Consider the following 72089-nt stretch of genomic DNA (forward strand, 5'->3'; position numbering starts at 1 on the left):
AATGGAATGGTGAACTGTGGTGTATACATACAATGGTATACTGAATGGCAGCAGGAAGGAATGAAGTTGTGAGATATGCAGCTAGGTGGATGGACTTTGAGGACAATATGTTGAGTGAAATAAGCCAGAAATGAAAAGACACACATTATAATGCCTCACTAATATGGACTAACTATGATGTGGAAACACTGAGAATTGAATCTGAGAGCATAGGTTATCAGGGGAAGGCTTTTGATAGAGATTCCTAGATTGTAAGCTCTTACAGAACTCACATCTGTTCATGAGTTTTAATGGTTATTTCTAAATTCTGGGATGCTGAGCTGTTTGTGTACAACCTGGTCATTCCCTGTATCTTCAGGTATGTGTGTGACACCTGAGACTCAGAGCCAGAGTTTGGCACTATGAATGCCAGCATTACACCACGCTGCAACTGTTAATGAAGCAGAAAAGAGATTAGGCTTCAATTAGAGATATGGACAAAATGGACTTGGTTAAGACTAAGGTAAATCAGACTAAAGAGTAAAGGATTCTATTGACTATGCTTTAAAACTTCAGCTTTGTTTGTGACCAATAAGAGATATTTATTTGATGGAAAATCTGTGTTTTCTGTAGCATGTTATATAATTAAACTGGTATGATCAGTTTATTCAAACACCATAATTACATGGCACTTTGAATAGGGAGTGAGATCGGGTTGGTTTGTACAGGTTAGTGTGAAGCCCTGATACATCCCAGAGTAATCTGGGCAGGGAATAAAAAGTATTTGCAAAGCCTCCTTGAGAGGCTGGGGAAATTTTTAGAATATTAAACTCCCCCACCTGGGGAATTCCTGATATTCTCACAAGCACTGGGGACTACCAGTGTAGTAGGCCGAGCCCTCAATCTTAGGGCTTGCCCTTATGAAGGATGTTACTGCAAAGCAGAGGCTAAGCCTATATATAATTGTGCTAAGTGTTAACCTCAGAGAATCTCTTTTTTTGCTCAGATGTGGCCTCTCTCTCTAAGCCAACTCAGCAGGTAGACTTGTTGCCTTCCCCCCTATGTGGGACATGACTCCCAGGGGTGTAAATCTCCCTGGCAATGTGGGACATGACTCCTGGAGTTGAGCCTGGACCCAGCATCACAGGATTGAGGAAGACTTCTGAACCAAAAAGGGGAAGCAAAATGAAACAAAATAAATTTTTAGTAGCTGAGAGATTTCAAATTTGGAGTGGAGAAGTCATTACAGAGGTTATTCTTATGCATCATATTGATATCTCTTTTAGTTTTTAGTGTATTAGAATAGCTAAAAGGAAATATCTGAACATGTTGAACTGCAATCCAGTATCCTTGATTCTTGAAGACAATCATATAACTATATAACTTAAATGGTGTCACCATGTGATTGTGAAAACCTTTTGGCTCACACTCCCTTTATCCAATGTATGGACAGATGAGTAGAAAAATGGGGACAAAAAGTAAATGAATAATGGGGGGGATATTGGATATTTTGGATGTTCTTTTTTACTTTTATTTTTATTCACTTTTATTGCTATCATTAGGAGTAATGAAAATATTCAAAAATTGTGGAGATAAATGCACAACTATATGATGATACCATGAACAACTGATTGTATACTTTGGATGATTGTATGATATGTGAATTTATCTCACTAAAAATGCATTAAAAATAAAAAACAAAACAAACAACAAAAAGTGACTCTTTTAACAAATCAAGAATTGTGAGTTAATATAGGTTGATAAATTTAATTTAGTAAGAATGAGAGACATAGAACATATAATGCCAATAACTTGGATGATGGATACACTCATATGTATATGCAGAATCTGAAATTGTTATTGACTGGGAGGAGGTTTTGATTCAGAGATGTGCTCATGACAGAAGTAAAGGTTAAGGGAAGCAGTTAATGATTAATAGAACTTTCATGAGGATAGAAGACAATTCTACTAGAATAAAGAGCCTGTACGAGTTCAAGACTACCAAAAAAGCAAGGCACTCAAAGAGATCAGTGTGAATATAAACTGAGATTTGAAAATGAAGAATCAGTCAGAGGTCTAATGATAGATGGCACATGGAATTTGGACGTAAACTTTAGGTTCTAGATAATGAATCTATTGAAGAAAATTTTTAAATAGTTTGTTACATAGTTTAAGTAGACTTGGCTGGATTTGCTTTTTTTAAAAAAAAACATATTCTGTTGAGAGGAATATTTGAAGAGTAGTGAGCTTAGGGTCAAGGGAAATGTAAGAAATGTGTTATAAATATCAAGGTAAAAGGTGCCTGGGGCTTAGATTATTAAGATGGAGAGAAAGTTATGGATTCATGAGGAAGAGAATGGTTATAGAGAACAAAACAAAATGGATTGGAAGGTAAATAATTCAATAAATTAAAATGTACTTAATAATTTCTCAATAAGACTTAATGAGTCAGAACCTGAAGGAAGAGAGAAAACATGAAATGAGATTACCAAAGTACATATACGTATGCATGCCTATATGTATTAATTTATCATTTCAATTTTATTTTTTTATTTTTGTAGTTTACCAAAAGAATAGAAAAGTAATAATTTTCAGGGCTGCTTAGAAGCACTGAAGAAGTTCCAAAATTAGCTTGCATATTTCAGAATAATATCCAAATTTTAAATACATTTTAAGCAAATAAGGTTAGGAGAGGAAATACATGGTATAATTTTGAATCACTTCCATTTTAATTGATAAGAGGGCTTCTGTTTGATGCAGGAAAGGTAGATTAACTACTAAGGTTCAGGATTTAAATACTAAATATAAGGAGCATACCTGGATCAAAATGTTTAAATTCTTCCAGAAGCAATAAAAACATCAAGCTGGGTATGAGTCCAGAGTTCTTCCATACTGGAATGGAGAACATAACGGTTTTGGAAAAAGGGGAACTTTATTGATCAGAATTATGCATTTAGCCTACAAGTACTTCTTTTTATCTAATTAGAGAAGTTGTGGGTTTACAGAAAAGCCATGCATAAAATACAGTGTTCCCATAAAGCACCCTATTTTTAACACTGCATTGTGTGACACATTTGTTACAATTGATAAAAGCGCATTTTTATAATTGTACTATTAACTATAGTTCATGGTTTACAATATGTTCATTGCTTGTGTTGTGTAGTTCCCTGCATTTAAAAAAAATGTATTCTAGTAAAAGATATACAATCCAAAATTTCCCCCCTTTCATCACATTAAAATATATAATTCACTACTATAAATTATGTTCATGATATTGTGCTACCATCACCACTAACCATCATGAAAACTTTCCCATCACACCAAATAGAAACTCTGTACATTTTAATCCTTAACTTCCTATTCTCCATGCCCACACCATCCCATGATAACCTATACTCTAGATTATGACCGTATGAGTTTTCTTAATCTAATTATTTCATATCAGTTAGATCATACAATATTTATAGTTTTGTGTCTGGTTTATTTCACCCAACATGTTGTCTTCAAGGTTCAAACAAGTTGTATGCATCAGAATTTGATTCCTTTTAATGGTTGAATAATATTCCACTGTGTGTATGTATATATATGTGTGTGTGTCTGTGTGTGTGTATGTGTGTGTGTGTGTGTGTGTGAGTATATATACATATATATCACATTTTGTTTATACATTCATTTGTTGATGGAAACTTGAGTTGCTTTCATCTGTTGGCAATTGTGAATATTGCTGCTATGGACATGGTTGTGCAAATATCTGTTTGAGTCCACATTTTGAATTCTTTTGGATATATACTTAGAAGTGGGATAGCCAGGGGTTACAGTAATTCTGTGCTCAAGTTTCTGGGAACTGTCAAACTGTCTTCAACAGCAGCCACCCCAGTATACATTCCTATCAGCATGAATAAGTGCTCCTGCTTGTCCACCTCCTCTACAACAATTGTAATTTTGATATTTTTTACTAGTAGACATTCTAGTGGACATGCAATGATATTTCATTGTGGTTTTGATTTACATTTCCCTAATGACTAATAATGTTGAGCATCTTTTCATGTGCTTTTTGACCACTTGTAAATCTGTTTTGAAATAATGTCTATTAAAGTCTTTTGCTCATTTTTTGATTGCATTGTTTGGCTTTTTGTTGTTGAGTTGAAGGATTTCTTTACATTTTCTGGATCTTAAACTTTTCTTAGGTATGTGGTTTCCAAATATTTTCCCCCACTGAGTAGGTCGCCTCTTTCCCTTTATGATGAAGACCTTTGAAACTCAAAAGTTTTTTTGTTGTTGTTTTGATGAAGTCCCATTTATCAATTTTTTTTTTCTTTTGTTGCTTGAGCCTTGGGTAGAAAGTCTAAGAAATTATTGCCAAACACAAGATTCAAAAATACTTTTCTATATTTTCTTCTACTAATTTTATAGTTTGAAACTTATACTTAGTACTTCCACCCAATTTGAGTTGACTTGTGCACATGACGTGAGGTATGGGTCCACCTTCATTCTTTTGCAAGTGGTGATCCAGTTTTCACATACCATTTGTTGAAGGGTTTTAAATTTCCCAATTGAATGGTCTTTGTTCCCTTGTCAAAAATCAGTTTGTGTTTTAAAACTTCAACGTCTGTGTGAGACCAAGGGAAGAGATGTCTGTTTGGTGCAGGATCTATATTTTCTAAACAGTGTAACTCTATAGTCAGTTTGTTCAAACACCACAATTATGTGGAACTTTGAATAGGAAGTGAGATATGGTAGGTTAGTATAGGTTAGAGTAAAATAGTGACACATCCCAAAGTAATTTCAGCAAAGAATAAAAATATATTTGCAAGCCCCCCTGAGGAGTTGGGGAAAATGAAAAGTGTTGGACTTCCTCGCCTGGACTGATGCTGATGCTGTCACAAACATTCGGACTGGTGGTTTGATGTGCTGAGCCCTCTATCATGGGACTTGCCCTTATGAAGCTTGTTACTGCAAAGGAGAGGCTAAACTTGCATTTAATTGTGCCTAAGAGTCACCCCCTAAATACCTCTTTGTTGCTCAGATGTGGCCCACTCTCTCTAGCTAAGCCACCTCAGCCAGTGAACTCACTGCCCTCCCCCCTACATGGGACTTGACTCCCAGGGGGTGTAAATCTCCCTGGTAACACAGGATACGACTCCTGGGGATGAATTTGGACCCAGCATCTTGGAATTGAGAATATCTTCTTGACCAAAAGGGGGATGCAAAATGAAATGAAATAAAGTTTCAGTGGCTGAGAGATTTCAAATGGAGCCTAGAGGTCACTCTGGTGGACATTCTTATGCACTATATAGGTGTTCTAGTTTGCTAATGCTGCGGAATGCAAAACACCAGAGACAGATTGGCTTTTATAAAAAAGGGGGTTTATTTGGCTATACAGTTACAGTCTTAAGGCCATAAAGTGTCCAAGGTAACACATCAGTAATCAGGTACCTTCACTGGAGGATGGCAAATGGCATCCGGAAAACCTCTGTTAGCTGGGAAGGCATGTGGCTGGCATCTGCTCCAAAGTTCTGGTTTCAAAATGGTTTTCTCCCAGGACGTTCTTCTCTAGCAAGCTTGCTCCTCTTCAAAATGTCACTTACAGCTGCACTGAATTCCTTCTCTTTGAGTCAGCTCATTTATATGACTCCACTGATCAAGGCCCACCCTAAATGGGTGGGGCCATGCCTCCATGGGAATATCTCATCAGAGTCATCACCCACAGCTGGGTGGGGCACATTCCAAGCAAATCTAATCAGCACCAAAACATCTGCCCCACAAGACTACATCAAAGATAATGACATTTGGGGGACATAATACATTCAAACTGGCAATAGGTAACACTTCTTAGGTTTAATGTACTGGAATAGCTAGAAGTAAATACCTGAAACTATCAACTCCAACCCAGTAGTCTATACTCCTGAAGCGATTGTATAACAATGTAGCTTAAATGGGGTGACGGTGTGATTGTGAAAACCTTGTGGATCACACTGCCTTTATCTAGTGTATGGATGGATGAGAAGAATGGGGACAAAAACTAAATGAAAAATAGGTTGGGATAGGGGGATGATTTCGGTGTTTTTACTTTTTTCTTTTATTCTTATTCTGATTCTTTCTGATGTAAGGAAAATGTTCAAAAACATATTGGGGTGATGAATGCATAACTATATGATGGTACTGTGAACACCATAGATGATTGTATGATATGTGAATGTATCTCAATAAAACTGAATTTAATTAAAAAAATCAGTCCTAAGATGAAGATTGATTTCTGAGCAGTTAATTTGATTCCATTGGTCTGTGTGTCTGTCCTTGTGCCAATACCAGGCTATTTCAAGATAGCTTTGGCTATTTGGTGTCCCTAACCTTCCATATATATTTGATGATTGGCTTTTCCATTTCTGCAAAGAAAGTTGATGGAATTTTGATTGGGATTGCATTGAATGTGTAAATCATTTTGGGTAGAATTAACATCTTAAAAATATTTAGTCTTACAATTTATGAGCATGTAATGGCTTTTCATTTATTTAGACCTTAAATTTCTTTTAGCAATGTTTTCCTTTTCATCCTTGTTTAGATATAGTCCAAGGTATTTGATTCTTTAGGTGCTATTGTACTGAATTTTTTTCTTTATTTCTTCTTCAGATTGTCCATTACTTAGTGTTTAGAAACACTTGATTTTTGAGTGTTGTTCTTTGCTGAATTCGTTTATTAGCTCTAGGAGCTTTGCTGTAGATTTTTCAGGATTTTCTGCAAATATGATCATGTCATCTGCAAATACAGAAAGTTTTACTTCTTCCTTTCTCATTTGGATGTCTTTTATTTATTTCTCTTGACTAATTGTACTGACTAGAAGTTCCAGTACAATTTTGAGTAACAGTTGTGACAGTTGTAATACTTGTTCCATTCTTGATCTTAGAGGGAAAGCTTTACATCTTCCATAATTAATTAGGATGTTAGCTGTGGGTTTTGTTGAGGAAACTTCCTACCATTCCTATTTTTATAACTGTTTTTATCAAGAAGTTATGGTGGATTTTGCCAAATATATTTTATGTGTTGAGATTATCGTGTGTGTGTGTTTTCCCTTCATTTTTGTCAATGTGGTATATTATATTAATTGATTTTCTTATGTTGAACCACCCCTGCTTGCCTGGGATAAATTCCCCTCAATCGTGTCTAATTCTCTTAATGTGATTTGGTTAGCTACTATTTTGCTGAGGATATTTGCATCTATTTCATATGAGATATTGGTGTGTAATTTTCTTTTCTTGTGATAGCTCTATCTGGCTTTTATATGAGGGTGATATTAGCCACACAGAATGAGCTAAAGATTGTTCCACCCTCTTACATGTTTTGGAAGAGTTTGAGCAAGATCAGTGTTAATTCTTCCTGGAAAGTTTGATAAATTTCCCCTGTGAAGCCATGTGGTCCTGAGCTTTCCTTTGTTTGGAAGTTTTTGATTACTGATTTAATGTCTTTACTAGTTCTTCTTGAGTCAGTATGGGTATTTTTTGTATTTCTAGGGATTTGTCCATTTCATCTACGTTATCTAATTTGTTGCCATGTAGTTGTTCACAGTATCCATACAAGTTCTTCTTTTATTTTAAAATGAATTGACAGACTTACAAAGTATAACTTATATGTGAGGTGGAACATAATGCTTTCTTTATATGAGCTTACTTTTTTGATGTGAATGGCGTACTAAAATTTCTGAAGGAAACTGCTCTGGCTGAAAATAGCACTATAGAAAACAACCAGACCAGTTGTGTCATTATGAGTTACAGCCACACGTCTATACTACTGCTGTTTCCCTACAATCACTGCTATGAATTACAGTAACACCTTCAATCCTGATAAATGATCTACTCAGCTTCTGCTTAAATTAAACTGACTATATTCCAGATGAGTGCAGCCACATGTTAATGCTGGGTCCACAATTTCTTATCTCTAGCCTAGTGAATTATGGAATAGTGGTGCTAGCTTTATGCATTTATTAACATTGCTGCTACAACTTTTTCACAGATCAATGTTCAAGTGGAATAAAAAGCAGGCTCAAATATTCTGCTGCCACATTTAATGCAGTTATCATAGAATAAATATGTAGTGTTTAAAATCAAATATTATAAATAATCCTAGATATAGCCATGTTGCAAAAATATTAATCTCAATTTTCTTTTAACTTTGCTATGTTTTTTTTCCTACTGCTATGAACATAAGATTCATAAGTATAGGTACAGAAACCTGAGGAGCAATGATTATCTTTTTTCATAACATATCTGCTGTGGTTTGGAAATGTGTGTACCCCAGAAAATCACGTTCTAAAAGCTAATCCATTCCTATGGTTGTAAACCTATTGTAAGAAGGAAATCTGATGAGGTTACTTCAGTTAAGGCATGGCCCAGGGTGGGTCTTAATTCTCCTACTGGAGTCCTTTATAAATTGGACAAATTGAGAGACAGAGACAGAGAGAGAGAGAGAAAGAGAGAGAGAGAGAGAGAGTGTGTGAGAGAGAAAACACCAGAAAGCAAGAAGCTGAAATCAACAAAATGCAGAAGAGAAGTGAGAGAGCAGCAGATAGAACCATGTGCCTTGCCATGTGGCAGAAGAGTTGAGGATCACTGACAGCCTGTCTTAGTGAAGAAAACATTGCCTTGTTGATGCCTTGATTTGAACTTTTTCACAGCCTCATATTGTAAGCTTATAAATTCCCATTGTTAACAGTCAACCTTTTTCACAGTTTCTGCTTTCAACAGCCTACCAAGCTAAAACAGATTTTGGAACCAGAGAAGTGGGGTGCTGCTATTGCAAATAACAATAATGTGAAAACAGCTTTGTAACTGGTTAATGGGTAGCAACTGGAAATAATTGTGAGGTGCTTGATAGAAAAGGCCTAGATTGCTTTGTAGAAATATGGATGTGAAAGTTACTTCCAATGAGGCCTTACACAGAAATGATGAATGCGTCATTACAAACTAGAAGAAAGGCAACCCTTGTTTTAAAGTGGCAAAGAATGCAGAAAAATTGAGTTCTGATGTCAGAAGGAAGGCAGAATTTGAAAGCAATGAGCTTGGATATTTAGTTGAGAAGATTTCCAAGCTAAATTTGGAAAATACAGCTGAGAACTGAATCCTGGGTAGAAAAAAACCCAGTCATTAATGGTTTGGAAAGTTCTGAGCTTCTGAAAGCAAGTGTCCTGCCTGTGGGGTTTAATGGAACATGGAACAAGTCAGCCTTTTCAGTGCATGACAGGATTGGAAATGCAGTTATCCAGAAAGAATTTGTAGAAGTTTCTTTTTTCTGATGGTTTGGATTCCTGTGTACTGCATGCTAAACCAAGAAGTCTTTTGTGAAAGGTTTATGAACAGAGTCACTGTCACTGTCAGCCTAGACTAAAAGGGACATACTGAGGGAAAAAATGACTTCAAAAGCAGAACCATGGAAACTGAGGTCTGGACCGAAATTCTTGGGCCAAAAGAGTAAGCTCACCCACGTATGTGGAAAAGGTAAGTTTGCCCAAGCACTCGGAGAGAGCAGGCCTTTGGCCATGTTGTTCAGGAAGAGTACTACCACTGAGTTTTCTTGGATGCCTGGGGGAGTTTGGAGTGTCTGACTGCCAACCTGATGCCTGACAAGGGTGAAATCTTCACCCCAATATTTGGAGAGAGCATAAGCCCAGTATTCAGGAAGCACATGGCCACTGCACAGGCACTTGGAAAGGGTGGTGTTGCCACTCCATCAGGTCTGAAGGGCAAAACATCATTCTACAGATGATTCTCAGACCCTGAAATCTAAGAGAGTATGCCCTGCAGGGTTTCATAATTGTTTGGAACCCATGATCCCTGTTTTCTTTCCATTTCCTCCCTTCTGGATTGGAAATGTTCATCTTATGCCAGTCCCTCCTTTGTAGATTGGAAGAAAGATAACTTGTTCTCTTAAGTTTCACAAGCCCACAGATGGAGGGGAACTGTGCCCCAGGACAGACCACACATATAAACAATTTTGATGAGACTTTGTACTTTGCATTGTTACTGAAATTACTAAAGCTTTTTGGGATATTGTGATGGAATAAGTGTATTTTGCATACAGAAATAACATGTCTTTTTAGGGTCCAGATGGTGGAGTTTGGTAATTTGAAACTGTAGGTACTTCATAAAATTGTGTTTTAAAGGTTGTCTATTCCTGTGGGTGTAAACCTACTGTAAGTAGGACATTTCGATGAGGATACTTCAGTCAAGGCATGATCCAAGGTGGGTCTTAATCCTCTTACTAGAGTCCTTTATAAATGGGATGAATACAGATATATAGGGAAAACCAGGGAAACAAGAAGCTGAGCTCAATGAAACCCAGAAGAGAAGGAAGAGACCAGCAGATATCATCCTGTGTCTTGCCATGTGGCAGAGGAGCTGAAGACTGATGGCAGCTGGTCTTCAGGAGGGAAGCATTGCCTTGATGATGCCTTAATTTGGACATTCTCACAGCCTCAAATTGTAAGCTAATAAATATCCATTATTAAAACCCAACTCATTTCATGTTATCTGCTTTCAGCGGCATAGCAAATTAAAACAACGTACTTACCTATTTCTTGAGTGTCTGATAACTTGCTTTCAGTTTAATTTTTCTGCACATCCTATAATACTCTTTTGAAAACTCAGTCCTTTGTATTTAATTTATTTTATCAGAACATGTAAAACACAAATACACACACACACACACACACACACACACACACATATATATATATATACATATTTCAGAATAGAGTTATTTCTTGATGAATAAATATCATTATATTTATTGGAACATGAATTAATTATTAGGATTCTCTAGAGAACCGTATCCAACAGGATATATGTATATTTGTATAACAAGATGCATTATAAGAAATTGGTTCACATGATTGTGGGAACAGGCAAGTGCAAATTTCTTAGAGCAGTGTGTATTCTGGAAATTTTGGAAAGGGTGATATAGATGTCTTTAATCCTAAACTTTAGAGGAATCCAGGGAGAAGGAGAAGGTGTAGTCTTGAGGCAGAACTTCTGATTCTTGAAATCTTCTGTTCTGATTTGCTAAAGCTCTTATTATGCAAAATACAAGGAATGGATTGGCTTTTGTATAGGGGACTTATTAGGTTACAAATTTACAGTTCTAAGGCCATAAAAGTGTCCAAACTAAGGCATCAACAAGAGGATACCTTCACTGAAGAAAGGCTGCATTTGGAACACCTCTGTCAGCTGAGAATGCAAATGTCTGGTGTCTGCTGGTCCTCTGCTCCCAGGTTCTGGTTTCAAAAATGGCTTTTCTAAAATGTCTTTGGGCTTTTGTCTCTCTCAGCTTCTCTCTCTCAGCTCCTGTGCATCCTTGCTTGTTCTTCCAAAGCATTTCTCTTTAAGCATTTTGGGGTCCTCTCTTAGCTTCTCTTGGGCAAACTCTGGGCTTCACCTCTTAGCTTAGCATCTCCAAACATCTTTCTGTTTATATCTCCAAGCATCTTGGTCTGGGTTGGCCCCTGACTTCTCTTAAGTACTCCAGTAAACTAATCAAGACCCACTTTGAATGGGCAGGGTCACACCTCCATAAAATAATTTAATCAAAAGATCCCACCTTTAATAAGTATGTGCCCACAAGATTGCATTAAAGAACATAGTCTTTCCTGGGATACATAACAGTTTCAAGCTAGCACACTTTCAGTTTTCACTTTTAAGACATCCAACTAATTGGATGAAGTCCACCCATATTTCTGAGGGTAAATTCTTTTTCTTAATATCTACAGGTATAGATGCCAATACTGTCTCTGAAATACCTCCACAGTATCAAATAGGCTGGTGTTTTACTAAGCAACTGGACACCATAACCTAGCCAAGTTTTCACATAAAGTTAATAATTGTGGCCCACCCCTTGTCAACTTGGCATGCACACACATCTTCTTAAACCTTCTTAATCTCCAAATAAAAACAATGACATAGTCATGCATCTGCCTAACACAATGCAACTGTCCTGTATACAACCAAAACACATTAACCTTTTCCTCTGAAGAAGATGTAAGCTATTGGGTGATGTTTATTCTTATAAACTATGATGGAAAGTTAATGCAAATGTTATAGGATAAGGGTATAAGAAGAGGAAAGAGAACAAAGATATTTGCTATATCCACACACAAACCTAGGCATAATAAAAAAATGAATACTCATAATAATGACAATTCTTGATTTTGCAATGTGTCACGTGGTTGTAGCTGGTGTTCATGACTACCTTCTTCCGCTACCCAGTCTATATCAGCTTTATCCTCAGCAAGAACCCTAGCTGGTCATGATTCTTTTCCTAGTGCCGTTTGTAGTCCTGCCTGAACTGGGTTGTTGTAGATTTCAGTTGACTACAATCCGAGGGCATAGTAGTAAGAGAAACCTTAAAGGATTTTCTGTGTTCCAGAAATACTCTTCTCTATCTCTATTGTGTAGTAGCAGTTCAATTTCTTCCGGTTCAGTAACTCCCGTCATTGCCTGTTGATATACTGTAATACATATTCATGTTGTCCTTGTCTTGCATTGATCTAAGAATTCAACAAAGTGACATTTAACAATGGAAGCCTAGATTAGTTGTATAATCATTTTCCACTCCATCTCTATTTCAGTGGCACAACTTTAAATATTTGCCTCAGAGTCACTTCCTTTAGAAAACATTTGGGCAGAGGGCCATTGTACTTATATAAGTTATAATAATAAATAGCATTTGTAAGGAATACATCATTTCTACACAGAAAGAAGTTAATTATGGTTAAAATTATATTAAAATAATTATTAATATACTAAAATATTAGCATGCTGTAACTTGGGAAATTATTCTATGATATCCTGCAGTTATCCCACATTTTTTTGAGAGCTTTCAAAATGTTTGTAGCCTACTGTTAAGTACTAAGAAAGAAGTGCAATGGTATTTTAAAGACAATAGAACCAAAGACACAGGGTAATCAATTGCATCAATGTCAACTATCACTTCAAAAAAAAAAAAAAATGGTAAGATGAGATTAAATAACATATAGTTCCAGTATAAATTGTGTTCAAAACTTTCTAAATAGTCGCTTTTTACTTAAATCCTTTCAAGGCAATGAAGCAATGCCAAGTACTCACTGTAGCCCAATCACTTCACCTGTGTAGAAAGAGATAGAGTTGGGTCACTAATGAAGAAAGAGCCTCAAAATTCCCCTCCTTCTACAGAAATGATCTTGTTGTTCTTTATATGCATGTCATTAACAAGCAGGTAATGCTGGCATGAAATATGAAACCCTAAAATATTTTCCTTTTGCCTGACCTGAAAAATGAGGAAATTGGAAGTGTGGGTGGTTATCATTGGCATTCTTCAAGCACTCTAGAGCATGGATGTGCTTTTACCCAACCATTAAAAGGTGGGATAGTGCTATGATGATGAAAATATATATTACATTTCATTAGAGGAACAATAAACATTTATGGTGACAGGAAATTTATGAACTTCGAACTTACCTCTCTGATTTATAGATTTTGTTTTGTTTATGTTTTCATGTTATGAATTTATCTGCCATTCACGGTGTTGTGATGATCATTCTTATTTATCAAAAAATTAGGCTTTTAAACATTTTCTATAGAAACTTTAATGCACTCTGAAGTTTTATTCTTTTTGCTCTTTCTCATCACATACACATATTCATAAAGACATGATATTTTTAGTGTTTTTGAATTCCAGCTCTTGATATACTTCTATTGTATTTATGTAAATTGGCAGATAGAGGAACTTTTATACAATTTGAAAATTGAATCCAAATTTTAGGAATTAGGAGATAAAAATCTAATGTAATCTAAGGCAACTTAATAAAGATCATATATGATTCAGCCAATTTCACTGTGAACAGTACTCATTACTCAGAATTATATTCTTGATTATGAAATGGTGCCAGCACAAACATAACTCAATTTTGTAAGATTACCTCCCTTAGCACAGTAAAGCATTTTTTCTATCTTGCAACTTTTTTCTATTTTTTGGAATTTCTAGATCACTACCTACTCTCAGTTGATTTGGTGGCCATTTCCTCTGTTCTTTTTTGACACCCTTTCTAAAAAGAATGAAGTTGACAGCAAATAATAGAAAATGTAACTACCAGTTGCTTAAATATGGCAACAATGTGGAAGTTAAAGTAGCTGTTACATTGGCTGTGTAGTTTCACAAAGGGGCACATGATTTTCCTGGGGTTTCCTAACTCACTTACAAAAGATGTCTGAGCCAATGGCATCCCTTTGTTAATGTTTCACATGGAAAAGGGGAAAAGAGATGCATGCTTTCTCTAGTGAAGATTTTCCTTTTTATGTATGAAGAGAAGCCTTCCATGAGATTCCACCTGCATCTCCCTGGCTATAACTGAATAAAGCAAATAAAGCTTTGGAATTTGGTGTTTATAGTTCCAGAACTAAAGATAAGAGAGGAGTTGGTTGGGAATTAACACTGATTGAGTGTAACCTTGTCTTATTTATACTGGGGTTCCACACTGTCTGTGAGTACTGAGGACCTACCTTTAGCATTTTGCTCATTGCCCCCTCCAATCCAGTCCCACTTCCATTTCCTGAAATTATTCACTCGTTTCCTTGGTTTAGAAATCCGCAAGATAATCCTAATTTTTCCCTTTTTAATTATCTGAATATATATTTCTTATACATGTCACATTGATTCCACTTCTTTTATAGTTTTCACAAGTAGATTTGTTACTCTCAGGTCTATAAATCTGCCCTGTGTTATAACAGTCTTGAAGGAAAGGCATAGCTTTTTCCTGCCTTTAGCCTTAATCTACAATCTAAAACAAAATTGCAATACTTAGGTAAATGACATGGGATTATTCTGGATTTGCTTAAGCACAAATGTAGAAAATCTTTAGCTTACCAAAGAGGTACTTTCTTCAATTTTTCTATATTTTACTAGTCATAATGTATCATTTTTAGTTTATCAAAATACAACGCACTCCCATTTTTGTGTGTATTTACATTAGAGATTAGTACTTTGTATGATAAAATATATTCAGATTTTAAAACTTACATCTAAATATGATTTAAAGAAACAAAAACAAAAGCAAAGCAAACATTCGTCTCTCACCCAAACTTCTCTCCTTGTCCCAAACAAAATGGTCTTCCTGTCACATATTTCTTCTCTGAACCCCCCCCTTCATCTTCTCTGCTAACAAATATATTATACTCATTTCCAGATTTTTGCATTCATGCCAATGTTATTAAAATTATTGAAATTTCTCCAGGCTTCCTGGGCCATAACTTTGAAATTTTTACAATTTGTAATATTTTGTAGAGTATGCCACATTTAATATATTACCAAACTCAAGCCTGATAACTTAGCCTTTGATATGTGCCTTCAATTCCTTTCTTTCCTACAGTAAACACCTTTTCCATTGCTTTTATTAATAGCCACATTCATGGCTGCAAGAGCCTTTTTTTTTTTTTTTTTTTTTTTTTGCATTTTGAGTTGTGGCAGTTAAATTAAATTACCAAATTCTAAACTTCACTTCAATTTCCCTAGTTTTCCCATGAATGCCCTTTATCTGTTCAAGGATCCAGTCTAGTAAATCAGATTGTATTTATTTGTCATGTCTCCTTAGTCTGCTCTGGTTGGGGAAGTTGCTTACTCTTTCCTTCTTTCATGACCTTGACAGTTATAAAGAGTACTTGTCAGGTATTTTGTAAAATGTCCCTCATTTTGGTTTTGTCTGAGATTTTCTTCATTATTAGAGACTGGTGTTATGGACTGGGGAGAAGAATATCACAGCAAATAAGTGTTCTTCTTTTCACCTCATATCAGGGGATATATGCCATCAGCATGACTTACAACTGGTTATGTTGTCTTTGATGGCCAAGATAGTCTCTGCCAGATTTCTCAGTTGTAGAGATACTTTCTTGCCCTTTCCATACACTTCTTTTGAAAGCCAAGTCCAGTGCACACTAAAGGAGGAGGAGATTCAAGTTTCATCTCCTGGAGGGGTGAATATCTACAAAAATTATAAATTATTTGGAATATTTCTATGAAGAAGTTTTGTTCTTTCTCTGGCACTTATTTATTAAATCATTTCTTTAAATCATTATGGACTCATGGATAAATATTTAATACTATGGGTTATAATTCAATAATATGATAATAATCAGTTATTAATTAATCAAATTGTTTCAGCTTTAGTCTTTGGGAACCCAATCAGGTTGGCTGCTGGGTTATTTTGATGTCTTCCCATTCTTCTATTTTTTGAGTGATTCCTTACTTTTTGTACTATGAGATACCCCAGGTTCATCTTGAATTTTCCCATCCCCAACTTAGAAAGGACTGTATCTCCTTTTGTTGAGAATGGTATTTAGAAAGCAAGAACTGGGTGCTGGATAAGAGTTTGCTATTAAGGTGTTATTAATTTTAGGCACTCTCAGCAGTCATATATAGATAGATGATAGATTTATACATGTAGACATAAATACAGATATGGATACACATCTAGCCTATATATGCCCACACATCTATATACTTATTTCCTTATGTATGTTTATATATTTATATATAAATGATTATATATTACATAATTATATATATATTATATATGTAAACATTAAGCTAAACATGAATTCATACTGATGTCATCAACTCTAATCATGTACAACACAGTTCTTTCCCAATTGATTTTTATTGCTCTATTTTTCTCAACACTTTCTTCCTATTACATTAATTTTTAATTGAAAAGTTTCATTTAGTGCCTAATATCCTCAATCCTGCTTTTTCCTTCCTAAGCACTGCTATTTTCACTATAATGTTTCTATCTACACCAATGATAGACTTTGCCTTTCATATTATTAAATGTACATTTTTATGTATAAGAACATCCTGTAACACTTTTTTAAGTTTCACAGTCACATTTTACTGTAAGTATTATCAGTTCACATTGAGGGTACATTATAGAGTTATTGGTAGTATCATGCAATACTACACATAATACATTAGGTTCTTTGAATTAATAACTTCCTAAAACAGAGGAAACATCCACTTGAATCTGATTGCACCCAGCAGAATGTGCTAGTTGATAGTGGTGTTCTAAGATATTGATTCTTCAAAACTTCTAAATCAGGGAATTCATCAAAGAATGTAAATCTTAACATTTGTTTTTCAGGTATATTTTTGAAAGATTAAAAAGGAAAAAGTATACAGATTCTACAAATGCTCACAGTGCCTTTATGACAATAAAATGTGCACCAGTGTGCTCATTATTTAAACCTTTAAACTGTAGCTAGCTAAAGGTTTCTTCAGTCGATGACACTTATACAAGTTGTTTAAAAAGCAGTCTGTCAGCAGTATTACCAGAATAAATCTGTTTTAAAAAGTAGATTACAATTCTTTAGATATGAAGTGTGATCCCAGCTGTTAATTTGCCTGAAAGCTCATGAGATATCCTTAAAGTTCTAGTAGAGACCTTGGGGCAACCAATTAGTATATGGGAATGTACCTGAATGAAGATACAGTTACAGCTGAAGAAAGAGAGAAGTGAAAATTAACCTTCTTGAAAAAAAGAAAATATCCATCCTTGAGTGTCTAAATTATCACTAGTTATTTTTAAGTTATGTCTCTCTAAAGTACTTTAATTACATATTATATGTTTTTAGTGAAAAATTTTTTATAACTTGAAGTGAAATTTTAATACAAAGATGATTATATACTAATTAGTACTTCATTATGCTACAAATCATAGTGTAAAACTGGATTAATGAAAACATTGTGACAAGTATTAAAATTTTTAAATTTCCTTTAAGATAGACTCTTTAAATAATAAAGTTCACTTTTATACCAGAGTTTTCATGAAAAATCAAAATGCAGAACATTTCCTAGTTATTTTAGTTCATTGTCACTACTTAATTACAGCAGTGATATATACTGAGAGCTATTTCTTCATTTCTTAGAAAAAGATTTATATGATTTGGACATTATAAGTGGTTTATAAATAGTGAAAACATCATCATATGTAATAGTAATATAGATTTTACTTATCAAATGCATTAAGAGTAATTCTAATTAAGATCATAAACTTATTTTAAGAATGAAAGCATTTTTTTCTAGATATATTGTTTCCTTAGAATGAATTTTGATTGCATAATATAAGTATGAATCCTGTAAATATATATAAATTAGACTGGAAAATAATATATTTTACAGAACCAAGGGATGGAAGGGGGGTAGGAAAGGTGATGGGAAGGCAAGCAAAAATGTAGATGTTTAACAGGCTCACCTAAGGATTATTTGGTTTCCCAAAAGATGTTTTACTCTACTATTTATTATTTGTTTAGAACCCAGCCATGGTAAAGTTATAATTTAACTTATAAATTTATTCCCATTTGAATTATAACCTCAAAGAAGCTTGCCTTCCATGTCTTACTTATTGCTTTTAGGAGATTAAATAAATTTGTTTGTAACCTAGAAATCCTATTCAAACATACTTTTTAAAAAAAGCCTCTTCTCATGGGCAATAGAGTATGTTCTAATGCTTTGCAAACAAATTCACCATATTGTTGTTTTCATGCTTAATTAACAAATTATATAAAATCTTTCATAAATGTTTATTAGAAATGTTTAAGGAAGCAAAATGTATTTTAGGAATGACTAAGTATGGAATTCCAAAAATCAACACCATTAGAAAAGCAGTGAGAACACTGCCAAAAATTGTCAAAATCAACTTTTTCATATTTCTAGAAATTAATCAAGGCTTGCAATGATCTGACCAATGTTTATTCAATAAAAATACTAAAACTTGGTAAGAACAGTGAGTTGTATGGCTTTTTAACTTGTCCCATTCTATATCCCAAACCCCAAACTAAAGTTCTTGAAAACCAACAGCCTCACAATTATAGTATATGTAAAATCTCCTTACAATACTACTTGAAAGCTTCATTTCCAGAAAATTGTCACCAGTTGACCTGTCTGGAAGCTCTCAAATACCTCTCTTCTTGTATTTATCTCATCTGACTCCAAGCTTTCTTTGGGAACAGCCCTATCACTGGGGCATTGGTGGGCAATTGTTTACCAAGGCAGCTGTCTGAGGCAATAACATCATTTGGGATAACAAAAGCTGAGCAAATAAAAATTTAAAGTAAAAAATAGAGAATGAAGTGTTCACAATGGGCCTTGAAAAGCTCCAGTATATTCCTGGAAATCTAGAAGTTCATGCACAATTGCAGGGCTGTGCACATGCACAGGAAAAATCACAAGAAGGCCATAAATGCTCACCAAGATTGAATTTGAGTCTCTTTGAAAGCAAGAAGTGAAATATAAGGCAGAGATACAAACTGCCAGCAAGATTGAAAGTTTTGATAAAGACTGAGAGACTTATTGGTTAAAATAATTTAAGGAAATATCTTCCCAATCATTAGCTGTCCATTAAGATTGCCAAGCAGAGGTGTCAGTGGCTGCCCATAACAAAGAATTCAGACTATATAGAATTTTTCCAAGAAGGTAACTAAAAGAAAATGGCACCACCACAACAGCCACTACCAACAAAAAAGAATAATGACAATAAACCCTGGTGGAGGACATGATTTCCAGAAATTCCAATTCCATTATTTAAAAAGTCCAGTTTTCAATAAAAACATTGGAAAAAATGGAAGACATGAAAGTATGGCCCATACACAGTGATGTGGATTTAACTGGGTACCCCAATTTGGACATGTTCTTTGTTTTAGACCAAATTCTAGTGGGTGTGAACCTATCATAAATAAGATGTCTTCAAGGTGTACTTAGGTTAAGGTGTGGCCATGCTTGGCTCTTAATCTAGATTACTGGAGTCCTTTATAAGCAGAGTGAAAGTCAGACCAAGGGAGAAGCCATGGGAAGCAGCCAGAATCTAGAAGTAAATGGAACCCATGGAAGAAGACACTACCATGTGCATTGCAATGTAATGGAAAAGCCAAGGATCCCCGAAGATTGCCAGCAAACCACATGATAAATACCATAGAAGGAAGCAAGCCTTCTAGCCTCTGACACCATGAGCCAATGAATTTCTGTTTTTAAGCCAACCCATTGTATGCTATTGGTTTTAGCAGCTAGGAAATGAAAGCACACAGGAAATGAAAACCATTTATAAAATCTGTCCCAGAGGAATCTCAGATGTAGGACTTACCAGACAAGATTTTAAATCAGATATTTTAAATATGTTCAAAGAACTAGAGGAAACCATGACTAAATAAATAAAGTATGAACAATCATGTCTCACAAAATAGAGCATATCAATAAATAGATATTTCAAAAATGAACCAAATAGAAATAGTGGAATTGAAGAGTACAATAACTGGAATAAAAATTCATTCTAATGGATCAACAACAGATATGAGCTGACAGAAGAAAGAATCAATGTTTGAATATATGTCCATTGAGATTATTCAGACTGAGGAACAGAAAAAGAATGAATAAATTTGAACAGAGACTGAGAGACCTATGGGACATGAGCAAGAATGCCAATGTATGCCTGATTAGAGTCCCATAAGCAATGGAGAGAGAGAAGTGGTCATAAAGAACATTCAATGAAATCAAGGATAAAAGTTTGCAAATTTAATTAAAAAAAAGAGCATCAATGTGCATATCTAAGAAGCTTATTGAACCCCAAGTAGTATAAACCCAAATAATTCCTCACCTAAACACATCATGGTGAAGTGGTCAAAATTCAAAGTTAGAACATGAAAATAGCAAGAGAAAAGTGATTCATTATATACAAAAGATCTTCAATGGGATTAGCAGCTTTCTTCTCATCAGAAATCAAGAAACCTAGATGTAGTCAGAAGACATTGTTGAAGAAAAAAGACTGTCAACCAAGAAACTTATATCATGAAAAACTACCCTTCAAAAATTAAAGGCAATTAAAACATTCTCAGGTAAAAACTGAATTTTTTTTTTTTTTTTTTTTTTTTTTTGTGAATTCTCATTACACAAAATACTAAAGGAAGACTGACAGGCTGAAATTAAGGAACTTAGACGGTATCTTGAATCCACTGAGAAAAATAAATAGCAAAATCACACCAGTTAAGGTTACTGTATAAGTAATTATAAAAGACAACAAAAATGTACTTTTTGGTTGTAACACTTTTCTTCTCCTATCTAATTTAAACTTAATAACACAAAGTAATAACCTTAAAACTGTATTAATAGGTTCATAATATGTAAAGACATGATTTACATAGCAATGATAGCAATAGAAGGTTGAAAAGAATGGCAAAATTATAGGATCAAAATTTTTTATACTATTGAAATTAATTTGGTATGAAATGGAATTAGATTGTGTTAAATAGGTGTTAATTGCACTTCCTAGGGAAAAACATGAAGGAAATAATCAAAAGCATATAGTATAATAACAACTAAGGGAATTAAAATGGTACACTAGAATATATCTATTTGATACAAAAGTAGGCTGCAATGGAGCATTAGAGGAACAAAAAGACATAAGAAATATAGAAAACAAATAACACAATTACAGGCATAAATCCCGTCAGCAACTGCATTACATGTAAATGCACTAAAAACTTCAATCATTGGTACAATAGTTTAAAAATATACAGTCCAAATATATTCTGTCTACAAGAGTCACTCTTTAGATTCACAAAAATAGAAAGAGGTTAAAATTAAAACGATTATAAAGATACACCTTTCAAACACTAGGCAACATACTGCTGGAGTGGCTAAACTAATATCAGATAAAATAAATTTTGAGTCAAAAGTGGTTACTGGAGACAAAGAAAGACATTTAATAATGATAAAAGACAATAAGGTAAGATACATAAAATGAATCCAGATTAGAAAAGAAGTAAAGTTATCTCTACATGCAGATTACATGATTTTATATTTATAAGAAAATCATAAAGAATGCACATACACATATACAGAAATTATTATAATTAATGAAACAGTTAATCAAGATTAGGATATAATATCAAGATACAAAAATCATTTGTATTAATATACACTAATAATGAACAAAGTGAAATTCAAATTAAGAAGGCAATTCCAGTTGCAATATTATCAAAAAGAAAAATAAAACTCTTCGGTAGAATTTTAACAAAAGAAATGTAAGACTTGCATGCTACACCACCCCCTCAAAATCATAAATATAAGAAAACAGATTCCATTTTCATAATTAATATGGCAACAACTCCCAGACTGACCTACAGATTCAGTGCAATCCCTATCCAACACCCAGCTGCTTTCTTGCAAAATTTCACAAATTTAAACCAAAATTCATATGAAAATTCAAGGTATCCAGAGTAGCTAAAAGAAATCTTGGAAAAGAATAACAAAGTTGGAGGAAGTGCATTTTCCCATTTCAAAACATACTACAAAGCTATGGAAATAATGACAGTGTGGTGGTGGCAAAACATGAACAATGGAATAGCCTTCAGAGTCCAAAAATAAACCCTTACCTTGACAGTCAATTGAGTTTCAATGAGGTTTCCATAATAATTAAGTGAGGGAGGAATAGTTTTTTCAATAAATAGTGCTAGGACAACTGGATATTAACATACAAAAAATGAAGTGTTCTGATACCTTGTACCATAGACAAAAATAAGTTCAAAATGAATAATAGACTGAAATGTAAGAGCTAAAACTATAAAACTCTTACAATAAAATATGTGTATATTGTCACGAACTTGAATTAGATCATGTTTTCATAGATATGGCACTGAAAGCAAAACTGACAAAAGAAATAATAGTAAATTGTACTTGAACAAAATTAAAATACTCTGCACTTCAAAGAGTATCATCAAGAAAGTGCAAAAAGCACCTCAGAAAGTGGAGGAAAATGTTTGCCAATTATATATATGATAAGAGATGTGTACAGAATATATATTTGGAAGTCAGTAACCAAAAGACAAAAAACCCTGTTAACAAATTGGCAAAGGATTTGAATAGATGTTTCTCCAAAGAAGTTGTACCAATGACCAATTAGTACAAAAAGTCATTAGGCATTAGGGAAAGGGAAATTAAACCACAATGAGATACCGCTTTGTACCCATTAGGGTGTCAAAAATCAAAAGGACAGACAGCAACACGTGCTGGTGATCATGTGAACAAATTAAAGTTCTATAGTAATGGGTTTGTAAAATGGTACAGCCATCTTTGGAAAATTACTTGGCATTTCCTCAAAATTTTGTAAAAATAACTATCATATGACCCAGTAATTCCACTCCAAAGGTAAATGGAAGTATATGCTCACCCAAAATCTTGTAGGTTAATGTTTATAGTGGCACTATTCATAAAAAAACAAAATGTGTAAACAACTCAAATATGCATCAACTGATGAATGTTTAAATAAAATGTGGTATATCCAGACAAAGGAATGAATGTATTGAGGCATGCTGTAACATGGATGAACATTGATGACATTATACTAAATGAAAGAAGACATATATAAGGCCATGTACTATATGATCCCATTATATGAAATGTCTTGAATAACCAATTCTATAGTGACAGTAAGTAGATTAATGTAGAAGGGGATGTGTGAAGGGGTAATGGTGAGTAACGGCTAATAGGAATGGGGTTTCTTTTTATTATGATGCAAATGTAAAACTACATAGTTGTAATGACTGCACAATACTGTGAAAATACTAAAAATCCCTGAATTTTACACTTTAAAATGGTAAGTTGTATGGTATATTGCTTATGTATCGGTAAAAGTTGTTATGAAACATAGGTCACTTTTCTGAAATAAAATGATGATAAACATTTTATGGAAGTCATGTTTTTAAATTATTGATGATTATGCCTTGAATACATATATATATACTATACACTGTGTTAATATTTAAATACATAACCAGGTGCCGAAATAGAATAGAGTAATGACATTTAAAATAAAAACTATAGTATGAACAATCAGCCAAGCCAAAAGTGGAAGGAAGAATGCATATTAAAAAGGGAACTACTTAGGCAAAGCTCTGAGATGGGGAAGAGTATAATGCATTCTATTGTCATATAGATGGTCTGAGTGGTTGGACATTAACCATTCAAAGATGAAATATCATCAGATAAATTAGGAATTATGAATGGCTTAACTAGGCAATTAATGTATCAAGTTCTTCAGTAAGTTGAGGCAGCTCTTGTTCTACACTAGCATTCTTTAGGATCTCTTGATAGCTATATAATTAAATAAATTGCATTTATTTATTTATTATTAAATTATAAACTTGAATTACAATGATATTTCTATAATTACAGTGTGAATTACATTTATATAAAATGTCTTGTTTTCATACCAAATCTTCAACTCCCTATACTACATTGACATCTTTAAAATGTTGGTTGTCTATTGCAGATTTTTACTACGAGGATATATTTTCTTCTTGATTGGAAGAAGCAAGATAGCATCATATATTGCTTTGCTATTCCATATTTCTACAATTCAAAATCATCCAAACTTTGTCACAAAGACCAAGGTGGAGGCAACATATATAAGCTTCAAGATGTACTAGGAAGCACAATGTACAAAGCTCTGGCTGCCTGTTTAAAATAGTTTGAAGACAACAATGTAGGGATTAGTTTTTTAATAAATTTATTACAAACTTCATCACTCTCAATTTTAAACAATTATCATAACACAAAACATCCCACGGGGATTAATTTTAATAAATTAGCTTCCATCTGAAAACTAGATAAAATTTCTGAAAAGACTCTTTGCTCTTATTTCCTGCAGAAAAGAGGAACAGAAATAACTTATTTCATTTTAGTTCTCTTTCAAACAGGCAAATTCACAAGTACAGTAAAATCCTCCTGTTAACATTGCATATACGTTATTGAAATGATTTCCCATGGTGTTAATTTTAAATTTTTTAAAAAATAGTCTTTTAGAGAAGTCTCATTACTTTTGTCTATGACTACCATGTGCCTTGGAAAGTTACAGGTTGTAAACATTTACTGAAAGATAGAACCCATTTTATCATTTAGAAGATCAAAGAAGTAATATATTAGCAAATGGTATTTAAAAATACCAAGGATTTATTGTAAGCCCAACATAAACAAATGACAATATGTTTGAAATTTGAAAGCAACCATGCCTCACTTAGAAATATCATGCAGGGAACCTGCGGACTGGAAGGTGATTGCATTTTTACAGGTAGCAGAGGTTAAACACACATTCTCCCTTCTTATAAATACCTGATTTTTAATTTTAATCAAGGGACACAACTTATCAATGTATGGTGACTGCTCAGAGAAGAAGCAGATGCCTCAGGTTTTAGTTTCTGCCAACTTTAACCTGCTCAGCTGCTGTTGAAATGCTTTAGCAGGTAGAGACCTGCAAGGGTTTCCGTTTTGAGAGTGCTCTTTTATTTTCATGCTTATAATACCCGTGTGAATAATATTCTCCCAGCAATTTATATAGTATATGTGACGGATTGGAGCTATCCACCCCAGAAAGACATACTCTTAATCTTAATCCAATCCTGTGGGTCTGAATCCATTGTAAATTCGACCTTTTGATGAAGTCACTTCAGCTAAATTGTTGCCCAACTGAATCAAGATGGGTCTTAATCCTTTTACTAGAGTGTTTTATAAGCAGAGTGAAATTTGGACACCCAGGGAGAGAAAGCCAGAGAGTGAACATCCAGAAGCTGAAAGTCAACAGAACCAGGAAAGGAAAAGGGGAAGTGAGGAGAGGCTGCCATGTGACAGACAGAAGGTCAGTGAACCAAGAATTGCTGGCCGTCAGTGCTGGAACACAAAAGTTCCCAGAGAAAGAACAGCCTTGATGACACCTTGATTTTGGACTTCTCCTAGCCTCAAAAACAGAAGCCAATAAATTCCTGCTGTTTAAACCAACCCATTGCATAGTATTTGTTTTAGCAGCCAGGAAAATAAAATGATATCTTTATGGGAATGCTTAAAACATGAGTATCTCCTTGTTCTTTAACCAATTTAATCATTGTCTCATCTTTTTCATATCACTCAGTGCCCTCGGGCCCCTGAATTCTATCTAGTATCACAATAACTTGGCTCTCATATTTATTAATATCTTCCATGACATGACCATATAAATTTGTTAAGTTAAGCCAGATTGTAAAACACATTCATTTGTCATCTGAGAACATTAATTTGTAACATTAAAAATTAACCTTCACTTTTTCTTCTCCTAATTGTTTGAAGTTTTCACTATTTTGTTGTTTAACTGTGGAAAGTGGAGAAAATATATTAATAATACTTAAATTGAATAAAACTTATTTTGAAATCTCTAAATTTTGTAAGCATTAATTGAAGCTGTAACATATCTTTTCATTCTTTAATTTTGTTTTCCTAACTGAGATTCAAAAGTGGGTTTGCTTCCTTCTAAGTGCCTGGCTGCATGAATTTTATGTGACTGTCACTTGATGAGAGTAGGGTATCTTATACCTTTCTCAATATAATGATATAATTTTTATGAATGTGGCTCACTGAAAGAAAATTAGAAATATCACTGAAAATCATTAAAATCAGAGAGCCTATTGCTATCAGTAAAAGATCCATATAATTAATTAATATTAGTAATAACTATTTTAATTCTTTTGAAGTCCTTCATTTAGAAATGTATGTATTACTATTTTATTCTGAGGTGTGAACATTTGTTTGCTTGTTTATGGAAGAAGATGTCTACGTATTTTAAAGGGGTATGGTCATTTAGTCACGAGGCAAGTGTTTATTGAACCCCTAATATGCTCTTGGGGCTTTGTCAAGTGCTTATTGTACTCAAGATTCTTAAATCTACAGTGAAGAAAGAATAAGTTTTAAAAGTCTGCTCAATTACTATCTAAAATCCACTGAATTTTGATAAGCAATTCAGTTGTGACATTCTTTCAGGAAGTTATCTCTCATATTTTAACAAGGAGTTAATTCTACTTCCTAAGATCTTTTTATTAAAATTAAATTTATAATAAATTCAATCCTTTCAAATATTCAGAAATATTTATGTAATCCTTAATGCAGTCCAACCATTTTGACACTTCCTGCAATATTTAACTTTTCTATGGTTTAGTCATTTTTATGTCACCCATCTCCACTTATCATGCTATTTACAAAGTAGGTGATTAATAAATATTTTGTTGAAAATTATTTGTTTTTAATTACAATATTGCATTGATCATCAGAGAAAATGAATTTGAAATGTAATATCCTCTTATATAACATGACACAAGAAATTATCATTTTTCTTTAAACAATTGTAAAGAATAAGTAAAAAAATATGTATCATCATTTAAATCCCCAAAGAACTTAACAAGAAATATGTAACTATTTCATAAAATCAGAGCAACTTGGAACTCCCCAACAGGATCAGTAATTTGGCTTTCAACAGCATCTAAGGGACTCTCAATAACAGCTTCTTACCAGAATGTCAGATCCTCTTCATTTAGAATATTTGGGGAATAAAGAAATAACCAGTAAATCTACTAGATATGTCAAGTAACTGGAAAATTGTAACTAACAACAGTGGAGGAATAATGCCATATGAAGCTTCCTTCTTGGTCCAAGTAGATTAAGCTGTCGATGTCTTCTGACTACATTAAGAGTATATTATATTATTTGATACTGCTACTCTTATACTGATTTTAAACTACTATATTTATGAGCCCTGTAAATATGTGGGTTACAGAGTTTCTGAATACTTCTCATCTCATACACAAGTGGTGCCTTTAGATGATTTCATCAACACAACTGCATTGTATATGAATGTAAATGTGTTTTTGAGTTTGCAGATTTGTGTGCATAAGCCCCTCCCTTCCTTCATGAATCTATCCTTTTGGAGTATTTAATAATTTATTTCAAAATCTCCTGTATTTATTATTGAGTTAGAATGTTTAATGATATAAATAATCTTCAAGTTCATAGATCCTACCAAAACTGCTCAAATTATACAAATAAAATTGGCTGCATTGGGAGTTACGAGGTTGCCTATCACTGGAGTTACTTAAATAGATAGTTGAGAGGTATTTGGTGGACATGTCTTAGAATAGAGTTAAAAAGCAGAAGGGATTTTAAACCAGACAAACATTTAGATCCCCTCAAAGCAATAACTTTATGTGATTTTCTATGCAATCCATTTTTCACGGTCCTAATGAAAGTCCTGTTTCTACATAGAGCTTCACAGATTTCCCTATATGGAATGACATTTGTGTTAGGAATCTATGTTATTACTCATTAAATCCTATTTTTTTTTCCATGGTGGCTTTTTGTAATAGTTGTTTCTGCATAAATGTTATGACCCTTACTTGACCAGATGCTTCCTGAAATAAAAAGCAATTCTATGCTCCCTATTCAAGACCTTCCACAGCATATGTTTTCAACAAATACAATTAGCATTAATGTGTGTCCTTATTGAAATCACCCATCATTAACTGGATACTATTTTTAACCAAATAGAAACTACATATAGATGATGTCAAGATAACCCAAGCTATATTATGCCATGTTAAATTGTACATGCATATTTTAGGTCTTTTACAATCTCTTTCAATTCATTTAGATGCCTCCCCCACAAAATTGTCATTTTAAAAAAATATCTGAGGTAGGCATAACAATGTAAGCAACATGTCTATTTAAAATAACATTTGTTTCTAATGTGCTTTTGAATTTATAGGTGGAGTTGTGTGTTAGGTTTTCTTTTTTTCTATTTTCTTTTTTTTTCCTTTACTTGAACAATAAGGAGCATGGAAGTTCATTTCATTTCAGGCATAATATCAGATCTTTCTAAAATTATCTTACGAAGCTATTAAAACAAGTAAGGCCAGAGTGATATGCAACTTGGGTAGCCTGAGTAGATGATAAAATATAGATAATTCATACCCAGAAAAGATCAGGACCAAAGGAAATCACCAAAAATATCCCTCAGAATTAGAAAAAAAAGCAGTGTACAAAATAAATATGAGATTGCATTTCTGCATTTAAAAATCTAATATCTAAAGATATGAGTAGTTGTAAAGTCAAAATGAAGTGAATTCATGTTGGTGGCAAATAATATTTTAAATAAAACATTAATGCAGCAGTATAATAGGGACGGCTCCAAGTTTTTAAGGATTTTTTAGATGATAAATACAATTCACATTCTGATATTTATTGAAGCACACATTCTCAATATGCCTTTATGTGTTCAAATTCCATTTGGTAATTGAAAAGTTCCAATATATATCTTCTATTTTATGTAGGAGCAGTCAAGTTTAACCAATTTGGAGAGAAGACTTCATTTCACTTAGTAATTCACTTTCATCTACTATTACTGTTTAATGAGTAGGGGGTGTATTTGTGACTTGACCTGATGTCACCATGTGCCAATTCATATTTCAAATTGTACTATTACAAATTAGCATGCTATGTTAGTAGTAACAAGATATCCAATGATTGAAATCTGAGATTCGTTAAAAGAAAATATGACTGGATTTATGCTCCAGTACTTTATAACAATGCACTTCAATTTTTAAAAATAATAATTTTATTAATAAAGTAATGCTTGAATATAGGTTTAAAAATCAAAAGGTACTGAAGAGACTTCCTTACAATTTCTACTAGTCCATGTTTTTGTTATTTAAATAAAAAAATTTCTTCCATATTTAATATATAATTATTTAATAAATATCTTTCTCAATTTTTCTTCCATTTTTCTTCAGTTTTAGGCATCACTACATTCTTTTCATGGTAAATAAGGTGAGTTCCCTCACATATATCCCATTTTCACACCACCACCCCCTTATTAGCTCCATATTTTGATATAATCAGTATCCAGTACCTACATTTTTTTGATTATGAAGATTTTGTCAATGGTAAGCTAAACTCCCTACCCTCATTTTTTTTTCCAGAGCCTACACTATGTATTTAAATAGAGGAAATGAGTTACCAATGAGTTGGAATAGTGGAAATGCCAAACTGCAAATAGGACACGGGGAAACACACATGAACACACACATAAACAGAGAGAGGCTAAAAAGAACTGGGAGAAACTAATCCACCTAATGCATCAGGACTAAGGGAGGAAGTCAGTTATTGGAGCCTAGAAATCGGGGTCACTTTGAGGGGCACCTGAACTATGTATATGCATGATAAAGCCTGACCAAGAGAAGGAAACTGGGACCACAGAGGGTGGAGCTAGCTAGTAAGAATTACTAACACTGAAGTAATAAGCAGCCAAAGATTAAGAAACCCACAGAAGCAGCATGTCATTGTCCTCCTTTGTCTAACCTAACTGGAAATCAATTGACAAGAGAGCCTGGAAAATGTAGTCTACAGGAGTAAATCTCTTAAAGAATGGGGATACAACATAGCACAAGAGACACATGATCAGCACAGCACCTATAAGATATTTTACACCAAACACCCCAATGTCCCTGCTACAAGCATATTAATAATGTGTTCCCTATGCTCAGAAAATTGCTTCCTTAATTTTTGTTCTCCTAGAAATTGTCTTCTAGGCAGATACATTTATACTCCAAATTGCCAGCTTTTTACCTCACCCTAAGAGCCCTCATCCTACATTTCTAGTAATCACTCCCTTCTTCTAAACAGTTTCCCATATATGAGGGTTTCTTTCTTAGCTTATTCTCTCACTTGCTAAACGATAACCTCCAGCAGCTTCTTATGAAAAGGTACATGGAGTGTCTGAATTTACTTTATTTCCTCCTCATATTTGATGATTTGTCTGGGTATTACATTCTATACTAGAAATGTTTTTCAGTGGAATTTTTAAGACAGGGTTCACTCTTTCTAGGAATCAGTATTGCCGTGGAGACATGTGGTGCGTTCTGATTCCTTACATTTTCTTCTTCCTCTCTAGAAAGTTCTTGGAACTCTTTTTTTTCTGAAATTCCACTAAAATTTTGCCTTAATAAGTTATTTTGTATTATTCTGTTTGAAACAACTAATTTGGTAGGGCCTTTCAATATCAATGTCCATATTCTTCATTTGTGGGGAATTTTCCTTTATTAATTCTTTGATAATTCCATGTTCTCTATTTTCCATCTCAGATTTTAATTGGTTGTTAGACATACTTGATTATTAAATACATTTTCTCCTTTTTCTCTATCCATTCCCATTTATTTGTGTGTTATTTATACTTCCTTTACTTTATTGTCTGTGTATTACTGTGTATTACTATTATTGTCATTATCATTATTATTATCGTTATTGTTACCAAGCATCATATGCAAGAATCTGTATGTCATGCCAGCATCTACCTTCCTACCCCACAATCAGGCTCCATGACAGTTTACCATTAAAAAAATAAGAAGTCTTCATCAAACCCGCTTGTTTCAGGAAATGTCTGTACACAAAAAATCATTCCTTCCTAAAAGTGAACAACTTTTTCTCTTTTGAAATCTCTCCAGATGTTGCATCTGGCCCCTTGTATTCCAGGAAGGAGTGGCAAATGTGCTTGAAGTTCAATTAGGCAGCCTCCCCTGCTTCCAGAAATCCCACCATTATACAATGCTTGCCAATCACAGGCTGTCTCAGCATTTCCTCCACTTTTCAAACACATTTGAACCCCTAGCAAAAGGAAAACGAAGGTAGATGGATTCTTTTAGGGCTGATACTTATGAGTAAACATCATCTGTAATTTGGTCTTGGTCTTGGTTTTGGCTTTGACATGTGTATAATTCCCAAAGCCTGTTCTTATTCTCTTATTGTTTCCTTTTTATTCTTGTTTTATAGATGACCCAGACTTATCTCTTTTGACATTTCCTTGTCTCTGGTTTTGATTTATTTTCAGTTGACAATGTTCAAGAAAGCAATGAATAAACAAACACATAAATCTTGTTCTCATGAATAAGTCAAGAATGTAATAAGAATGGTTAGCATTAATTGAATTAAAGAAGTTAATATTGGTTAATTTCTTAGAAACGTGTCTGGCACTTGGTAATTATTATATGTTTTTTTATCCCCCCCCAAAAAAAAGTTGTTAGGATTTAGGAAGAAAACTAAAACAGTAAAAGAGATGGGAAATGCCAGGAGTAATTAAATTTTAAATAGAATAGCCCAGGAAAGACTCTGAGAAAATGAGATATAAAAATAAAACTCTTCAGGAGATTGAGGAGCAAGTCAAGCAGATTTATCAAGGGATTACAGACAAAAGAAATGGCAAATAAATATTCCCTGTGCCTGGAGTGTGCCTGGAGTGACTAAGGAAAAGATCAATGTGGCTTGAGTGAAACGAGGAAAGAGTGGACTATTAAAAGGTGGGCTCAGAAAGTTAACAGGCAGATCTTGGGTGACCTTATAGACTACTTTGACATGTTTTTTCTTTAAATTATAAAATAAAAATATGAAACAACTTACCTTTTCATGTTTGCAACTTCTTTTATGTAGCAAATAAATAAATAAATATACTATTTCATCCTTGTCTTAATTTGTCAGGGATTGCAACAGATATTACGGTCTCTTTGGCTTAAACAGAAATTAATTTTCTCACAGTTTTGGAGACTAGAAGTCTGAAATCAAGGTGTTGATAGGACCATGCTTTTTCTGAAGTCCGTAGAGTTCTGGAGTTGTCTTTCTGGCCTTCCATAACTCAATTTCTGACTATATCACATCCCTGCCCCCTGCTCCTGGTCTGTCTCCTCCTACTGTGTTCAAATTTCCTGTTTATAGGGACTTCAGTCATATTGGACTAAGATCCACCCTGATTCACTTTGGCCTCATATCAATAACATCTTTAATGGTCCTATTTGCAAATGGTTTCATATTTGTAGATTAGGACTTGAGCATGTCTTTTTGAGGGACATAATTTTAGCATAAAAAGAGTGCTGAGCTATAGCACCACCCCCAGTTATACCTATTACCAAAAGTGTGCCAAAATTGAGATCTTTAAAAATAATTGTTGTACCTCAAGTACCACCTAACTAGTATTTATGGAGTTCTCACTAGGCACTAGCTACTATTATCAGGAATAGGGATACAGAGGGAAAAAATAAAAGAAAAACTAACAAAAATTCTTGTCTTCATGGTGTTAATATTCTAGACGGAGAAATAGACAAATATGGCTAGATAATCATTTCTGGAATATTGGAGTATGTCTTATGGCAAAAGGAACCACTTTCTCTAGCTGGCTCACAAAGGAGTATTGGGAAAAAAATGAATCAATCAGAAATGCCCCCAGAACCAATATAAAGGAAATTGGTTACAATTGTGTAAAAATTTCCTTCAACACATGCCTAAGTTATTACTGAAAGAATCAATATTGTTCTTATATTTTCCGAATCCAATTGCTTATGCCTTTAAAGGATTATGGTTTCAACTATACTATTTTGATTTAGTAAAGTAAATATGTTCTTTAAAGAAAAAAATTCTATGTAGCTAAAAGTGGCTCATCTTTTATAAGAATTTAAAGGAATATACTACAGATTATATTATCCAATTAGTTTTATATTTCCCACTGAAGTGAATCTCAATTCCCAGTACAGCACATAATTTCAAGGTCGTATTAAAAATGCAGCAGCTGAAGGTTCCCAAATGAATGTGCTGAATGAATGTATTTTAGTGAAGTGTGTACTATCTTTTTGACATGCATGTAATGATAACACATATTCTGACAGCTGGGTTCCCTAGGGCAAAATGAAACTGCAATAGAAGATGAAGCAGTCTGTTTATGTAATGACCATAAAAATGTATGTATATATTTCATGAAAAAACGTCTCAATAGGATGACCACATTTATTTTATGTCACATTTTAGAATTTATATTTGGCAAATGTTTTCCAAAATCCTGGTATATAATTATAAATAATAAAAAATATGTATCTAGCTAAATTTAGCTCTCATAGGCAAAATCTTCTCAAAGTGTTTTTAACACATCATAAAACTGTCTTTGAAAAGCATTTTCTAAGCAAAAAGATAAAACAATTTTAGCAGTTTTAATTTTTCCTACTGTATGGTTATAAATAAGTCATATAGAGTTTGAATTTTTTTTCTTTTTTTTGTACTCAAATCTTGATTACATAAGGAATTTATTTTTGTGCAAAATATTAGTTAGAGATGATAGGTTTTTTTTTTCTCTAAAAAGCTTGTAGTTAACCACTACAATTGAATAGACCATTTTATTCACATAGACTATAATGTGTTATATTTAACAAATCTACATTGTTAAATATATTTGTACCTATCACCAGGATCTCTATTTGTATCCATGATTTGTCTGCTTAATCTGCATTGGTGTAACGTTACCATAATATCTGAGAGTGTTTAATTGTATTGTAGAAGAAAATAATAAACAGGATAGATGAAACTCATGAGGAAAGTTGTTCTGGGTAATGACTATTTCAGTTGTTTTTGGAATATATAGGTGAAATTTATACTTTTTAAGTATGGATAGTAACGTGTGGCATTATAGAAATAGACATAGAATAGAATGGAAGATAAAAGGTCCAAGAAAAATATACCTAATTCTAAACTATATGATAATAATAGAAAAGAGGCATCTTAGCCTCTATTTAGGTTACCACATTAAATGGGAGAAAGAGAAAGAGTAAGAAAACTAAGGGCATGTAAATTATAGTATGGCACAAAAGTTGAGGCAGGGAGACAAATTTGGAAGCTGTCAGGATGATTCTGCTGAGAGACGGTGATGGCAAGGACTAGGATAGTGGCTGTGCAGATGGAGAGATCTGGGCAAATTAAAGAGCTATCTGAAGCAAGAATTGTTGGACCTTTGGTGATTGATTAGGTGTGAGGTCTGAGATACAAGGAAGAGTCAAGATTAAACACATGATGGCTTTCATTGAACAAGGAGCTAATGAGAAAGCAGAAGAAATAGATGCAAAGGCAGAAGAGTTTAACATTGCGAAAAGTAGTCTTGTGCAAACACAGAGACTGTAGATCATGGAATACTATGAGAAGAAAGAAAGGCACATTGAGCAGGAAAAGAAGATTCAGATGTCCGATTTGATGAATCAAGCAAGGCTCAATGTCTTCAGAGCCAGAGATGACTTTAACCACAGACCTGCTAAAAGAAGCAAAGCAGACACTCAGCAAAGTGGGAAAAGATAAAACCAGGTATCAAGTGCTGCTGGATGGACTGGTCCTCCAGGGTTTGCACCAGTTGCTGGAGCCCTGAATGATTATTCATTGCAGGAAATAGGAGTTCCCTCTGGTAGACAGTGGTGCAAAAAGAGATTCCTATGTACAAAATTACCACCAAATTGGTCAAGAGCATATTGACCTGAGGATATAGCTGGTGGTGTTGAGATCTATTATGGAGATCATTAAATAAAGGTTTCTAAAACCCTAGAAAGCTGACTGGATCTCATAGCCCAGTAGATGATGCCAGAAGTATGGGGAGCCTTGTTTGGTGTGAATGCCAACAGCAAGTTTTTGGACTAAGCCTTTGGGAGGTGGAGTTCATTCCACTCTTCTGCTGCTAGGACATGGAAGTTTCTTATATTTGAAGAACCATTATTATCTATGTAACCTCCTCTTTGCTGTTCTAATATTGTTCTGCACTTAGTAGAATACCCTTCTATAGCAAATACCCTTCTGAAGCTAATGCCCTTGCCTAATTGTTAACAGTGGGAGAAAATTTCTACTAAAATGATCAGGAGCCTACTTCTAGTTCATTTAAAAGCAATACAACCCTCAGATTGCACTGTGAAGGGGAAGGGATTGGATGATGTTTGCATGAACTTCCCTGAGTCTTCTGCTCTTCTCCAGCTCTTGTAATCTCATCTAGGGAATGATGTGTCTGGTATGCTCTTATTTTAAGTCTAAAATACATGTTGGGCATGTATTCCTTCCACAGCTTCATCATTACCGGTTTGGGCTGAGAAGTTTTCCTTATCTGTAAATGTGATTTAAAATCCAAGCCATGAAAATTGTTTATTAAAACAAAAGGTTTACATGGAAAAATAAATATATAATATGGGACTATGAACTCTCAGAAATGGAAACTAGTATTGGAGGATAAAACAGATATAATAAAAACAGCACCATGTTTTAAAAGCTATTAACTTAGTAACATTGACTGGTTGTTTTATCTGTCTGAAACAATAATGTAAATATCTGCATCTATAATTTTATAAAATTTATCTGAAATTATAAAAGTTCCTTCATTTTAGCTTATTGCACATTTTATTAATATATTTAAATATACTCTATTTGTTATTATATAACCATTTCTAAAATTGAATAGGTGTACCATTTCCCCAGTTTTAATTGTTCAATCTTATTGGAAACTTTTTGTATTTCCATTAAAAACTTCTTTAAAGAAAGATTTTCCAGATATTAAAATCTATTTTGCTCTTTCTGATTATTAGGTAGCACCTCCTTCTTATGATATTGTCCCCTTATTCCTGAAGAGCTAATATTATTTTATATTTTTTTAAACTTTCTGTTTTGAAATACATTTAAACTTACAAGACAGTTACAAAAATAATAAAATCTGCACACAGTTAACTACTACATACCCCTATGCCCCCCAGACACAGAGATCCACCATTTTTAACATTCTGCCACATTTGTTGCATCATTCTATCTATGTATCTATCTTTCTATCCATCATCTATCTATCTATCTATCTATCTATAATCTATCTATCTTTCCATTCCATCCATCTGTTCATCTGTCTGTCTGTATATTTATCAATCCATTTTTCTGAACTCTTGATTGCAGGGTTTTATACATCATGCTCCTTGAACACTGAATTCTTCCATGCACATTTCCTAAAAATAAGGATTTTCATATATATAACCTCCTTAATTGCAGTTACCGAGCTCAAGAAATTTAACAGTGATATAAAATTTACAGTCTGTATTCCAAATTTTTTCATATGGCTCAATAATACCCTTTTGCACTAGTTCTCCTCTCTTATTAAATCTTGTCAAGAATCACAAGTTGTACATAATTATTATTATCTCTTTAGCTTCTCTTTTAAAAATACAATTGTGGGATTATATATACAATAAAATCTTTCCTGTCTCAACCACTCCAAAGCATACCTGAATTCAAAGGGATTAATGACATTCGCAATGTTGCAGTACCCTCACCACCTCCCATTACTAAAACTTTCCCATCCCCCCAAACAGAAGCCCTGTACCCACCATGCATTAAGTCCTCATTCCTCCTGCTCCCTGCCCCTAACAACATGTACTCTAATTTTTGCCTCTAAGAGCTTAAATATTCTCTGATATTTTCTTTGTAGTTACCATGGAGCTTAAATTTAACAACCTAAATCTATAGCAATCTTGTTTGCCTTGACGCCAACTTTAACTTTAATAGCTCACACAGCTATGCTCTTATACTTTTCCTTTCACCCACCTTTATGAAGTTCTTGCCACTCAATAAATTTTTATACATTATATGAGTCCAAAACACTGATTTATCATTACATTTTATATATTTGCCTTTAAATCTTTTGGGAAGTTTCAACCAAAAATAAAATAATATTGGCATTTATATTTGCTCGTGTTTTTACCCTTACCAGAGATCTTTATTTCTTCATGTGTCTTTGATCCACTGTCTATTGTCCTTTACTTTTAACATACAGAAACTCTGTAGGATGATTCTAGGGGTTACAAACTCCTTCAGATTTCAGTTATCTGGCAATGTCTTACTCTCTCCCTCATTTTTAGAAACACTATGTTGGTGGATATAGAATTTCAGTTTGCAATTTTTTTGCTTTCAGTGCATTAATTATGCCATCCCACTGGCTTCTTGCTTCTATGATTTTCAATGCGATATCAGCATTCACCCTTATTTAGAGTTCTTTGCATGTGGTATATTGCTTGTCTCTGTTACCTTTCAGAATTCTCTCTTTATCATTGGCATTCCGCAACTGGATTATAATAAGCCATGGCATAGTTCTATTAGTGTTTTTCCCATCGGGAGTTTGTTGAGCATCTTGGATGTGTATATTCATATCTTCTGCTAAATTTTGGAAGTTTTCACCCAACTTTTTTTTTTTAATGTTCTCTGTTCCTTTCTTTATTTCTACTCCTTATTAAACTCCTGTTGTCCCATAGGTTGCCAAGTCTTTCTTGACTTTTCTTCATTTTTTTTCTTCCTTGTTCTTCAGACTGGATAATTTCAATTTTCTTATATTCAAATTCTCTGATTCTTTCTTCTGCTAGTTTCTATCTGCTATTTTATTAAGTTTTCACTTCAGTAATTCAGTGCTTACTTTAATTAAACTAACTTTTATTCAGTAATATTTATGGCTCGTAAACACTTTTCTCTGAGTATTACTTTGTTATCTCTTGTTTGTTATTTGGAAATAAAAACTCTTGATTGATGCAAGAGTTATTTAAGGAATTATCTTTATTGATTTATGATTGCATTATTTTAGGGGGATGATATTAAACTTTCATATCAATTAATTGTGTTGAATTGTGATTAGATAATATGGTCATAACATTTTATTTGTTGAGCCAAATGTAAAATTATTTTCCAAATGTCATATGTATGTATGTAATATGTATGTACACATATATTATGCTTGTGTGTAATATGTAATTATATTTACACATAATATCAACATTTTAAGCTACAGTATTCAAATTTTATATAGTTCTATATTATTAACTTGATTTAGAAAGACTTAGAATGTTTTGTTTCTTTAAATTATTCTTAGAGATTATAAGAGGTTTTGCTTGCTCTATTTGAACCCATCTTTTCAAGTTCATAGAAGTTCAGGACTCTAATGCACAGTGAACTTCTTTGTCCTGTTTAAGAGTGTGTGATGCATGACACCTGCCCAGTCCCACTAACATATCTGTCCCTGGTGGGGAGAGAATGTGTCCTTCTTACTGCAGCATGGGGGTGTGTTTGCAGTCCATTGTCCTATGTTGGTTTCCAGGAGGGACTCCTTGGCCAGGGGGGCTGACTCTATTCCATCTCTCTTTTATGGGAGTGAAAGAATTGCTATGACTAGTGCTGTGTGTTGTGTATTTCTTGGCAACGGTGATGCCACAGTACCATGGAGTGGGCAGAAGTATTTGGGCTCCTACTCTTGAAAGCTGGCATGTATCTTTGCAGTATTCCATGTAATGAGCCCTGACCTGGGTAGTAACCCAGGACCTTTGCTCTACAATGTGGAAATGTTTTTTTGGGGAACAGTTTCACAGTTCTGCATATCCTTTTTACTAATTAGGTGGATTTGAAGACCTATATGCATCATCTACTACCTTTTCATATTCCACCAGTTTACTTTCCTGATTATGTCATTGGTGTGTTATATAGTTTGAATTTCAATTGTATAGTTTTTCTGCATTTTTAGGCACAGTTTTAGATTCCTAGGCTGTGCAAATAACCTGAAATGGGTCAGGTTAAACAACGGGAATTTATTTGCTCATTGTTTAAGGCTGAGCAACAAACCAAATCAAGGCATTGTCAAGGCTATTCTTTCTGATGACTGGTGTTCTGGGACTGGCTGCTGGTGATCCTTGGTCCTTGGCATCTCTGTCACATGGCAATGGACATAGTAGCCTCTCAGTTCTTTTCCAGTTTCCATTGAATTTCAGCTTCATGCTTCCATGGCTTTCTAACCCTCTGTCTGAATTTTATCCTGCTTTCGAAGGACTCCCATAATAGGATTAAGACCTATCCTGATTGATGTAGACCACACTTAATTTAAGTCACTTCATCAAAAGGTTATACTTACAATGGGTGCACACCCACAGGAATGTATTAAATTTAAGAGCATGTTTTCCTGGGGTATATACAGCTTCAAACCACCCCAGGCTCCTTCATGAGGATTTTGAGAGGACTTTCAAGTAATTGGAATAATGGTTGTTAGCCAAATGCCAATGATAACATATTGATACATTCTAAATTTTTCTATCAATGAGATATTTTATGACAAAAACAATGGAAGAAAACTAGAAACTTTTGGTGAGCATACTTGAGAAATAGAGAAAACTGCTTCAATATTTCACAACTGAACAAGAATTATGAGTATGTTATATACGAAAAAAGTTTTATTATTTCTGAATAAGACTAATTTTCTGGGAGAATGAAGATATGTTGCCTAACTCACCTGGATGTGTGCTCTGTAATAATATAATCAAAGAACTGTGATTATGATTTTGTGAACTACAAATTAGGCAAAAATTAATGAGAATTCTAAATTTGTTATTGATATATTGAACATTTTAGTCTTTGGCCTCATTTTAGCATATTAATAGCATACCAGATACCGGTCAATTTTTGCTGTTTTTAACATGAAGTATTGGAAGTGGGGGCAGAACTGTGATACAAAATGGTGTTGACAAACTAGAACAATAGACCCCATCTGACAGTGACCTTTAATAAATATAAATGAAAGCCATGAAATTAATTTCAAAGAACCAACTGACCATACTAGTAGCTTATATTAAAACAAAATTCTTAGGAAGTTGAGTTGGCACAAAACAATATTTTGATGTGAGTGCCAAAATAGTTCCTGTGATCTTAGTCTAAATTAATAGAAGCCCAGTGGTCAGCATAAGTTTAGATAGAACCACAACGTTTTTTCCTCTTAGACAGAATACATTTTATATTCACTTTTTAATGCACCACATTAATTGATAGTGGCAACACTGAACCAATCTAGAGTAATTGAATGCAACATAAGGGATTACAACATGCTATCAAACCAGGGCTAAGAGGTTAGTAAGACTAGACTACCCTAGATAAACAAATAAATACATAAATTCAAAAAGAAATTAAAATAGTGGCATAATAACTAGGGATCAGTTATAGTGTTCACCATAGTTATAGTGATAGCATTCCTTCCGATCATTGCATGATAGCTATCTGCAAAACATGCAAAACATCTTCCTTATAATACAGGATTGCATTTTGTTCAACTTTCATATACAGAAGGAGAAGTTGCTAACAAAAGAATACTCCATCTTAACCCGTGTCCAAAATATTTTAAATTCCATAAACACAGAACAAGAATAAATAGAACATCTTTAATATTTTTATATTCTATGTGTTCTAGTTTGCTAATGCTGCCATAACGCAAAACACCAGAAATGGATCGGCTTTTGTTCTAGTTTGCTAATGCTGCAGAATGCAAAACACCAGAGACGGATAGGCTTTTATAAAACGGGGGTTTATTTCGCTACACAGTTATAGTCCTAAGGCCACAAAGTATCCAAGGCAACACACCAGCAAATCGGGTACCTTCACCAGAGGATGGCCAATGGCGTCCGGAAAACCTCTGCTAGCTAGGAAGGCAGCCGGCGTCTGCTCCAAAGCTCTGGCCTCAAAACGGCTTTCTCCCAGGACGTTCCTCTCTAGCAAGCTTGCTCCTCTTCAAAACATCACTCCCAGCTGCACTCCGTGAGTTCCCTCTCTCTGAGTCAGCTCATTTATACGGCTCCACTGATCAAGGCCCACCCTGAATGGGCAGGGCCATGCCTCCATGGGAACATCTCATCAAAATCATCACCCACAGCTGGGTGGGGCACATTCCAAGCAAATCTAACCAACACCGAAACGTCTGCCCCACAAGACAACAAGATAATGGCATTTGGGGGACACAATACATTCAAACCGGCACAGCTTCTATAAAGGGGGTTTATTTGGTTACAAAGTTACAGTCTTAAGGACATAAAGTGTCCAAGGTAACATATCAGCAACCCGGTATCTTCACTGGAGGATGGCCAATGGTGTCCGGAAAACCTCCATTAGCTGAGAAGGCACGTGGCTGGCATCTGCTCCAAAGCTCTGGTTTCAAAATGACTTTCTCCCAGGACATTCCTCTCTAGGCTGCAGTTCCTCAAAAATGTCACTCTTAGTTGCACTTGGGGTATTTTTCCTCTCTTAGTGTCTCCGGTGCAAGAGTCTGCTTTCCCTGGCCATCTTCAAAATGTCTCTCATCTACAGCTCCTGTGCTTTTTTCAAATTGTCCCTCCTGGCTGTAGCTCCTCTTCCAAATGTCACTCACAGCTGCACTGAGTTCCTTCTGTTTGTCAGCATTTATATGGCTCCACTGATCAAGGCTCACCCTGAATGCTTGGGGCCATGCCTCCATGGAAATATCTCATCAGAGGTATCACCTACAGTTGGGTGGGGCGCATTTCCATGCAAATCTAATCAGCACCAAAACATCTGCCCCACAAGACTGCATCAAAGAATATGGCTTTTTCTGGGGGACATAATACATTCAAACCAGCACACCTGGATATATGGGCAAGTGGTTATTGAAAATACTTGAGACTTAAATATTTAATACACAATTTGATTACTTGTTTAAAAATAACATTTTGGAGGAAAGTTGGTCATTACCTATGGATGATTCCATGTCTATGAAGGTAATCTAGAGCCAATGCTACTTCAGAAATATATTTCACAGCCATTTCTTCATCAAAATAACCATATATATGTAGGAGAGACTTCACATCTCCACCAATAAGATATTCCATCACCAGGTAGACATTGTTTGCCGACTGCAGGGAATAGTACAAACGGACGATGAAAGGACTTTTGCTTAGTGCTAGTGCATCTCTCTCAGCTTGTACCTGGTGAGTCATGTTTTTGTTGATCATGTCTGCTTTTCTGACAACCTTCACTGCGTACAACCTGCCGCCTTTTTGCCCCAGGTACACTTTCCCGAAGGCACCCCGGCTAATGGGCTTCACACTAGTGAACTCCTCAATGGAGGGCGGCCTCGGCACCAGGACCCGAATCGCGCCCTGCCCCGCCGCGCGCTTCCGTCGCTCTCCTTCTCGCTCCCGGCCCCGGGCTCCATCGCCCGCCAGCTCGGACAGGAACCCTCAGCAGCCGCCTCACCCGGCCGGGGCGCAACTCCCGCCAACTGGGTTCAAAGTCCATATACTTTTTAAATACTTATTTTTCTTCCTTTCCTACTTTCCTACTGATTCCTTGATATGGTTTATATCCATCCAACCCATGAAATTTTGCATTATGAATGAGTCTCCAAATGCCAAGTTCTATAGATTCTTCTCAGGCCTCTCCACTCAAAGAAATTTTCTTTGTAACTGATAATTACATATCCTTCTCAGATATTGCCCAATATTCCCTCCTGACTTTCAGATCTTGTGTCTTTTACATCATAAAACCTATTTTGGTTACTTTTACTTTTCTCTTCCCATCACTTTTGTAACTTGTTTCACAGCTAATTTTTACATGTATCTCATTTACCAGGCTTTAGCTTGGCATACTATTATGTAGTTACATTTTTTTATTGCATGACAGAAACATGTCTTGTAAATATATGCATTTCTAAATGTGATTATTCAAAGTTTTTATTTGATTAATAAATATACTTTGAAAAAGGACTGTGACTTTGGGCATGTTGACTTAAGCCTGTTGCTGTGGAGAAGCACAACATGCCCATGGTAAAGACAGCATACGAGTCAGGAGAAGAGTTAATATAGGTGATATAGTTTTACATGCCAACAGCCTGCAGAATATGGGAATGCACAATGCTGCCAGGTAAAATGTGATGTAACAGTAGTCTGCATCCAAAATAACCACAACATCCCTATCATCTATTGAATCTCAATACCCTTCATTCTATTCAATACTTTAATAATCTGTTACCTTGACTCTTCCTAAAACTAACTTAGCCAATCTGTTCTCCAAATAAATCTCAGAGATACTTTAATAAAATTTTAAAAACTGTAATGAATGATACTCCCCAATGTGCACACACAAATTCAAATACTCATCTGCACATTCTTTACATAAACCAACTCATTCACTTTGTTCTAGATAGCCTTCCAGGCTGCTCCCCACTTAGAGCTTTTCTCATCTCTTTGTGTCCCAATAGTCTACTCCCATCTGCCTAGTTGTCTTTGAGTCATCATTTAGATCTCATGTAACTTCCTTCCATAAACCTCTCAAATAAGTCAGCTTTCTGTATCATATTTTCATGAATCTGTAGATTTTGCCAACTCAGCAGTCTTCGCAGTTTGAAATTTATGAGTTTGTGTAATTATTAATTGTACCCTTCTACCCTAAACTTATTCTGAGATCCATTAGAGTACAGAGTATATTTTTATATTAGCCATCACAATGTGTATTTTCATCTTTCTTCCTATTTAGATGCTGTCAAATTGCAGTTGTCCAGTCACATTTGTTGAAGAAAGACTGCAAGGAAGCAAAAAAAAGGAAGAATGGAAAGAAAAGACCAAAGGAGGAGAGACAGCAACAAGGAACTTCTCCCTAAACTTCCTTTTTAATAACCCAATACCACTTAATGCATTATGTATCAAGCTTACTAAACATAGCTCTCTAAAGTTAAAGTAGAAAATAAGTGTTTTTCCCATAACTTAATGTTGTAAAAACAGGATCCTTAATTATGCATCCAAGTCAAAATCCATCTCACATTTTGAGTTTCTTCCAAAATACCATCTCTTATATGAAGCCTGTTTAATCTTCCTTAATATGTTGTAATCTGTTACTTAAGCAGGCATCTAGAACCTTCATTATTCTGTTTTAAAACTAATATGTGGTCAAGTTGTATACTCATTTGAAATCTATTTTTTCTTACATATTATAAGAGTTTTCGATGTATTAGCTCTGCTAAACCCATTTTTACATATTCTTAAGTGCCTCTTCAACTTTCCACTTAATAGTTTCTTATTTTATAGTTATTAAAGATTTTTTAAATATAAATGAACATTAAGGATGACATTTAAATATAAATGTCATTTAAATATAAATATTTTCAATTAGAGAAGAGGTAGAAATAAATATAAATGCTCATACAATTTAGAGTTTTTGTCACTACATTCTCTTCTTGGTAAATTTTAAATTTTGGGAAACCACCTAAGGGAAGTAACTACCCTCTCCTGCACCAAATAAAATACTCTAATATTGGCACTTGGTAAACTGCTACTAATTTGCAAATAGTTCAGTCTATAATCAAAATATTCCTACTCTTCATTTATCATTAATCAGTAGGTAGAAACCATTTAAGTCCTAGGGAAATTTTACTGTAAAATTTCCTATAAATTATTTAAGCGATATATTTTAAGTATGAAAGGAAATATCACATCCTTGCAATATACACCTTAGAGTGTAATGCTGAAGAAAAGAAAGGAATTTCTGCAAAGAAGAAACTCTGTGAATTTTCCATTTGAGAAATTTGTATTTGACCATAACTTCCACTACAAAACGATCTTTAAAATATGTTCAAACCTTTACATTATATCCTTCCTAGATGACCCAAAAATGATATGAGCAAATGAAAAGACAGCACCTTACTTGGGTAGGATAACATATCACAACATATATTTCAGTTCTTTCTAGTTTACATATTTAATACAATCCAATAAAAGTACCAACAAGCATTTTTTTCATTGAGATATAGAAATTAATATTATAGTTCATCTGGAAAAGTACATGCAAGAATAGTCAGGTAAGCACTGGGGGGAGGTGGGAAGCTATAAAAAGGCCTAAACTTCCATGCATTAAAACCTACGAGAAAGTGTATGTAATTATAACCAGCTCATACTGGTACTAGAGTAGACAAAAATACCAGAAGAATAAAATAGGAAACCTGGATATATTCCCAAATGTACATGGGAGCTTAATATATGATGAGATTGTCATCATAAATCATTGGGACAAAATGGTCTTTTAAATAAATGGTGCTGGGGAAAATAGATTGTCATTTGAAAAAAAAAAAAGATAAAAATTGCTCCATACCTCACGCAATTCACAAAAGTAAACTCTACATTTTCAGAATAAAAATGAGACTTTACAAATTCTAGAAGGAAACGGGTGTGAATTACATATTGAATCTTGGTGTATGGAAAAATTTTATAACTATGAATCAAAATCTAGAGGGAGAAGATAAAATGATCAAGATCACTACAAAAAAAAACATATTTAAAAATTATCCTCTTTCCTTTTAATTTCTGAATAATATCCTACTGTGTATACACCACATTTCATTTATCCATTCATCTGTTGATGGACAGTTGGGTTACTTCTACCTTTTGGCTATTTTGAATAATACTGTTATGTACATTGGTATACAAATATCAGTTCGAGTCCCTGCTTTTTTTTTTTTTTTTTCTTTTGGGTGTATACCTAGAAGTAAGATCGCTAGGTCATGTGATATTTCTATGTTCCAATTTCTGACGAACAACCAAATCGATTTCCACAGTAGCTGCACCATTTTACAATCCCACCAACAATTAAGAGTTCCAATTTATCTGCATCCTCACCAATGCTTGTTATTTTCTGTTTTTTTGTTTTGTTTTGTTTTTAGTAATAGCCATCTAGTTGATAAAACTTGAAGACATCATGTTGAGTGAAATAAGCCAGATGCATTAAACACAAAGATAATGCTTGGAATAAGGAAATTTATAGATACAGATAGCAAATTACAGGCTGCCTGGGGCCATGGGTTGAGGAAAAAAGGGGGATTACTAAGTTAGGGCAAGGAGCTATAAAAAATGCTGCCCTTCATAAATGAAGATGACACTTCTGATGTACCTTGAACTGAATAGTAACATTGAGTGATTTTTTTTTCCCCCACAAAAAATATGGTTGTGTTTTAAATTATCTAGTAAGGATGGTTGTGCTAGAAATCACCTACTTTCTTTTTCTGTATTGTGAGCTAGCTGTGATATTGTTTTTTTACTCTATTGGCTACTGTCATTAATGTTTAAAACTCTCGTCATTGATTTTTTATGTTTCAAAAATTTCAATGTTTATTATACACAATTCTGAAGGTATATTAGAATTGTTTAATAAGTTTGATTAAAGATAAATGTACCAATGGTCAGATGTACATGGATTCTGATGCACTACAAAAATGTAAATAGGTTTATTTATATAAAATTTCAGAAATTATTTCACAAGCATTTCTAACTTAAAAAATGTATTATTTGAATTTCCCAAAGGTATTTGAATGTGAGATACTTGCGGAGAACATCTGTGTTCCATGGATCACATTTTGGGAAATTCTGCTTTATTGAAACATAGTTGGTTGGTAAACGTAAAACCTGAGATTTGGTCATATTTTATATGAAGTTTTAATTCCCTAAAAGAGATGATTTAATGCATTTCAAGTTTTCAGAATTTGATGTAAGATGCTCATGTTTGTAGACACTAGTAAATCTGCATCAGTCACTTGAAATGTAATTCAATATTATCATTATGAAAAAAAGGCATGTATGAAAATACAAGCTTTCCTTATCAAAAGTGTTTATTAGGTCACAAATGTTCTAATGGGTATTATTTGCTTGTAAAAATGAAATACTTTTTATTGATTCTTCTCCAATTATACAAACTACCCAATAAATGTCAGGGTTTATAAATTATATGTACCATCAAGTACATACAATTATCAAATTCAATCCTGCTTTAACAATTGGAAAAATCTGTACAGATTACTAATGGTGGTTTCTTTAAGTGATGAATATACTTTAATTAGATATCAGGTGCACATCATTGACTTAATCATATTTCTTTCTCAGTTCAGTGAGGATTATCAACAGCCAGTGTGAGGTCCTTACTATTTTGTTTTCTTAAACGCTTTCTCCACTTTACCAATTCTCATTGCTTTCTCTTCATAGGATCTTTATATAAAATATATATTTCCCATAGATGTGATATATTATACATAAACAGTGTTGTGCTAGAAATCTCATCTATTCTACTCAGCCATTTGTTTAGAAGAACTATCCATGTAGTTCTAAGCACATCTAACTTTTTTTTTTTTTTGATTGTTGCATAGTTTTCATGGTATCTTTTAACCACATTTTGCTTCTTCATTCATTCTTCTGTTGATAGGTGTATGCAGTATCTCAACTATCTGGTAACTCTTCATGATAATATGAACATCTTTAGAAATACCCACTAATGGAATGTATAAGAATTACAATGGGATGTAAGCCCAGGAGTGGGAATCTTGAGTTATAAAACACATGTATGTCTAATATGACAAAGTGATGCCAATTTATCCTAGAATGATTATTGCTGGTTACACTTCCTCCAACGATAACCTATATCCTTAATAACCCTATATTCTTAATAAGACTTGGTAGACTACTGCTTTCTAATATTTACCATTCTGTAGAATGTAAATTAGTTTAATTACTATTTTGATTTGCTTTCCTTTTTTGTTTTTGTTTTTACTTTTTACCTTACAATTTCAGTTTGACAATCATTTAACATACTTGTCAGGAACTCGCCTTTGTCTGTCTATGACTAACTATTCTTATTCTCAGCCAATTTTTTTATTGGCCTGCTATATTTTTCTTGTTACAGGCAGGAATTTAATGTAAAATGTTATACTAATCCCTTCTGACTTGAAGATAGCCTGAATATAGTTTCTAAGCTATCACCAATTTGTTCATTTTTTTGCATAGCATTCATTGTTAATCAGAAATTATTAGTTTTGCCATAGTCAAGTTCATCATTCTTTCTCTTTATTATTTGTGTGTTTGGGGTGTTTTGTGTGCATTTACTCCTCCACCCTGTAACAATTCCTTCTGTAAATATTTTGTAGAATGCTCATAATTTGGGGTCTGTCTGATGCTTTTTCATTACTAAATTCAGGTTACTAATATTGGCAGGGTTACTACAGCAGGGATGCTGTGCTCTTCTCAGTGCGTTGTATCTAGAACCAAATGATATTGATTCATCTCATTATTGCTTATGTTAACTTTGACCACCTGGTGTATTAGTTTCCTAGGTCTGCCTAAACAAAATACCACAAAACAGGTGGCTTTAAATAGAAGAGATTTATTGCCTCACAGTTCTGTGAAGCCAGAAGGCCAAAACTGAGATGTTGGCAGGGCCATACTTCCTCTGAAGTCTGTCGGGTTCTGGCAGTGGTTTGTTGGCAAGCCACAGCTTTCTTTGGCTTGTGTCATAAGTCAGTCTCTGCCTCCATCACATGATCCTTTTCTCTGTCTCACTGTCTGTTTGCAACCAAATTTCCTTTACATATAAGGACCCCAGTTGTAATGGATTATGGGCCCATCCTATTCCATTACCTCATTTTAACTGGCATTATTCCATTGTAATGACCTTATTTCCAAATCACATTCTGAGGTGCTGGGGATTAAAACTTCAACATCTCTTTTTGAGGAGTCATAATTCAACCCATAACACTTGGTTAAGGTGGTGACTATCTTATTTCTTCAAAACTATACAGTAATTGAACATAAGAAATTGAGAATAAAGGAAAGGGGAACAAAACAAATTTAAGGATAAGAAAAGTATAACAAATTTAACAAAACATCTTCATATAGTGTGCATATGTGAAGCAGAAATAAAATTATATAAAAATACAACAGAATAAGAAAAAAATTCTTAGAAATTTGACATATACATCATATTTTTAAAATTCGGAATGAAATTTTGAACATGATATTGAGGAGGGGAGTGAGAAAGAAAGTTGAAAAAGTGGAAGAGTAGAAGGTGAAAATGAGACAAACAGCCCATGCAGACATTAAAGTAATCAAAGAAGAAATAATAATTTTTTTAAGTATCTGTGGGTCATGAGCCCTAGTAATTAAGAAAGACTAACTTATACACTTTTTAGTATGACACCATATTTATTTATACATGAATCTCAAGCACAAGTAATGTGTAAATGGCAGTTTTTCTAGATAAATGAGAATAAATATGGCAGATAAAAGCATTACATTAATTGACTTTTAATCATTAACTTTATAAATCATTGATGATTCTAACCTGAATCATTTGTATTATGATTTACAAATGATGACTTCCTAATTCCATAACTTCTTCTACAGGAAGTAGCTGGCTTTCCAATTTTAAGAATGGTTTCTGTCCTGCCATTTATTATGGCGTTCATGTACCTATGCATTCATTACTTTATTTTTATCAGTGAGGGTGAATGTATGTAAATCTGTGTGGTTTCTTATTTCTTTCATTAGTTTATCAGATGTTTCCGGCTCATTTTGTACCTATATTGTCCAACCTTGGATGGAGCGATTTCTCCAGGAACACTGGTAGCTTTTTGTGAAGAATTGTATTTAAACTCAAGGCCTAAGTTCTAATTGTGCTTGTTGCTTCTGGGCTATTATTCCTTCTTGGGACCCTCAGTAGACAGAACTCTGAAGTGGATGCATACAACCACAGCCACACATATGCACATATATATTTGTGAACACACTTACATACACATTAATGCCTTATACTATTATATGCGTGTATTTCTATATTTAAAATGGTTAGTCCATACCAATATCTCCTACTTCATACCATAATTAATGCAACATAATTAATTCTATCTCCCTCTTTTCTATATTTATACCTCCTTTCTCTGTCAGTGAGGAACCATTATCCAAAATATATTTCTGTATTTGCTGAGTCCTAGAATATACAGAGAATAGTTCATAATTGCTAAGTCATGGGTCTGTGGGGAAAAACCAAAACCTATAAATTAGAGTTCATATTATTTATATATATTTTTTCTTTAGTCTAAAGGTATATATATCAAATAATGTGCTCACATTTTACTTGGTTTACTTTCCCTCCCCTCTCCTCACTGCCCCCTTCATTGTTATTATGTACTTGATTTGAAATATAGTTTGATTGATTGATTCATACCTATTTCATGCTAATGATTGTCTCCTCAAACTTGTTGATTACAATTATTTTCTTTAATTGGGTATGTGAAATATTACCATGGTTCCCAAAGTCAGAAATATACAAAAAGTGATAATCAAAAAAGAGATTTTAACCCCATATCAATTCTATCATTTACACACAGTTCCCTCCATCTTTTCTAAGTAGCCAAACTCATTATTCTATGTTTTATTCCTCCAGATTTCTTTTGGCAATGACATGCAATATCAGTATATTTTATTGTACCTTTTTATCCAAATTTCAGTTGTAAATGTGATATAAAAAGGATTGTAGGTAACATGTCTGGGCTTAGAATAACTGTATCATCTGGGCAGATCTTTATGTTTCTCTATCTCTTGAATGTTGATGCTTATCTTCATGTTCTGGATAACTAGTTTTTACATGTCCTGCTAATTGTTTTTGCCTTCAGTTAATATAATTCTATAAAACAAACAATATTCCAAAGGAAGTTCATTTTTTACAATTTCTTGTGAAATTTGAATAAATCATTTTTTATTTTTATTTTTTGAGATGATATTCATATTACATAAAATTAAACATTATAAACTGTATAATCCATTAGCATTTACTGTATTTACAATGTTGTAAAACCACCACCTCGTTCTAGTTTCAAAATATTCTCATCATCCCAGAAAAACACCTTATATCCAATAGGTAATCAATCCCCGTTTTCCCTTTCCCCATCCCTTTGGAAATGCATTTGTTTTCTGTCTCTGCCTATACTGTATAATTCATATAAAGGGAATCTTACAATATGGAACCTTTTGTGTCTGGATTTGTTCACTTAGCATAAAGATTTCAAGGCTAATTCAACTTGAATCAGCACTTTGTTCCTTTTTATGATTGAGTACTCTTCTGTGTGTGTGAGTGTGTGTGTATGCATACACAACTTGCTAATCCATTCATCCATTTTGGACATTTGGGTTGTTTCCACCTCATAGAAATTATGAATAATGCTGCTAAATAAGTCCTGTACAAGTTTCTGTGTGGACATATGTGTTCATTTCTCTTTGATATTTATATGTATAAATGCTTAGGAGTGAAATTGCTTGGTCAAATGGTGATTATATGTTTAAGTTTTTGAGGAGTTGTAGAAAAATTTTCCACAGCAGCTACTCTATTTTACATTCCCAGCATCAATGTATGAGGATTCCTATTTGTTCATATATTCACCGACATTGATTTTTTTTTCCATTTTCAGTAGTACCTCATTACTTGTTAATTGGTTCTGGGAGGTGCATTGAGTACCAAAAATGATGAGTACCAAACACATTGTTCCTGTAAGGAATAATGTAAATAAATGTAATCCATTCCCAAACCAAAGACAATGCACATTTTTAAGGCAATATGTAAAAAGACATGGGTGTATATCATTACTTAACATGAGAAATAAGCCTAAGAATTAAATAAATACTTAGATTAAATGAAATAAAAACTTCACTTTACCTGTAGTGAGAAGAGTCCATGACCTAATGGGATGGAGGGAGGAGAGTGGTGAGGAGAAGAGGCTACATGGAGTGTTGCTTGGAAGGAGAGTCCCCTCCGATAGAACACAGGCACTTGCACTTCAGGTGTTCTTTCTCTGTTTTGCTTTTTTTCAACTTTCACCACAGGCTCTGACACACTATTTGTCACTTTCGCTGAAAACTTATCCAATGAGGACTGCTCTGTCTTCTTTTCAGAATTCCTCAAAAATGTGAAATTGTTTGCTTATTCAATAAATTCACATTTCTGCTTGTCAGAGCTTTGCCAGATGGTACTTCTCCACAAAGTTTTGAACTTCTGCCCATTTTGGACTATTTCTTTTATCAAAGAATTGGGAATATACTCCCTTATCTCCTCCTCACTGAAGAACTCTCTTCAGCCACCTCTTTTGCTACTCCTTCTGCACCTCCTACAGCTCCTCAGCGCTATCACTGCTTATTTTCTTAGGATCCATGATAAGAAAACAAAGTACAAAAATGCACAAAATGAACACAGTAGCTAAGATAAGACCACAAGGGGATGTATACAGGGCAAGAGCTACCACGTGACTAATGTGTGACTCTTTGTTTCAGCTGGAAAGGGTAATGAGTAATGAGGCAACTGACACCGACAAATTCTAGGTTGTATGTTCAGTACCAAACAAATGACAAGTACTGGGGCAAAATTTCCACATAAAAATGCATCAAGTACCAAATTTGATGAGTTTCAAAGCCTTTGAGTACCCAGATACCACTGTATTATTATTATTGTTACTATTATTATTATTATCATTACTATTCCCATCCTTGTGGGTGTGAGGTGGTATTTCACTGTGGATTTTATTGCATTTCCTTCACAACAAATAATTTTTAACATTTTCAAGTCAGATGTAGACAGAAGTCATAGGGAGCAGCCAGAAGCTGGAAGTCAATGGAAACCAGAAGAGAAAGGACCACCATATGTATTGCCATGTGATGGAAAAACCAAGGAATACCAATGTTTGCTCTCCACACAGAAGATACCAATCTTGGGAGGAGGCAAATATTCTATCTCTTAAATCAGGAGCCAATAAATTCCTTTAGTTAATCCATCCACATTATGGCACTTGTTTTAGCAGCTAAGAAACTAAAACAACAGAAAACAAAATGAAGAGTTATAAGCCAAAAATACAGTATAACTAACTTTCGTAATTACCTCAGTGGTTACTTTACCAGAGATCTTAACTTCTTCATGTGGATTTGTATTACTGTCTAGTGTCCTTTTGTTTAAGCATAAAGGAATCCCATTGTAGAGCAATATATGTAATGAAAAACTCCCTCATTTTTATTATCTGAGAATGCCTTAATTCCTACATTTTATAAGGAAAGTGTTGCCCTGATATAGAATTCTTGTTTGAAAGGTGTTTTTTTCTTTTAGCACTTTAAGTATATCATCCCACTGCCTCCTTTTCTCCATGGTTTCTGATGGGAAATTGTCTGTTAATCCTATCAAGGATAACTTGTAGGTATTAAGTCACTTCTATCTTGTGATATTCAAAATTTTCTCTTTGTTTTTGTCTTTCAAGAGTTTGACTACAATGTGGGTTCACATAGATCTCTTTGACATTATCCTGATTGGAGTTCATTGAACATCTTGCATATTTATATGTGCCTTTCATCAAATTTGGGAAGTTTTCAGCCATTATATCTTTGAATATTTTTTCCTGTGCATTCCTCTCTCTCTTCTCTTTCCAGGTCTCCTATAACATGTATGTGCATATGCTTGATGGTACCCACAGGTCTCTGAGGCTCTGTTCATTTTTCTTTGTTTTTTTTTTCTTTCTATTCCTCAGAGTGGGTAATTTCAATTGCCTTATCTTCATGTTGCCTTATTATTCTGTTTATTTCAAGTATGATATTGAATTTCTCTAGTGAATTTTTCATTTCAGTTATTGTGCTTTTCAGTTCCAGAATTTTTATTTGTCCATTTTAAAAATTTTCATCTCTTTCTTGATATTTATTGATCTTCTGGTGTCTTTACTTTTTTGCTCATGGTTTTCTTTATCTCTTAAAGCATATTTAAGACTGTTAATTTAAAATCTTTGTCTAGTGTGCCCAAAGCCTGGGCTTCTTGGGGGAGGTTTTCTATCAATTTCCTTGATTTTCCTGTAGAAAGGGTATAAATTCCTGTTTCTTTGTATGCTTTGCATTGTTTTGTGGAAAACTTGATATTCTGAATTTTGTGGCAACTTGGGAAATCATATTTTCCTCCCCTCCTTATGTGCATTCCTCAGCAATGTTTGTTTAGTGACTTTCTGGACTTTTAAGGACTAATTTGATGTCATGTATGTTGCATTATCTCTGCAGCCACCCAGTAATCTGAAAGAAATTTCTTTGAATGCCTTAATTCAGTTTTAATAAAAGTGGGGGGAAAAGTACAAATTCTCTAGAGACACTGCCCAGGAAGCTGGTTCAGCACAAGAGGGTTAAAACAATGTCCAGCCTCCGTACAGGTCCCTTGGTGTACTTTGAGGTATATGAAAATAAACACACTCCTTGGAAGACAAGGCATTTGTTCCCCAACCTGGCACCAGCAAGTTTCACAAGGAACGTAGGCCACAGTTATGGCAGCTGCTATGTGAAATACCAACATTCACCAAAATTTACAATTCTTTTTCTTCAGCAAGTACTCCCATGTTCATTGCAACTGTTTGACCCAATTACAGAATTCTGAAATGATTGATTCTGATTATTTCTTCCAGCACAACAGTTGTTTCAGTGAAAGGACTGATTCCTGGAGCCTCCTACTATGCTGTCTTCCATGTTGTCAGTCTATATCATAATTTCTTGATGTTACAATTCACAAAAGTATGCAATTTAAATCTGAACTCTACTCCATATTTGCTATACTGTTATACTCAAATAATACTGTGATACATAGAAGAGATTTCTTTAGTTTTTCAGTGAGCAAAAATGTATATAATAGTAATATAGCAAAGGACTAGTGGAAGACAATCATTAAATATCAGTTATTTTTAAATTATATTTATTATAAAGAAATATAGTTGAAGTATTAAGATAAATTGGATGAATGTAAACCCTACAAGATGAAATACATATATATGAAAAATATGAGGAGTAATATGATAATCATTATTTAATTTTAAAATATCTTAATGTACATATATATTTTCATCTATCTGTCTGCATGCATATATACTTCCATCTATCTATCCAAAGGCAAGTGTTCATACTGACACCTCCAATTGTAATTCAACACTGCACATTCACTTTAGCCTTCCTTACCTCCTTCTCTATTTGTAACTCCCTTAATAGTAATTTAGAAACCCAACTCTCCTTTGTCAAAATATATTTAATTATTTGTTCAATCATAAAATACACAAAGTAGTTTCAGAAATGTTAAATCATACACTGTCAGAAAGAAACTTATTATCCAAAGTGCAATATGTTCATACAGTTCCTTTTGGCTTTAGCCTTACTAAGATGATCAAAATGCTCTGCTCTAAAGTTATTTCTGTTATTCCGTCCCCTCTTCTTCTATGCTGTGTGGTTATGTTTTTATTTGAAGTAGAGTGATTCATTTGTTTCTATTGCATTCCATTTTGAGCACTTTTTCCTGTGCTCATTACATTTATTAGTTTAGTATGGGAAATATTAGCATGACTCTCAAAGATCCATATAGAAAGGTATATTTTGAGAATTCCTAATGCTGATTTATTTTTCCCCATGTCATTATTTAGAAATAACTCACATACCATAAAATTCACCCTTTAAAAGGATACAATTCATTTTTAAGTATATTTACCATATATCTTTCTGTTACAACTTCATCCTATTCCCCATGCACACCAAATATTAAGCAAAATTTAATGTTATTGAGTTTTATTCAATGCCAGGTATTGTCTTTAACTCTACATACATTATCTCATTTTCCCATATACAAAACTCATTTATGGATGTGGATACTGAAACTAATAGAGCTTACATCACTATGTAAGCTTTCCAGGACCACATCACTATGTTTGTAAATTGGATTTAGAAACAATCAACCTAAAACCATACCCTGAGTCCATAACCCATGAATTTACGAGATCTAAAACTCTTCCTCTACTGCATCCCTTGCCCAGATAACATACTCCCTAACCTGGATTTTTGCAAGTGACTATTGGTTAACCTTGCTGCTGTCCTTTCTTTAATACAATATCTTCTTCATAATGCTACCAGAATGATCACATATGTTGAAAAGCTGAGGTCAAATCATGTCTCTTTTATGCTTGATATGTCCCCCAACTCAAAAGCTAACATACTTAGACGGCCTGAATGTTTCTGTATGATTTTCCCACTGCCCATTTCTATGCTTTCATATTTTAATAGTCTACCTTGATCACTCTGATATTTTCCCCACTCTGGTCTCCTTGGTAGATACCAAGCAGATTCCCTTTTTTAAAGTTATTATCATTAATTGTTATTGCTTACCCATTCTCTATATCTTCATGGTTTGTTCACTCTCTTCCTACATGCTATAGCTTTTCAAGGAGGCCTTCTCTGACCATAAAAACATATAAAAACACAATCCCCTTTTACCTTTCCCCAGCAATTTGCTTCTCATACCTATTTTACTTTTCCCTAAAATAAAGCTTATTACTGATGGTTATGGATATAATATGGTACCAGTTTCCTGTACCTCCTACCACAATGCCAATAGGGAATATGGTGCTTTTGTTCAGTGCTGTATCTCCAGGACCCACTGCGTTTAACTATCCAAAACAAACAAACAAACAAGAGATTAGGCTTTTAAGGATGAAACATGATGGTGTGCTATAAACTTGAGTAGATACAGTTTAATATTCCACCTGAGAAATAACATAAAAAAGAAGTAAGCTAAAAAAAGGAAAGAATGTGCTAACATCTGGTTTGAATTGATTCTAATTATACTAATGAATCTTGATATTGCCCTTTTCTACCACACAGATAATTACATAATGGCTTATTTGCATGTGATCATACATGGGTGTAAATTAATGCAAATACGAAACTAAATGAAGAGTCACCTGCATGTAAATTATTGTGATCAATTAATTGTATAACGTTGTGTTATGAAGAGTATCAAAATTATATGAACTTCTCTAAAATTAGTTTATTGCAGTAAAAATAGAATAAGTTGATGCAGCATTATGTTGCTGAGTGTCTAGTTTTGAATTATAGACATTCATTGTGTGAACAGCTTTAGCTAAATATAGAATAATGAGGATTTTTTGGAAAAGAAAAACTGCTAAATATGCAAAAGATATTTGTTCACATCTAGTTGAAAGGTAAAGTTGAAAATGATGTTTAGTAGATGCTGACAAGTATTTAGAAAAAAAAAAGCATGTAATGTATTACATTGCAACCATGGAAATGTTCATCACAAATAAATTAAATATAAACTCCTTGTATTCCTATTGATTGAGATAGGGAACAGTAAATATATTTCATATGTGAAATCTACCTTGACATATTGATTTAAAACATTTCTCCTTCACTGAAATTTGCTAATGCATTGTGACAGCTGTAAGCTTGATATTTTCCTCTTTCTTTCTCTTTTTAAAAAATTTATATTTCCTTGATGGGACATTTCAGAGCAAGTAGAAAAAGTCAAGTAATTGACAGAAGAGAAATGTTTCACTTCACTAAAGCTGCTGAAATGCAGATACCACAAAATGGGTTGGCTTTTACAATGGAGATTTATTAGCTTACAAGTTTACAGTTCTGAGGCTGTGCAAATATCCAAATCAAGGCATCATCAAGATGATACCCGGACTCCTCTGTCAGATGGCAAGGCATATGACAGCATATGCTCATCTCTCCCTTCTTTTCTGGGTTTTGTTGCATCCAGCTTCTGGCTTCAGGGGCTTCCTCTGTTTCTGTAGCCTCCTCTCTCAACTTCTGTGTTTTTCACTTTATGTTCTGTATCCATATTTCATTCCCTTATAAAAGATTCCAGAAAGAGGATTAAGACCCACCTAGAGCATGCCTCAACTAAAATAATCTAATAAAGGTGCCCCATCCCAACCACAATTGGTCTACACCCACAGGAATGGATTATCTTTAAGAACATGATCTTCTGGCATCCATAAAGCTTCCAAACCATTACAAAAAAGTAAGGAAGAAAAACAATAATCTTAGAATTTAATAGTATTTTGAGATTCTATTCTACCTTAAGTTGTGATTTCTGCTATTTTCAAAAGACAAATATTTATTTATTACTCATATGAAAAACTAAAGTATTTTACCATTAAGATCATTTTAAAATCAGTAATTACTATTATAGAAAATAGAAACCTTAAGATGTAGATTGTGATTTTGTTGTATTATTTGAGAATATTCAAGTTTGCTATAAAATACAAGAAAACAAATGGAAAAGATGAATTTCATAAGAAAAGTTAAACTTATATAATAAAATTCTATTTGTTCATGAAATATAGGTGAACTCATATAAAGCTTTAGCTATAGATGAAGATTAAGTTAATGGCTCAAGAGACAAGTTCCATAAGATGTGTTAAATGTATAGGAAGTGAACTGCAAAAAATTACAAGCATAGTTGGAATAAATAGAAAATATAATGAAACATAGAAAGACTAATTTTAGCTAGAAAGACACAAAATAATAAATCATGATTATGGCACATCTTAGCTGACAGCTATGTTTCTCCTAAATTGGCCACCCATTGGTGACACTCAGTATGAAGTCATTCTGCCCCATATGTGCTCTGCCTAAATAATGCAGATAAAAACCAAGACTGTTCAGCTGGATAATTGGCAAACTGCAGCTATTGGCAAGGCATATTTCCACCTATTTTTCTACAACTTTCTAATAAAAAATGTATATTCCACTGACTTCAGGCATCTTCCATCAATCAAGCCTCTTTGCTCAAAGCTTGACTCTTGTCCTTGTAACCAAACTGTCTTTAGAGAAGCTGATGTGGGTAGGAGACAGGCAGAGAAAGAAAGGGAGATAGAAATTGAGACGGGGGATAATATATGAACATTGCATAGCTCAGGATTCGGATCACGTGATATCTCCACTTATGTGTAACTTAGTGTGTATTATCCTAAGTATGTTTACTTATGTATTTTTATCATTGTGCATTTTAATTTAATTTTATAAAATGTGTTTTGAGTACCTTAAATTGTTCTATGAGTCTTTCTCTTCTATGACATCTGAGATAGTTGTGCTTAGAGGCTGCCACTGAATTAAGGTACTTTCCCATATGACAAGGCAGTATAGCTCTCACACACTCAGGTAAAGGGGCCAAATGCAATGGGCCATTTGCTCTAGAGTGTTACTTGTGCCCATTTCCATACATACCACTCCCTACAAGACAAGGAGCCAACTAGACCAAGGGAAAGTTCTCACCAAAGCTCATGCCTCCACTGTGTAGACCATGCACTGGGTACCTGAGACTAATTAAGAGCTCAAATGGTCTTGAGACTACTACCAGGGCTGGGATGGGACTTTTCTACAGATACATACTCCTGAGTAGTGGCCAAGAGATCTTGCTTGTAGGGTGCATGGGTGGAGCTTTGTCATATGGGCAACTGTGTCCACTTGTATATGCTCAAGACTACTCATAGTGCAGGATAAAGCCAGAGATGAGGAGAAAAGGTGGGCTGAGGACCAGGGCTGGTTCTCTCCATGGTGCCATATTTCAGCCTTGGCATTATGAGGAGTCCAAATTTTCCAAATGCAAACCTGCATTCCCAGGATTTTATATTTTTCAAAGTAGAAGGACAGAATTTATTTTATTTTACAATCTGTTAGCTTGATTTATAAATTTTAGGTATTTGGCCAGATGGTATGTGGGCCTCCATTTGTACCAAACTTTCTGCAAGAGTTAAGGGTGGGCCTGCAATTAAGACCTTTATTTCTTTATATAAGGAAGGAACAATGTGTGAAAGCAGCATGATTTTTTTAAAAAAGAAATACCAGAACTTTGAGTAGAATATTACATAATTTTCAAACAATTTTGTTGTACTAAAACTTATTGTCAACTTGGTTGAAACTCAGAGTGTAATTAAATAATAAATGGTGCTAGCGGAAAGTCAGATGTAAACAGACAAATGAGATAATGGGAATTTTGGGTATTTTAAGTTTTAGCAGTAGTATTTGGTGGCACAATAAAATGTTTTAGTCGAGTCTTCTAGAAAGAGGTGGACATTGGAGCAATCTGTGAAAAGACCTTGGTATAGACAGAATATTTCAGTCATTTGGTCAGAAATCAACTATACTTTAGCACTTGGGCAAAACAAATCCAAGAAAAAGCTAAGCTACTCATCCATCTTGACTGCTACCTATCCTTTCTTGCCAATTTATCTTAATTGTGTTATTTAATACATAGAAAAGTTATGAATGCATACGTTTGTGAATGTTTATTATGCATTATGCAAAGATATTTACTAACCATGATTTCCTCACACTTCCTGAAAACATTGGAGATTATAGTCAAGTTTATAAGAACTGTTTTGTCTTGTGGTCCAATCTTTATCAAAAACATAAAGATTTTCTTCATCTGTAGTTCAATCTGTCTTCTTTTTACCAGCTGTACTAAATGAAAATTATTGAAAACTAGGGAAAAAAAAGTAAGTAAACTAGAGGAACAAAGATAATGTGAAGCAGCAAAGATAACTTTAAAAAGTATTATCCTCTGAAATATTTCAAAATATTTTGCATAAACAAACACAAAAGTAACTTTCTAGAGAGAAAGTTATTAAATAATGTGTTCCTTAATATTTAAGAATGTACATTCTGAATTAAAAAAATAGAATGTTTAATAATAGAAATGATGTAACTAAAGACTGGATTGCTGCCCTATAATTGTTGAAAAATATAAAATATTAATTTGTGAGAACCTAGAGGTCCTACACTTAGTTATCTTAATTTTCAGGTAACCAAAACAAGAGGGAATAAGAATGGGGGTGTAGTAAGAATAAACAATAAATTGTCAGAACTGTTACTGAGCCAGCTAAAGAATATTACATATTTTCAGTTGGAAAAACACTGGCAAACTGCCAAACAATGCAAATTACATATGTACTGATGTATCTTGGATAAAATACAAAATTAAAAAAAAAAAATAATTCTAAGATATGCATAAAGAAAAACAAACAAGTTACAAAACTGGTAAAAGTATAAGAATAAATGTTTTGAACCTATGTCTCTATATCCAATCACACCACCTTCTGAATACAAATAGAAAATGAAATTATTTCCAAATGTGTATGGACTCAGAATTTGTAACACACATGAAATAAAACATATTACTAAGAGGACAAAAAATGAAAGAGACAAAAAAAAAAGGGAGAATGTTAACTTTGTGTTTTAAAGTGGCTCTTCTAAACCAATACTTCTGAATAGTAAGAAATATTTTGCAATTTAAAATTCTATGCTCTGATACTTTCTCGGGAAGATGGCAGAGTAGGGAACTCCAGGACTCAGTCCTTCCACCAGAATAGCTACTAAACAGGCATAAACTGTTGCAAACAACTTCTTTGAAATTCTGGAGGCCATAAGAACACTGTACAGCCTCCAAGGAAGAGAGGAAGGAGGAGGCTGATAAATTACGGTAAGGAACAAGTTGCTCTCTCTCCATGCAGTGGCTACTGACACCCATCCGTCACTCTTGTGGCAGGCAGCCATGGAGTCCAGTAACTGGCTAGCTCATGAGGAAGGAAGGAGACATAAAAATCCTATTCCCCAAGAAGAGGGATGGGCATGACCCATCACTGATCACAACTTTTGATTAGCAAATTATGATTGCTGATGGCCCAGCTCTGAGGGCAGTTATTGTTTCAATCCACCTTGGACAAAGGTGGCAGCAGCTATTGTTTCAACTATCCTGGGACAGGGGCAGAAGTGGTGATTTAAAGACACAGCACATTCTCAGGGCTATGGGGGACAGTTAGGTGAAGGGCTGCATTTGTTAGGCAGGCAAAGAAAGCTCAGATTTGGGGAGCTGTTGGAGAAATTCTTGGTGACTTTCCTGATCCCCGACCGAGAACACTTTGAAGCTAGTATGTGCCCCCCTTTATGAGTTTCTGACCCTGTTTTGGCTGGGAAAGACTGACTTGGGTAAATCCTCTCTGGGGTGTTTCTCCTCCCAGAGTTTGCCCTCCAGGCAAAAGCAGGTAGGGACAATATAAGGAGTACAAAATATTATAGAGGCAACCAGTCTGGAACAAAGGTCTACCAGCTTCAAACATGCAGGAGATGAAGGTCTGTTTTATGGAAAACGGAGAGAGCAACCAGACTCCTATAACCAGGAGAGCTCCAACACAACTAACAAGCAAAATCCAGGACAAGAAAATGGCCCAGAAATACAGAGAAAAGCCTGCACACTGCATTAACTTTGGGCAGATAAGGGGTCTGAAGCTCAATAAAATCTCTGTTTTATCACCAGCTGGTTACAAAATCAAGAAACAGACATTTCAGTGAATAAATCCCAGAGTCAATATTTTAAAACATCAAAAGCTACAGTATGCAACAAAAGAGTGTAAGGCAAGCAAAGAAACAGGAAATGATGGCCCATTCAAAGGAAGAGAATAAAAATACAAAAACACCAATGAATGAGGTGAGAATGTGGACATGTTGAACAGTCTTTAAATAAATTATCTTAAAAATGCACACGGAGTTGAAGGGAAGTACAGCAAAAGAACTAAAGGACATGAGATAAATATGAATGAGCAATATGAGAGCCTTAGTAAAGAGAGAGAAGTTTTACAAAGGAACCAAACAGAACAATGACTGAAGTGAAAAATGCCCAGGAGGGATTCAAATGCAGATTGGAGGTGGCAGAAAATAATCAGTGAACTTGAAGACAAGACATTTAAAATGAGTCAGGCTGAGGAACAGGAAGAAAAAAGAAATATTAAAGGTGAAAATAGACTAAGATACTTCTGGGATATTATCAAGCACAATTAGTACATTACGGGGGTCACAGAAGGATTAGAAAGACAGAAAGAGGCAGAAGATAGTCAAAGAAATATTGACAGAAAACTTCCCAAACTTAGCAAAAGACTTGAATATGCACATCCAAGAAGCTCAGAGAACACCAACTAGGATAAACATGAGAAAAAACATCCAGACATATATTGATTCCCCTACTGAATGCAAAGGAAAAGGAGAGGGTTCTGAAAGCTACAAGGGAAAAACAATGTGTTACAAACAAGGAGTCACAATTTGATTGAGGTATGATTCCTTATCAGAAACCATGAAGGTAAGAAGGCAGTGGGTTGAAATACTTAAAATGCTGAAAAAATAAACTGCCAACCCAGAATTTTATATCTGGAAAGGCTCCCTTTCAAAAATGAGGGGATGATTAAGACATTCTCAGATAAAAGCAGGGGGAATTCATCACCACTAGACCTACCCTACAAGCAATTCTAAAGGAATTTCTTCAGATTGAAAGGAAAGTGACAGTGGTTCTAAGCAGCATAAGGAAATAAGTACCTGTGGTAAAAGTAAACATTTGCATAATTATGAATGTCAGTATTATTGTATTGTATTGTTTGAAATGTAACTCCACTTCTTAACTTCCTACCAGTGCTAAAATGTAACTGCATAAAAAGTAATTATAAATCCATATTTTTGGACATACAATGTACAAAGTTATAAGTAGTAACAGGTACAAAAACTAATGGTGAGAAAAAAAAATAATGGTGAGAAGACAGTGCTATTGAAGTTAACTTGGTATCAAACCAAATAGGATTGTTATATATTTAGGATAAATTTTAACCCCATGGTAACCAGAAGGAAAAAAGATGAAAAATATATCCAGATAGAAAATAGAAGACACTCAATATAGTATGACAAACAAAAAATCAAATAAATATAGTAGTGGATGTGCTGGCTTGAAACTGTTATGTACCTTAGGAAAGACTATGTTCTTTAATGCAATCTTGTGGCAACAGAATTACTATGGGTGAGATCTTGTGATTAGATAATTTCCATGGAGGTGTGACCCCACCCATTCAATGTAGGTCTTGATTAGTTTACTGGAGTCCTTAAGAGAGCTCAGGGGCTGGCACAGACCCAGACACTTGGAGATGCAGACAGAAACATGTTTGGAAATGCTAAGCTAAGAAATGAAGCCCAGAGTTTGCCCCAGAGAAGATAAGAGAGGACCCCAAGATGCTTAGAGAGAACAAGCAAGAATGCACAGGAATTGAGAGAAGCTAAGAGAGACAGAAGCCCAGAGACATTTTGTAGAAAGCCATTTTGACACCAGAACTCAGGAGTGAAGAACCACTAGATGCCAGCCACATGCCTTCTCAGCTGACAGACTTGTTCTGGATACCATCAGCTCTTCTTCAGTGAAGGAATCCTCTTGTTGATGCCTTAGTTTGGACACTTTTATGACCTTCACACTGTAAATTTGTAACTGAATATATTCCCCTTAAAAAAGCCAATCTATTTCTGGCAGGGTGCCAAATGAGTGTATAGAAAGACAAAATAGATTATAATTCTGCCTGTTAAACTCCTAAACACTCATCAAAAGGTAAAGAAACAGCTCCAGCATTTGTGTTACATAAGAAAAAATATGTTGCAGAAGGCAGTGAATGAAGAGACAAATCAAGCTCAAATAGAGAAACACTAATACTTATCCATAAATAATTCCATAGAAGAGCCAGAGTGCTCCCACACCGCAATCCCCATTGAAGTAAATTTAAAAGAGAACATGAGAAGAGGATCTAAGATGGCAGATTAGGAGAGACAGAGCAAAATACTTCTCCATGACTAGATAAAAGACAGAAAGTGCACTAGAATACCAGTCCCAGGGTTGTACCAACTGGACAAGGTCTGCTACATCTGCAGTGACTGAGCATTTGGTGAAACAGAGAGTCTGCATTTGGAAATGAGTGAGTGAGGCTGTGGGGAAACAGCAGCCACACCACAATGGGGAGAAAACTGGGGTCGGCATTTGGAGAGAGATTAGTTTAAAAACCCCAAAAGTGACAGTGGATCTGGCAGCAAGAGCCAGGCAGTTGAGCACAGTGGGAGTGACTTCCAGGCCCTGGGCACACACAAAATCAGTTGTCCCAGAGCTGGGAAGGTGGAGGTCCATGGAGATGGAAATTACCATGCCCCAAATGGCCATCTTTTCAGCAGGCTGGGAACACCCCACATGGTTCCACAGCCCAGAGCTCCCCTTGGGGATTCTGCTCCCCTGTGATGCTGTGCAGTCTTCCTCTGCAGAGGCCTGTGGAGCACACAGCTTGGAAGCGAGGTCTTGCACGAAAGTCCTAAGGGCCCTACACCAATCCCATGGACTTGTGGGCCCATAGCAGAGAAAGACTGTGGGGAATCTGGGCTGAAGGGTTGGCCTCATGCAACAGCTTTAAGACTCCAGGAGCAGCTGGGAGATTTGAGTCATAAAGCCACCTTCCCTAACTGCACAGGGCACCCTCCCCCCACCATTAGGGCTGGCTGCACCAAGTGCACATGGAAATTTGGTGCACTGATTAGACCCCCAAGAGATTCAGACCCCACTCGCTGCATAGACAAAGTTGGGGAGAACTGACTTGAGGGTAATAGGTGGCTCAGGGGCACCATCTGCTGGTAAGTCAGGGAAAGTGCACTCCATCAAGCTGTAGCTCTGACAATTATAGATAAGTATTCAAATAAGTCTGCATATCCTAAAAGAATCCTATCAAGCAAATGCCAAAAGGCCAAAGACAACAGAAAATTTTAAAGCATGTGAAGAAACCAGAAGATATGGATAACCCAAACCCAAACACCTAAATCAAAAAATCAGAGGAGACACAGTACTTGGGGCAATTAATCAAAGAAGTAATCACAAACAACAAGATCATGGCAGAGAATAAAAAGGACATGAAGAAACCCTAGAAGAACATAAAGAAGAATTTTCAAGAATAAATAAAATACATAGACAATCTTATGGAAATAAAAGAAGCTGTTGATTCAATTTAAAAGATTTTGGATACACACAGTACTAGATTAGAGGAAACTGAGGAAAGAATAAGTGAACTGGAAGAATGCAGGCTTGAAAGTGAAAGTACAAAAGAAGAAATGGAGAAAAAAATAAAAAAATTTGAAATAGATCTCAGGGATATGATGGACAACATAAAGCACACAAATATAAGAACCATTGGTATTTCAGAAGGGGAAAAGAAGGGCAAATGTCTAGGAAAAGTATTCAATGACTGTTCTAGTTTGCTAATGCTGCCAGAATGCAAAACACCACAGACGGATTGGCTTTTATAAAAGGGGGTTTATTTGATTACACAGTTACAGTCTTAAGGCTATAAAGTGTCCAACATAACACATCAGCAATCAGGTAACTTCACTAGAGGATAGCCAATGGTGTCCAGAAAACCTCTGTTAGCTGGGAAGGCACATGGCTGGCATCTGCTCCAAAGTTCTGGTTTCAAAATGGCTTTCTCCCAGGATGGTCCTCTCTAGGCTGCATTCTTCAAAAATGTCACTCTTAGTTGCACTTGGGGTATTTGTCTTCTCTTAGCTTCTCCAGAGCAAGAGTCTGCTTTCAACAGCCATCTTCAAACTTTCTCTCATCTGCAGCTTCTGTGCTTTCTTCAAAGCATTCCTCTTGGCTGTAGCAGCTTGCTCCTTCTGTCTGATTTTATATAGTGCTCCAGTAATTTAATTCAGACCCACCCTGAATGGGTGGGCCAACACCTCCATGGAAATTATCCAATCAGAGTCATCACCCACAGTTGGGTGGGGCGCATCTCCATGGAAACACTCAAAGAATTACAATCTAATTAACACTGATAGGTCTGCCCACACAAGATTACATCAAAGATAATGGCTTTTTCTGGGGGACATAAGATATACAAACCAGTACAACAACATTGTTGGGGAAAACTTCCCAGCCCTTCTAAACAATAGAAATATACAAACCATAAATGCCCAAAGAACTCCAAACAGAATAAATCCAAGTTAACCCACTCCAAGACATATTCTGATCAGACTGTCAAATGCTGAAGAGAGAGGCGACATTACTGTGGATCCCGAGAATTAAAAATATTATGAGGATACTATGAACAACTCTATGCCAACAAACTAGATAATGTAGAGGAAATGGAGAATTTCCTGGAAACACATGAACAACCTAGACTGACCAAAGAAGAAATAGAAGACCTCAACCAACCAATCACAAGCAAAGAGATCCAATCAGTCATCAAAAAGCTTCCCACAAATAAATGCCCAGGGCCAGATGGCTTCAAAGGGGAATTCTATCAAACTTTCCAAAAAGAACTGACACCAATCTTACTTAAACTCTTTCAAAACATCGAAGAAAAAGAAACACTACCTAACTCATTTTATGAAGCTAACATCACTCTAAACCAAAACCAGGTAAAGATGCTACAAGAAAGGAAAACTACAGGCCAATATCCCTCATGAATATAGACACAAAAATTCTCAAAAAAGTACATGCAAATCGAATCCAAAGACACATTAAAAAAGTCATACACCACGGCCAAGTGGGGTTCATTCCTGACATGCAAGGATGGCTCAACATGAGAAAATCAATCTATGTAATACAACACATTAACAAATCAAATGGAGAAAATCAAATGACCATCTCAATAGATGCCGAAAAAGCATTCAACAAAATCCAACATCCTTTTTTGATAAAAACACTTCAAAAGGTAAGAATTGAAGGAAACTTTCTGAATATGATAAAGGGCATATATGAAAAAACCCACAGCCAGCATAGTATTCAATGGCGAGAGACTGAAAGCCTTCCCTCTAAGATCAGGAATGAGACAAGGATGCCTGCTGTCACCACTGTTATTCAATGTTGTGCTAGAAGTGCTAGTCACTGCAGTCCAACAAGACAAAGAAATAAAAGGCATCCAGATTGGAAAGGAAGAAATAAAACTGTCATTATTTGCAGATGATAAGATCTTGTATCTGGAAAACCCTGAGAAGTCAATGACACAGATACTTGAGTTAATAAACAAATTTAGCAAAGTAGGGGGATACAAGATTAATGCACTTAAGTCAGTAATGTTCCCATACACTAGAAATGACAGAACTGAAGAGACACTCAAGAAAAAGATACCATTCTCAATAGCAACTAAAAAAATCAAGAACCTAGGAATAAACTTAACCAAGGATGTAAAAGATCTATACATAGAAAACTACATAACTTTACTAAAAGAAATAGAAGGGTACCTAAAAAGATGGAAAAATATTCCCTGTTCATGGATAGAAAGGCTAAATGTCATTAAGATGTCAATTCTATCCAAACTCATCTACAGATTTAATGCAGTTCATATCAAAATTCCAACAACCTACTTTGCAGACTTGGAAAAGTTAGTTATCAGATTTATTCAGAAGGGAAAGATGCCTCAAATTGCTAAAAGCATTCTAAAAAAAAATGAAACAGGAGGACTTACACTCCCTGACTTTGAAACTTATTATAAAGCCACAGTAGTTAAAACAGCATGGTACTGGCACAAAGATAGACATATTGATCAATGGAATTGAATTGAGAATTCTGAGATAGACCCCCAGATCTATAGTCGACTGATCTTTGATAAAGCCCCTAACACCACTGAAAAGGGACATAATCGTCTATTCAACAAATGGGGCTGGGAGAGCTGGATATCCATATCCAAAAGAATGATAGAGGACCCCTACCTCACACCCTGCACAAAAATTAACTCAAAATGAATTAAATACCTCAATATAAAAGACACTACCATAAAACTCCTAGAAGATAATGTAAGGAAACATCTTCAAGAACTTGCATTGGGAGGTCACTTCCTAGACCTGAAACCCAAAGCACAAGCAACAAAAGAAAAATAGATAAATGGGAACTCCTCAAACTTAAAAGCTTCTGTACCTCAAAGGAATTTGTCAAAAAGGTGAAGAGGCAGCCAAATCAATGGGAAAAAGTATTTGGAAACCATGCATCTGACAGAAGACTGATATCTTGCATATATAAAGAAATCTAACAACTCAATGACAATAGTACAGAAAGCCCAATTATAAAATGGGCAAAATATATGAAAAGACAGTTCTCTGAAGAGGAAACACAAATGGCCAAGAAATACATGAAAAAATGTTCAGCTTCACTAGCTATTAAGGAGATGCAAATTAAGATCACAATGAGATATCATTTCACACCAATTAGATTGGCTGCCATTAAACAAACAGGAAACTACAAATGCTGGAGAGGATATGGAGAAATTAGAACTCATTCATTGTTGGTGGGACTGTATAATGGTATGACCATTCTGGAAGACAATCTGGCAGTTCCTTACAAAACTAGATGTAGAGTTAACCTTCGATTCAGAAATTGCACTTCTCAGTATATACCTGGAAGATCTGACAGCAGTGACATGAACAGATATCTGCACACCAATGTTCATAGCAGCAATATTCACAATTGCCAAGAGATGGAAACCCAAATGTCCTTCAATAGATGAGTGGATAAACAAAATGTGGTATACATACACGATGGAATACTACATGACAGTAAGAAGGAATGATGTTATGAAACATATGACAATATGGATGAACCTTGAAGACATAACGCTGAGTGAATTAAGCCAGGCACAAAGAGGGAAATATTGTATGTTACCAATAATGTGAACACTGTGAAAAATATAAAATAAATGGTTTATATTATAGAATATAGGGGACCTAGAAATTAGACAGCAAATAGTGAAGGGGGAATGATAATTTAATAAGAACAGATAAGTTATGGAGGGTAAACTTAATGTTCTGGGAATGCTCAGGAATGACTATGCCTTGTTAATTTCTGGGGGTATGATAGGAACAAGTTCACAATAAAGGTAGTTAATTTAGGTTATTTGTTTTTCTTATTCCTTTGTTGGGTTATAATCTGTTTATTTTCTTCGGATAGGGTAGGAACATGTTGGAAGCTATGCAGTTATTTTAGGTTATTTGTTTTTTCTTATACCTTTGTTTTGGTTTTGTTTGAAAAGTTTTTTTGTTTGTTGTTTAATTTTTTGATAAAGTTAAAAAAACAATGAACAAGTGTAAAAAAAGTAAATGAACAATGGGGGGAGAGGAATGGAATGCTTTGGCTGTTCTTTTTTATTCTAATTTTCATTTTATTTTTTGGAGTAATGAAAAAAATCAAAGACTGTGTTGATCTATGCATAACTATGAACAACTGATTGTACACTTTGAAGGACTATATGTTATGTGAATGTATATCAATAAAATTGCATTAAAAAAGAGAACATAAGATATTAGAAGAGTAGTACATTGTTTCTATCATACACATATGCATACACTCTCTCACACATCCACAAACATACACTGCAGGACACCACAGAATTAAAGTAGATTTGGGGTATCTGTATATTTCCAGTATCCTTCTCATGAATATTACATCACAAAATTCTTTCTTTAGATATTGATTTCAAATAGAAGATGAAAATCCATCAGCTTTACCCCAACTTAAACTTTAGCAATGCAAGAAACACAGACATGGCCTAGTAGGTTGCATTTATGTCTATGACAGTAAAACCTCTAAAAGTGAAGATTTGTTATCTGCTTAACCCCATTATTAAAACTTATTAATTTCAAGAGCACATGTTATATGAGTTTGGAATACTCTAAGCATGGCAATGTCAGACATATAGACTTTAAAAAACTACCTTAAGAAAGACCTCTAGACACTGTAGGAATAAAAATTTTTAAAAAAGAGAAGTGATTCCAAATATTTTTATATATCTATATTCTGTTGTCATGGTTGTAGTGGTGATATTAATTGAAACTAAACGCAGTCTCCTTAACTTCTGTTACAGTACTAATGTATCATAGTTTTGATAAAGACTTACAAGAACAGAAAAGGGAGAAGAAAAAAATGCTACCTTTATGTAAAGTTGCACAGTGTAAATCTGGTTTTTAATATAGGGATTTTCCAATACCAGAGGAGGTAATGAGTGTTATGATATAGACCAAAGTATAGGGCAAATGTATCTTATCCTCATGGAAAAAAAATCTGTGCACACATATTTAATGACTTAGCTACCTGGGAAGTAATAATAAAAATATTGCTTTAAGAAAGATTAGCATCATATTAATAGGTTTAAACTAATATTCAATTAACAGAGGTTCTCCACTTCAGAAAGAAATTAAGACAAGGGCAAATATTGTGACTTTCATTTCTGGACATATTGGAACATGATGGGGCTATTAACAAATATATATGGCTGATGAAAATAAGCAATGAATAATGGGTTGAAAGTTTAAGAAAGCAGAACATAGTTAAGTCAAGGGAAAAAAACAAAGTGTTATTGGTAGGTGACTGTATTAATTAGGGTTCTCTAGGGAAACAGAATCAATGAGAGGTGTCTCTGACTATCAAATTTGTAAAAGTGACTCATGCAACTGTGGGTGTGCACAAGTCCAAATTCTGCAGCACAGTCAGCAAACTGTCAACTCCAAGGAAGATGTCCGATGAACTCCTCAGGAAACGAACTGGCAACTTCGACGAACTCCTCAGGAAATTAACTGGGATCTTCGACGAAAGTGTTCCATGAACTCCTCAGGAAATGCTTCACTGGGCAGCTCAAGAAGTGAAGGTCCTCTGTCTCGCTTATAAGTCTTCAGCTGATTAATCGGATTAAATCCAGCCAATTGCATTCTCTCATTGTGGAAGACACACCCTTTGGTAAGTCATCAGTCACAGCTGCAGTCAATTGACTAATGATTTAATAAACCAGCCTGTTGATTTATTAACCAGCCACAAATGTTCTCGCAGCAATTGTTAGGCCAGTGTTTGCTTGACCAGACAGCTGGGTACTATCACCTGGCCAAGTTGGCACACGAACCTAACCATCACAGTGACTAATATAGCAAAAAGAAATGTCAAAATGTACTAATGCATCCAGAGGCTAGAGAGTAGCAAAAGAAGCTACAAGAAGGGAAATGCATAGTTTATAGTATGTGGACATCTTTGCAAGCATGAAACAGGCATGAAACTGTGATAAGAAATACTGTTTTAACTCTGCTTCAGGCAGCAAACATCAGTAAATCAAGTTAGAGTAAGAAGATACTTTTCCAGGCAGGGATCCGGCACTTTCCTGAGCCCATGATGAC

General features: G+C 34.6%; 1 pseudogene; it reads left to right on the forward strand.

The window, feature by feature from the left end:
- Positions 1–9379: 9379 nt before the first annotated feature.
- LOC119506838 lies at positions 9380–35316 on the forward strand (annotated as a pseudogene).
- Positions 35317–72089: the final 36773 nt, after the last annotated feature.

Source organism: Choloepus didactylus, chromosome 12 (genome assembly GCF_015220235.1).
Source record: "Choloepus didactylus isolate mChoDid1 chromosome 12, mChoDid1.pri, whole genome shotgun sequence".
NCBI lineage: Eukaryota > Metazoa > Chordata > Mammalia > Pilosa > Megalonychidae > Choloepus > Choloepus didactylus.